Source organism: Rhinolophus hipposideros, assembly GCF_964194185.1.
Source record: "Rhinolophus hipposideros genome assembly, chromosome: 9".
NCBI classification, from domain to species: Eukaryota; Metazoa; Chordata; class Mammalia; order Chiroptera; family Rhinolophidae; genus Rhinolophus; species Rhinolophus hipposideros.
In genome coordinates, this window is record NC_138055.1 from 63,295,145 (window position 1) to 63,367,233 (window position 72,089).

General features: G+C 39.8%; 1 protein-coding gene across 1 annotated transcript; it reads left to right on the forward strand.

Annotated features, from left to right (window-relative positions):
* Positions 1-4,320: 4,320 nt before the first annotated feature.
* On the forward strand, positions 4,321-57,261 carry IRAK3 (interleukin 1 receptor associated kinase 3). The gene is made up of 12 exons (XM_081060199.1): positions 4,321-4,553; positions 17,270-17,452; positions 22,083-22,147; positions 22,794-22,848; positions 23,905-24,056; positions 28,198-28,262; positions 33,013-33,127; positions 34,047-34,165; positions 47,829-48,027; positions 48,294-48,356; positions 48,439-48,603; positions 50,560-57,261. Exons 1-12 carry the CDS (start codon positions 4,409-4,411, stop codon positions 51,082-51,084), a joined length of 1,851 nt encoding a protein of 616 aa, XP_080916325.1. The 5' UTR covers positions 4,321-4,408; the 3' UTR covers positions 51,085-57,261.
* The last annotated feature ends 14,828 nt before the right edge of the window (positions 57,262-72,089 follow it).

A 72,089-nucleotide genomic window follows, 5' to 3' on the forward strand; every position in this document is an offset into this window, starting at 1 on the left:
GACTTTAGCCAAGTGGGAAGAGCATACCAAGCAAGGGAATAGCAAATGCAAAGGCTCCAATGTGGGACTCTCCTGGTGTGTTCAAGGACCTGCAAGGAGACAGTGTGGCTAATGCAGAATGAACAAGGAAACGATATTACAGGGTAACAGAGCAGAGGGACAGTGGGAGCGGACCGGGGAGAGAGAATTCAGACAGTATAAAGAGTTTGACTTTTACTCTGACTTTTGAACAGAGAGACAAAATCAGATTTGATTTCAAAGATCAATCTGGATGCAGTTTTGAGGAAAGCCTATAGGAAGCAATAGTGAAAGCTTTTAGTTAGGGGACAACTATAGTACTTCAGACAAGATATGGTGATGACTCAAACCTAGGGTGGCAGTGGAGATTGAGAAAAGTGTGAAATTCTAGATACAGTCTGAACAGAGTCAACAGGATTTGCTGGTGGATTGAATGTGGGCTGTGGACAAACAGAGGAGTCAAAGATGACTCTATAGTTTTTGGTTCGAGTAACTGGAAGGATTGAGTAACCTAGACAAGGAAAATGTAAGAGTAGGTTTGGGAGGCATGATCAAGAGTTCGATTTTGAACATGAGTCTGGAGTGTGTGTGAGAGAGAGAGGTCTGGGTTAAACATACAAGGTTGGACAATTATGTTCATGAACTCATCCTAGAAAAAGTGCTGCATACCTCATTGCTGAATATCACTATGGTCACCTTCGAAGTACTCCCCTTGGTAAGCTATGCACCGATGCCAGTGCCTAGTCCACCCTTCAAAGCAATTTTGGGACTCTTTTTCTGGAATGGCCATCAGAGCTGTCATCATATTACCCTTGATGTTCTGAATGTCATCAAAATGTCTTCCTTTCAATATTTCCTTTATCTTCAGGTAAAGAAAGAAGTCACTGGGGGCCAGATCAGGTGAGTAGGGAGGGTGTTCCAATACAGTTATTTGTTTACTGGCTAAAAAACTCCCTCACAGACAGTGCTGTGTGAGCTGGTGCATTGTCGTGATGCAAGAGCCATGAATTGTTGGCGACAAGTTCAGGTCATCTAACCATTACACGCAGCCTTTTCAGCACTTCCAAATAGTGACTTGGTTAACTGTTTGTCCAATTGGCACGAATTCATGATGAGTAATCCCTCTGATATCAAAAAAGGTTAGCAACAGCGTTGCAACAAGTTTGCGAACTTGTCACATCTCGTATATGGCAATCCTAAGTAGATAAGTGGTTTTAAAGGCTCAGCACTGGTCCAGATTACCAAGGGAGTGGGTACAGACAGAGAGAAGAATCATGGACTGAGCCCTGGGGCACTCCAACCTTAAGAGTTAAGGGAGAAGAGGAGAGACAACAAAGAAAGCTGAAGAGTGCCTAGTGAAGTAAGTGAAAATGTAAGGGATTATAGAAGACAAATGGAGAAAGTGTCCAAGAAGGAGGTAGTGATCAACTTGTCAAAAACTATTGACAGGTCAAATAAAATGAGGATATTACATTTAGCAATGATAGGAACACAGGTGACTGAAGACAGCAATTTCAGTGGAGTCAGGTAGGAGGGGTGGTTCTAACTAGAGTGGGTTTAAGAGGAGAAAAATTGGAGACTGTAAGAATATTCAACACTTTACTACAAAAGGGAGCTAAGAAATTGGGTGATTGATAGAAGGGGGAAGTGGTATCAAAGAAGTTATTTTTTTGTTTTAAAGTGAGAAGAAATAACATCACATTTGTATGGTTATCGAATTGATCAGTAAAGAGTGAGAAATTGATGATAGGGCCGAGAGCAAGGAGAATAGCTGCCCTTGATGTCTTTGAGTAGGGGACAGAAAATAGGATCCAGTGCACAAGTGAAGGGATTAGGTTTAGATTGGAGCCTAGATAATACAGCTATGGAATAGCAGGCAGAGTGTTACGTTGGTACAGATGCTGGTAGGTAGGTAGGTCAACATGGTAGTGACAGTCTGTGGAAGTTTTCTCCTGAAGCATCAGTATTCTCAATAAACATTCTAATGGTCATCAGCAGAGCATGAAGATTGGGGAGAAGAGGATGGGAATTGAGGAGAAAAGAGAAGGCATAAAACAGTCGTCAAGGAGACCAAAAGAGTAAATGGACTAAAAGCACGTAGTGTAACTGCCTGGCAGCACAAAGGACCCACTTGAGAGTCATGGCTTTGATTTTAAATTGAGTCAAATTAACAAGATTTGGGTTTTTTCACTCTAGCTACACTGAAGTGTATGGGTGCAGAGTCCCAAATTGGAAATTTGGATTTAATCAGGATGGTAGATTTGCCAAAGCAGTTCAACAAAGTGAGAGATGAGCAGGAGAATGAGCAGATACAAGGGAGGGATTATAATAGTCTGGACTTTATAGATAAGGAGACAAGTGAGGACATCAAGGGGTGGGACCAGACATGCGGTGGCAAGATTTTGGATTTGGTATCTTGGAGAGGCGGGGCGATTGTTGAGGTCAGAGTACTAGATGGAATGCACTGCAAATACAGGAGGTGTGGTCAGAGAGTGGATTCATAACATAAAACAGAAATTATGGATGAGGTGCAGTTATTGATAATGGCAAGTTCTAGGGGATGATCATGGGCATGAGTGATTGAAACAGGGTGGAGGATAAGATCATTGGAGAACAGGCGTTAAGGTACTGAGAGGCCAGGGAATTGCAAAGATCATCTATTCTACGTATATTGTTAATCACCAAGAATTAAGACAGGATTAGTATTGAAAAGAATTATAGTGAGGAGCTACATAATCTAAAATTGAGGAGAAGGAACTGAGGTGGGGGGGAGCAGAGAATGACAGCAACAGCAAAGTGTAGTGAGTGATACAGGGTGATGATATAGAATTCAAAACTCAGAGGCAGTTTTAGGGAATAGGGAGAGAGCATGGTCTGACACTACCTACCAACACTGAAAATACAAAAGATTTCACATAATCTATATAGAGTTCATATAATCTGGCTTTCACATAAAATTCTGGCTTCTTTGTAAATCAGAAAAATCTGGCCTTGCTCACTGCTTCACTCACCCATAATGATTTCCTGGCTCCTATATCTGACCTTGGTTCCTCTGTTCTAGCAATTCAAAAGCTACCTGTTACTTAATCGTATCTTGCCTCCATTTCTCACTTTATTCAGGGAATCCCTTTGAGAGGAATAGGGCTTCTTAAGCGTGTACAGATTGACAATAAAATCTTAGCCATTTGAACAAAGAGATATAGAAACTCTTGCCCAAACGGTATTGCCTTTACCAATTTTCAAATATATGTTGTGGAATACTTTAGCTAAGAACAACTTCGAAATTCTGGTAGAGCACTAAATGATAGCATACCCTCACGGTTGATCTCTAGGGGGCACCATTCCCAAAGACTACAAATTTGAAAAGTTTCAAATAGGTGTTGATATTTTTCAGTGGGTAGTCACTGTCCACCCTTCCAGGCTTTAAGGTTGGGATTTTTCTCACCACTTTTAAAGCATCTCCTCTTTTCTATCAGAACACCTGTTTCATGCCTGAGGGAGGGATATTACAGCATAAACGGTAGAAGATTTCAAAACAATGGTCAGTTTTACCTAACCTCCATGTTGAAAGCAAAATGAAGAAGGAAAATGTGGTCTAACAATGTTTCATCAGTAAATCCCAGAGAGAAGAGAACACAGTAAAACCAAATAGCAGTATGTAGAATGGGCAGCAGCTTCGTGAAGAAAATGACCACAATTTTATTTTGCCTTGTTCTCTCATGCTCATCTTTTCCAATAGTCACTTCATATATGCACATGTATCTGTTTAAATCCAGTAGAAGTTGGAAGGAAATTATGCCAAAACGTTTAGTGTGGTTGTTGGTTGTCTTTGGCTGAGTGGGGGCTATGAGTGATTATTTTCTTCTTAATTTTTCTGTTTTTTTCCCCCCAAGCATTCCTTAATGTATTGGGTTTCTGACCAAAATAAAACGAAACAAACTTTTTAAAGAAGTAATGGCAGCTCTCACGTCCTTCCACTCCAAGAGACAGGCATGCCAGGGCAGGCAGGCAGAGGGGGTGGCAGACTCTCCATTGGTTCTGCATTCTGGTCTTTCTCCAGCTCTCACTCTTTGCTTCGTGTCTTCAGTCACGTCCCAATCCCAGAGGAATGAAAGGATTGCCCCCAATTTAAAGCCAACGTGAAGGAACCAGCAGAGGCAGGGAGACCCCAAGGCCAGGCTGGGCGTCCCCGTGGACTTGTCTGGGGAGTGGTGCTGTGCGTCATGTGGGGCCCGCCCCTTCCAGGGCCTCGGCTCGGCGTGTTCTGCCGTCTTGGCCCCGGTCGTGGAAGCAGGATTTCCGCGGTTGTGTAACGGCACCTCGCGGGCGTGCAGAGACCTGGGCTCCGCATCCCGCCTCCGCCGGGCCCCTGGTCTCCGGCACCCGAGCCATGGCCTGGGCGGCGGCGGGGAACTGCGGGGCGAGCGGCGCGCTCTCGGTGCACACGCTCCTGTTCGATCTGCCGCCCGCACTGCTGGGCCAGGTCTGCGCGGTCCTGGACAGCTGCGACGGCGCGCTGGGCTGGCGCGGCCTGGGTGAGTGCGGCCCACGACGGCGGGCGCGGCCCGGCGCGGGGTGGGGGGCCTCCGCGCGCACGCTCCGTCCGACCTGCAGCCGGCGCGGCCCCGCAGCTCGGCGCGGTCCCGGACAGCGGGGAGCGCGCGCCCCAGCCGCGCGCCCCCCGGGGGATTCCCACGGGCTAACTGCCCTTTCCTCGTTTGGGGAAGGACACAAAGCTCTCAGAGAGCCTCCCAGGAGCCCTCCCTTCTCTTTCAAAGACACTTCGGTTATCGCTGGAAGATAAAGTGAGAGGATGCTTGGGCAAAAGTTACCCTACGTAGTAAAACCATCTAATGTTTATCAATTATTTCTTCCCTGGTTCTTCTATCAATTATGCCTTCCCTGGTTCAGAGTATTTAAAATCCGAAAGGCGATGTGATGTCTTGTCATTGCTAAATTACCCTAGAAGATATTTTTCATATTATAACATTTTTATAACTTTAATATTTATCCTTTGGTGTTTTCAGTGCACTCCCAAGTGCCCACCTTAACTAAATTGGGGGTGAAATGCTAAAGTAAAATACTATTTGTAATTAACGTGGCTCCCAGTTTTCTTCATTAAGTGTATCATAGTCATCCAATTTGATGGAATGAAGATTTATGCTAGAGAGTGGCTTTTTGTTTCAACCCAAAGTTGGCATCAGAATTCCATTTTATGCAGTCATTGGAAGGTTGCGCAACTGCCGGTTGGAAGTGTTGAGTGTGATCACCAGAAATGATTCAGACAGAAATCTTTGTTTTGTTAAGTACAGGCGTTTTTGGTTAGATTTGATACTCCATGATGCCACGTTTAATTTTAGTTGAAAATAAACACAATTATGTCACAACAGCTTAGCCTTAATTCTCTGAAATAGCTATTTATCTTACCAAGAATAGCAGAAGACCTATGAGGAAAGTTTTGTTTGTTGTTGTTAAATATGGTCACACTTTCTGGAATGTGGCATTCGGCTTCTAGTTATATAAAAATTGTTTATATAAGCCCTATAATTTTAAAATTATGACCCTTAAGTAAAACCCTCAGAAAAGGATACTTGAGTCTTTGATTTCTGGAAAACATAGAGATTTCCAGGATGCATTTGAGGGATAAGATCCCTCCCACACCTGATCTTTTTGAAATGGATGATGACATTGGCAGTTTTCACACCCATTGGTGTTTCTCCATTTGTGAGAGAAAATGTTTTTAGCTTAGTCTATTGGGTAACAAATGGGGCCGGGGAGGTATCATAAATGAGTGAAGCAGGTTGGTGGACACTTTGAAAATGGGAGAAAATATGTCTCATCTAAAAGGGACAGTTACGTAGTACTCAGTTCCGGGTCAGAGTTGCTTTTCTGGATGTTTAGCCCAGTGTTCCTGAATCTCTTCTCCCCTCTCCTCTACTCTCCCCTCATGTCCCCTCCCCTCCCATCTCCTCCCCTGCTCTCTCTCTCTCCCCATTGCAATCTAGATATTCATACTTTACGTGGGTTGTTACATATAACCCTTCCAATTACCCTATGAGACAGGTGCTATTATCACCAATGTTTTAACAGGTGAGGAAACTGTGATGCAGATTAGTTAAGTAATTTGCCCAAATTGGCACAGCTAGAGCCAGAACTTGAGCCATGGCAGTCTGGTTCTAGGGCCTGTGCCCTTACCTACAGCCACTCTATACGTCCCACTTCCCAACCATGATTTCCTCAGAGTTACAAGTACTGCTGTGCTTTCTCTGCTACATCTTACAGCCTCCCTAAGGTACAGCCGTTTCTGCCATGACAACAATTCAGTGAACCATTTAAAACATGCAGCCCCATTTTCGTAGTTATGGAAACAATTGAAGGCCACCCAAAAGAGAACAAGCAAAGGCTGTTTATTCAAAGCGAGGAAGTCAGCCACCATTACTTGCATTTGACAAAGACACAAAGGCAGGCAGAAGAGTAGAAAAGCTTTACAGTGGAAAAAAGAGGCGGCTTCAGGTATGTCCTGATTGTAGGCTATTGGCATGAGAAAACTGTAAAAGGGCTAACTAAAAGTGGGGGATTCTATGTGATTGTTCAGGGGTGCATATTTGGCTTTCTCCAGTTGGCCCTAAATTGGAAGCAGGGGCAAAAATTAGGGAAGCCGTCAGTTATTAATCAAATTCAGACCGTTTGGGGCCGATTGTTACAGGGGTTATTATTTAAATTTCTGTACTAGTTGTTACAGATATGAATTTGACTTTCTGGACTAGTTACTATAGATAGTAGATTGGCTCCCTGGACTAGTTGCTACAGATAGTAATTTGACTTCCCAGACCGGTTCTGGTAGATGGTAGGTTGGCTTCCTGGGCTGGCTGATGCACGTTGTGGACCAGAGTTCCATTTTTCCATATAATCTGGCCATTGTTCATTTGCATATTTACCTTCTCATAGGGGAAGAATGTAAAATGTCTCCTTCTTGATTCTCCAGCTATAGTTCATTGTGCAGTTGTGCCTACTGACTGCTTGGGCCATATAGCTCTGAAAGGAGACCTGGAACACCCCAGCTGCTTCCTGAATTGTTGGCTCAGCAAGAAGGGAAGGTTAGCTCAGTTCAGGGTAGTTGAGGGCAACGGCCTGTGTAAAATATGCTGAGTTTCTCTGTTGGCATCATGAAAGGAGAAAGAAGGGAAGCGGTACCGAGAGAAAGACTTGACCTCAGAAAGAGGAGAGAGGGTGTGAGAGCACCGAAATCAAGGAGATAGTCCCTTTGATGCTCAAACAGCTGAGCCTGAAGATACGGAGGGTCCAAAATTCCATATCAAACACAACTGTAATAGTAATAGGGGAGAATCTCTCTAGCTGATCACGATCATGATTCTTGATGATGGTGAATACGGTATCAGACCGTATTTACAAAGGCAGCTTCAACAATGATAGATCATATGGCAGCCTATATGATATGATCAGTGTGTATACAATAAGGTAGAAGACTAGTTGTTCCCAAACTGGAATCACCTGTGCCCAGGCAAAGGCCCAGGCCCCACATCTGGAGCTGTTGATAGAGTAAATCTGCACAGAGGGGCCAACACCTTTCTGTTTTTTACCAAGCTCTACAGGTGAGTCTGATGTAGAGCCTGGTTTGAGGGCCATTGCTTAGTCCAATTCTTTTCTTTAATAGCATCTTACAGTAATAGTTATTTTACCAAGCTCTTTCACTACTCCACTAATTCTTTTTATTTTTAAACAAATTCTACATTAATCTTCAAATCATTTGAATCAATATTGTTATTAAAACCAGTTTAATTATAAGGTACTATGTTCTCCGTTTGATGTTGATCATTTTATGACTTTATAATGAAAGTTGAATCCTAAGTTGGAAAGTAGTATTTAAATTAAATTGTTTGGAGCAGTTCACACTGTAAGCTCTCAACATTTATGCTACACTGAGAAGGAAACTCTTTTGACAGATACTATGTAATGGGTTGTATTCAATTTTCTTCCCCTCAAGAAAGAGAAGAAAGTTATAGAAATTATTAATCACTTTAATACAAATTAAATGTAAAATACCATTAAATGTATATTTGACTACTCAATAAAGATTTAAAATAGTAATAGTAGTAATAATGATAATAATAATAATAATAATGGCTGTCATCTACTGAGTGCTTCCTATTTGTCATACACTCTGTGCTAAGCACTTTACATGGATTTTCTCATTTATTTATCCCCAAAATTCTATGATGTCAGTACTCTTACAAATTCCATCTTCTAGACAGTGAAACTGACTCTCAGAGAATTTAAATAACTTACCTCAAAGTAACTTACCTCAGTATATCGCAGATTAGGATTCTAACCAGATGGTCAGACTCCAGAGCCTATGTGTTTTTTTTTTTTTAAATGTTTACACTTTATTATTTAGAACAATTTTAAATTTACAGAAGTTTTAGAAGATAGTACAAAGAGTTCTTCTGTGCTCTGTAACTTTCCCATATACTCCGCACTCATTTTCCCGTTATTGACATCTTACATTTGTATGGTACATTTGGTACAATACTGACACATTTTTATTAAATAAATTCCATTTTTTGAGATTTCCTTCATGTTTACCTAATGTCGCTTATCTCTTCCAGGATCCATCCAAGATACCACATTACATTCAGTCATCATGTATCCTTCAGCTCTTCTTGCCTGTGATAGCTTCTCAGACTTTTCTAATTTGTGGTGACTTTGACCGTTTTGAGGAGTACTGGTCAGTGCTGGTTTACTAGTTTGTAGAATGTCCCTTGACTGAAATTTTTCTGATATTTTTCTCATGATTAGACTGAGGTTATGGATTTTAGGGAAGGTAGACTACAGAGATAAAGTGCTATTTTCATTACATCACATCAGGTGTACATGCTATCACTGTTGACTTACCTCTGTCAATGTTAATCATAGCTGAGGTAGTGTCTGTCAGGTTTCTACACTTTAAATTACTCTTTCCCTCCCCTCTTTCCATATTATCTGCACTCTCTGGAAGGAAGTTTCTATGTGCAGCCCACACGTAAGGAATAGAGAGTTATGCTTCCCCTCCCTGAGTGCAGTAGAGCTTATGTTCTTTTGACCACCATGTTATTTCTCCCATCTTACAATGTTCTGTTTGGATCTCACTTCTACATTAAGTTACTGCCCATTTTTCTGTTCCCCTTTACCGTAAAATTCCTCAAAAGGGCTATTTATATTCCATTTCCTCCATTTCCTCCATTCTCCCTTGAACCTACTCCAATGAGGCTTTCACCCCCCACTGCTCTACTGAAATTCCTCTCGGCCAAGGTCACTGTGGCTAAATCCAATGGTCAGTTCTCATTCTCCATCATATTTGATGCAGTTGACCACTCCTTCCTTCTTGAAGCACTTTCCTGACTTCTAGAACATTACACTCTCTTCATGTTCTTCTCTTCTTGCAATTTCCTCTTCACCTCTCTGATCTCTTCGAGTGCCTCTAGGATTACCCCATGAACCTCTTTTCTTCTGTTTATCTACTATGCCCACTGTCTTGTTAATTCCATCTATGTGTTAATAACTCCAAAATTTCTAGCCTCGGTCTCTCTCTTGCACTAGCCATCTACTTGCCTATTTGACAGACAACGCCAACTTAATATGCTCCCCTCCCCAAAAGTTTTCCCCCATCCCAGTTGGTGGCAGTCTCATCCTTCATTTGTTCAGGCCAAAAACATTCGCTTTCTGTGACTTCTTGCTTTCACAAACCGCATCCTGTCTCTCAGTAAATGCTGTTGACTCTGCCTTCAGGATCTATCTAACCACAACCACCACTGCCACCACAGCCACCCTGGTACAAACCACCATCAGATCCCACCTGGATAATTTTAGCAGTCTCCCGTCTGGGCTCCCTGCTACTGCCCTTGCTCTTTTCCAGTCTCTTTTCAACACGGCAGTCCATGAGTAAAGTATGCATGGAAAGTATATTGTAGCATTACCCTATTCAGAACCTTTCAGTAGCTTCCTATCTCACAGTAAATGCCAAAGCCGTACATCGCTTTTCTCACTTCCTTCTTGTTTGCTTGACTTTAGCCAGCTACATTGGTCTCCTTGGACATGCAAGGAAGTTTTTTCTTGCAGGTAATCTTGAGGCTTACTTCCTCACTTCCTTCATGCCTTTTATTAACTGTTACCTACCCTGACCACTCCTTTAAAATCAACACCACTACGCTACCTTATGCCCCTTTCCTGCTTTATTTTTCTCCATGTCACTTAACATTCCCCACACATTTTATCTATCTTTGTTTATTTGTTTGTTGTCCATCTGGATATAAGCTTCATGAGGGCAGGGAATTTTTGTTTGCCTTGTTTTCTGCTTGTTCTTCTAGCATCTAAAATTATACGCGGCTCAAAAAAAAAATTATACGCGGCTCAAAGTAAGTATTGAGTAATTGATTGAGTGAATTAATGAATGAACAGATGTCTGTGAAACATCCAAAACCCTCTTGGTCAGAATTCTAGGCAAATCATTGTACAAGATACAACGTCATGTTCCCTGCTTGTAAGCCCTTTCCAATTTAATGTAGGCAACAGATCTATACAGATGCTATAAAAAAATTCACAAGGGAAGGTAGCGTGCGAGAATAGTACTGATCATTACCATGGTATGGAATTACACAGCTTTTGAGTTCCAGACTGAAACATTGGTGTTGAGGGTGAACTGTTCTTAAATTCTTTGTTAGAGTTAGTTAGGTCCTTACCTGGGTCTGGGACTGAGAGAGCAGGACAGATGGGGGGATACCTGAAAAATCACTCACACCCCTTCCTGCTTATGGAATATGAGTCCTACAGAGGTATAGGGTGACAAGTACACATAAGCCTAAGTACAGATAAGCATTATTTCTTGGAAAATTTCTTAGTGGATGTTGATGCTATAGTCTGGCAAAAGGAACTAACTTTCACTTTTGAAATTTGTTTTACTTTTTTGGGAATTTAAAATATCTTCAATATTGAATGCTCTTTTTTTCAAAAATGCCTAATTTCTTGGCATTTGTAAGAAGGAAGAGAGGCATATTTTCTTGTCCCCATTATGTTATCTCAAAACAAACTTTGTGAGACTGAAGTTTTCATTTCCTAGGGGTTTTAGCATGTGGTTAAATGCAAATAAAAAGATTCCAAATAGGGGTGTCTTGCGTTATTCTAAAAAACCCCTTCAGACACATATTTGCATATGGAGCGTGATTTCTGCAGCTGAATTCCCCAGCGGTTTACATTACCTAGAGTCCTGCCTCTCAAAACAGAGCCTCTGAGCACCTTTGAGCATTGAAAGATTACTAAGCAATCCGTATCGTCAGATAAACAAATCTATGAACTTCTCAGGTTGACTTTTTGGCTTACATTTTGCCAAGATGCCTTTCAAGCAAAAGATTTGCCTTCCATAATGTAGTATTAAACAATGCTTTGTTACAGCGTATTTTTCTTAATTTATCTTTCCATGTAGAATACTCTTAACTTTAACAACACACTCAGTCATTGAGAAGCTTACTCTTTCTTTGCTTAGTTCTGTGAATAAACAAAGTTCTGTGTTCTGGAAGGGAAAAAATTAGGAAGGCTAAGATAAAACTATGATTATTGGGGAATTGAGATCAAGGATGTGCCTCCTTTTGCATCAAATTGAAGCTATTATTTTATAGAATTTGATCTAAATCAATTACACATTTATGGATGCTAACAATACTCTTTAGTGGTGTTTCTATTCAGAATGCATTGTCACTGGAGAAAAACTATTCAGGTTGTGCTGTGAATCACCAGTTAGAGAAAGAGAAAACACATTTCATTTCTAGTCTTGCGAGCGATGGGGCTTGCAGTATCCATTTTAACTGAACCCAATCAGTTTCACACCGTGAACTATTACTATTAGAAAAGTGCCTTTGCCTGACGTAGCTTTCCTTAGAGCTAGTGCAGACTCAGAACCCTTTGCCCTGGTCAGCGTTAGGGAAGTAAAAACCCCAGCTCTTTTGACAACTGTTTATTCACCCTCCAGCTAAATCTCAGAAATGTGCTCAAGGGAGAGCACCGTACATTAGCAATTTCTCAGCCACAGAGAGCACAGAACCATGGCTTGTTGCACTTTTAAAAGGGAAATTCAGAAATTAAAAAAAAAGCAAAACAAACACGGGGAATCAAATTATGTGGGAAATGGACATCCCTTAGGGGTTGAAAAGTTAACTCCAAATTTCCTTAGTACTTATGAACCATTCCCTTCCTACTGTGAGAATTGTGAGCTATAAAATGTTTATACCTTTTTATGTGCAAATATCGAGACTCCTGCTACTATTGCCAGATGGATCTTCCAAAAAGTAAAACTTCCATTTTTATATCACCTTCTCAGAAATCTTCGATTGGCCCAACTACTTGCACAAGAAAATTTCACTTCTTGTGCTAACAACAAACACTCAGGGCCCCTCTCTGCCATTGAGCAAATAAGTAATGTGCTAAGTGCATTCCTACAAAGGCAACTTGGAGACTTCCTGGAGCTGTTCACCTTTTCTTCAACATGAACTCTCTGCTCTAAGCATGCTGGTCTCCTCTGCCCTCTCCTGTCCTTTTCTCCATTTCTGGAACATTTCCCCGTTTGATAGGCTCCTCCCTCTTCCTCAGCCTATTTAAACCTGCCCCAGATCACCCCTGTTGCAAAGCCTGCTGATGTCCCATCACCTTGATGCTCCTTCTCTGGCTGTGGTAGCTCATAAGGACATCATGTTTCTTCATCCCTGTTAAATTATGTGCATGTCTTATCCTAAAGGTTCAAAGAGTAGAGGGAATGGTTTTATCTTGAAAGAGGGAGGAAAGGAAGGAAGGAAGGAAGGAAGGAAGGAAGGAAGGAAGGAAGGAAAAGAAAGAAAAGAAAAGAAAAGAAAGAGAGAGAGAGAGAGAGAGAGAGAGAGAGAGAGAAGAAAGAAAGGGAAGAAAAGAAAATCCTGTTGTGTTACATAAATATTAATTATTCATTTATATGGTACTTTATGCTTAGTACTCTATAAATATTAGCTAATTAATGTATTAATAGAAAAAGTAGAAACCTAAACTTTCCCTTTACTGAAATTTGCTATTTAGCATTGCCTCACTGGAATATTGATTTTGAGACTAAGAAGTATTTTAAAGACTGGAGGGGTTTTAAAGTCAGTGCTCATATAATCAGCAGGTCAGGGAAGGGCAACCAAATTTACTACATGTTTTGGGAGGCTTTACTTCAAAAGACATTTACTAATGAGAAGTTTGAGATTGCTCAGTGAGGCAGTGTCTGGCCTGGACTTGTACCATAGGTCAATGGCAGAGCCGCCACCAGCCCAACATGTCTTGACTGGCAACTTTTTTCCTTAGAATACAGTAGACTCCACGAGGCTCAGAGTTCATCCTTTTGTCTTGTTTTCAAACTGAAATTCCTTAAGAATTGGCCTCTCTTTAAAAATAATAGTTTTAAACTTGCCTCAGGCTCCAGAAACCACTCCTCTAGGAAGCCTTCCACGATACCCCATCTTCAGTTTGGGACCCCTTTTCATGCTCCACTCACACTGGATGTCTGCAATTACTATACTGCTGCCTCACAGTATATACTCAACAAATGTTTGAACTACACTGATTTGCAGTATTTCCTCTAAGAACTTCTGGAAATAGTTAATGTTTATGAAAAATGTGCCTCACCTAAACAGGCAGATTATATCATCAAAAAAGAAATACATTAGAGTTACCTGTCTTATAGATGTTTTTGCTCTGAAGGTCCCCCCCCCTTTTTTTAGTGATAAGTTATCTAAAACATATGAGTATATATATATATATACGTGTATGTACCACATCTTCTTTATCTAATCATCTATCGAAGGACATTTCGGTTGTTTGCATGTCTTGACCAATGTGAATCGTGCTGCAATGAACATAGGGGTACATACATCTTTACGAATAAATGTTATCAAATTTTGGGGTTAGATACTCAGAAGAGGGATTGCTGGGTCATATGGTAACTCTATTTTAATTTTTTTGAGGAACCTCCATACTGTTTTTCATAGTGACTGTACCAATTTAAATTCCCACCAGCAGGGTATGAGGGTTCCTTTTTCATATGTTGGCATTTGGATACTCTTTGTCTCTTCATGAGACATCATATCCTCAAAGAGATGAAGAATGAATATACTCTTGCCAGAGCTTAAAACATGAAGGACAAAGACATTTCAACTTAATGATGTCAGACCTTTTATTGTAGCCGTTTTTTCCCTTACGGCTTAAGGAAGCATACTTTCAAATTGAATGCCTCAACTTTATTATCCCTTGTTTGTTATGGACTGAGAAAAGCTGCCACTCCCCTTCACTCTCTTCTGGCATAAGATGTGACTGAAATAACAGAAAATTCAAGATAAAACCGTGTGTAGTAGTCAGGATAGAGTAAGTAATAAACACCACCAAAATCTCAGTGGTTAACATAACAGAGGTTTATTTCTTGCTCATGGTAAAATCACTGAGAGTCCAGGACAGCTGACCTCCATGTGGTGTCCCAGCATTTCAGGCTGCCTTGCTCTTAAGGCACCCCCATATCAACATGTGCTTCTGCCATTGCTGTGTCAGGGATGGGAGCCTGGTGAACTGGACTATGGCTCTTCACTGTTTCTGGCGGGAAGAAACACATAAGTATAACTAACCTTAAAGGGCAGGAAAACCTAATCCTCTCTGACGGGTAGAGGCCTGCAAATATTGATGGGTGCTAGTACTGTCTACCAAGTCAAGCTTGGGCTCACAGAAAGAGGGGCAGTAACGGTCTCATATTGTGATCTCTGCCAACTTGAAGCATTTACTTATCTCAGCAGGAATATAAAGTGGAAGGAAACTGAATAGTCCAGGAAACCTTTGCAGGACAGAAAATGTAGGGGATGGGGTGCCATATAAAGCAGAAGATGTTTGCCTTTCTGATGTCTTGTTTCAATTGCACGAAAACTGGATAGCAGTTCGTAAGAATGAAAATAAATAAAAAAATAAAGACTTTGGTATCTGCAACAGACTGAACAGGAGATAGTTCCCTACGGTTTATTGCTCTTTTCAGATCTGAGCACCTGTTCGTCTTTTAAAAAAACATCAGCTTTTGGATAATGTCATTGGTGGATAGGTGAGTCTTTTAGTGAGGTTACCATGGCTACTGCTGGAGGTTAGCTTCCAAATTTGTCTGTGGCAGAGGGAGAGGAGACTGATTTCCATACCTGACTATTGCTGATGTGTTGGGGGTCCCCACAACCACTCTCAGGTGACAGTGGGATTTTATACATAGACCTGAATCTGGCTTCCTACATTTTTTAGACTGGCGGGTAAAGGCATGAGAAAACACTGCCATCACCATCACTAGCTCCAAAGAATATTGCTAATTTTAGTGCATGGCTAATCTGGGGGTATTGGTCCAAGCACAAGAAAGCCACCCTTCTATCTGGCCTATGTTATCTTTCTCCCTCATTTGTCTTAAAATACACTTTAAAAGGCGGAAGATATGCAGAATGGCTGTATAATTTTTTATCTGAAGAATCATATTGACACAGGGCACCATAAAAACTCATCTAATTTCAGGACAGCCTTAAGACATTTATGTTTATACCATAAATAAGTCATAAACATTGTTATTGAACAATTAAAAGCCTAGTATTCCAGTAAAACACTTCCTCGATCCTATCCAGATATTAGCTTTTAAGCGATTAAAATTTTTTGCAGCAAGACAGCAAAGAACAAAATTTAAAACAGCATTCCATAAAACCTTCAACCAACGAACCTAAGTGTATTACAGATGAGTAACCACACTGAAGGGAGTGAGGAAAAACTCCCCGAAGCAACTCTGGAAAGCAGGCTTTTACCTGAACACTCCTAGGCTGAGGACGAAACGAATGGTACAAAAATGTTGTAATTTGGTTAGTTCGTGTGTTTCTCACAGGGGCATGGGTTTGCAATTTTGAAAGTACTTCCTGTACATGGTAGAATTGAACAAACATAAATATATTTCTTTAGACGAGAGCAAAATTTCTCCCTGTTCAAGAATGGAAATTATAAATGAAGAAAGATGAAAAAGTACCATACGGTGTTGACCTGGAATCAGAGATATCGGAATAAAATCATGGTTTTTTAATAGGCATACAGACAGAAATGTAGATATGTGGATTAGTGCACATACAATATTTCTAGCTATATCTGTCTGGAGGATTTAGAAGCAATGGAACCCTGGCAGAAATAAGCACATCTGGCACCTAGATCTTGCCTTCTAAACTCCATTATCCAAAAAAAGGAACAAAGTCTCCTTGGAAAAGTAATTAATTACAGGGCTGGGGCAGGGGAAATACAAAATGGGCTTACAGCATCTTGGAAGCCAGAAAATAAGGAAGTCTGCCCAGAATGATGGAGCTTGTCCAAAGAACACAGGAGCCAACCTAAGTGGACAAATCTGGAGCAATGTTAGCAACAAAATTAATAATAATAGCATTGGATTTTAGCTTATAGAATTAAATAAATATCTGCAAGTCCATACCAATATAAATACATAAATTAATTAAACAAATGGGGAAGAAGGGATAGCACTTTCATACAGAAGAATTACAGTTAGTGAACATAGTAGGAGAGAGGGAAAATAGAAAGCCACCATTGCACAAACTCCACAGTAATAATTATGATAAACAAAATTCATTGGTAGAGGCAAAGATTTGTGGGCAAAATCTGAAGAGAAGCAGAATATTGCCATAGTCTCAAAGTATCTCCCCCAACAGTTATTAATTATAAAGGAAAACATCATTTCATAGTGGAGGAAACTTGCAGACACCACCTTCGCCAAACGATCAAGAGTAATATCACCATGATAAGACACTTGCTATTGTCTTATATTACACACTGAGAAGGATACAATAGCATTTCACTGTCCTGAAAGGCAAGGAAAGACTGAGGAACATCAGATTGGAGGAGATTAAGAAATAACAACTAATTGCAATGCGGGAAACTGAATAGGTTGTTAGAAGAAACGACAGTGGAAAACTGGTGAAATTAAAATAAGGTCCGCAGTGTAGTCATCATTGGTTCTGATAATTGTATTGTGGCTATATAACATGTTAACATTAGGGGTAGTTGAGTGAGGAGTATATGTTAAAATTAATTCACAATAAAAAATTGTCAACAAAATGAAATAAAACACATAAGGTGCACCAAAACAAGTATTCCAATAAAATAAACTGTTCTTTGGTTCTTCCTCTTGCAATTTCCACAGCGGAGCGACTTGCAAGCAGCTGGCTGGACGTCCGTCACATTGAAAAATATGTAGACCAAGGTAAAAGCGGAACAAGAGAAATACTTTGGTCCTGGGCTCAGAAAAACAAGACCATCGGTGACCTTTTACAGATTCTCCAGGAGATGGGGCATCATCGAGTTATCCATTTAATTGCAAACCATGGTAAATACTGAATTTTACGATGGGGCTCTTGGTCTATTTTATAGGAAATTGTAATTTGTAAATATAAATATTGCATTTTATTCAAGATATTGACTGATCTTTCTATATGCCATTGATTTCTTACCTGTGGCTTTTATGAAGGGGTCCATATAGCTTCACATTTTTAATTAATTTATTATTTTTTTGGTGACTCTTTCCTTATTACCTAACTTATACAAGACATTCCTTTCTACCACATTATAGTTTAGGGTTTTAAAAACATTTTTTTCACCCACGAACTACAGTCTTTTAAATGTTACATTCTTAGCTAAGCGAATCAGCTCTGTTGATTCAAAACTCTAAAACTCTTTGACTTATAAACATAGTCAGAATTACAATATAAGTAAAATATAGATAATGCTATAATTTGTTTTATCGTATGATTAGAAATTTAAAATACGATTGGATTTCCCCCCTGTATTTTAATGCAAATGATACCTCCAGAATAACCCTGGGATTTCTCTTTCATTCACACTGCTCTTTTTATCCCATGGTCTCTAACTCTGCCCTATCTGCTTACCATCCACTCCATGGTGGCCTAATTCTTCCCTCTGTCTTGTTTGTTTCTCCTGTTACATCATGCCTTATATTTAGAGTAGCCTGAGAAGTAAAGCTCATGAAGTTTTCTCCATTCAATCTTGGTCAATAAAATAATCTCCGAATGTCACCTGTTCTGTTACTTCACTTTAGATTTATTCACTTCAACAAGAATGATCTTGAGTGATCTTGGGTCTTATGTTATAGACTCAGGGCTCTCAGGTTGGAAACTCTTTTGAATCAACATCCTTATTCTTAGCCTGTTTCACTCGGGCATAATTTTAGTTCTGTATATTTGCACACATGCTCATTGATAATATACTTAGTACACTTGAGCGTCAACCTTATTACCCAAAGAAGCTTTGCACAGACAGAGAAATCCTGAGGGATTTGTACCAGAAAACTGTAGCTTCAGATTGACTTATATTTTGTTGGTTTTCCATGTTAATGGAATGTTAGACAGTTTCCAGTAGGCTTCCACCATGATATTATCTGTATAACTTGACTAATCCCTTCTGTCTTTTGCACACTATTTCTTCACTTAGTTTCATATAGCACAATGCTTCACTATGAAGCTGACCGATCAAGTCAAATGCAATGAGTCCCTGGGAACTATAAATTCAATGCCTTTTCATTATCTGAGCCTTTTTCAGCCGCTGAAACCACCCTCATGACTTACTGTTTACAATATAAACTCACACCATTTTGATAGGACACATGGGTATGTTTTATACTTCAATGTTCTGGAATAGATTTCAGGGTATCTTTCACTCTATATGTTGGTTTATTTATGCAACAGAAAATGATCTGGACTGTGAGTAGACAAAAATTCCACATTCTTGGCTGATTCCTAGTCTGTTGCACATGCAAAATTGATTTCATTTTTTAAAATGGGAGATTAACTGAGTGCTGGAAAGATAATTATTTACTGCCTTAGTACCAGGAGATAGGTAGATCTGAGATGAAGAGGAAGATAGCGACTTGCTTGAGTCCTTTGCTGAGGAAAATAGCATTATTTAATTGCAATTTATTGAGTGGATGCTTTGGATTATCTTAAAAATGTTAATTGTATAGCCTGTTAAAAACAGCGGTGTGTTGATTTCTCGGAAACATTAAGTGTGACCTGCTGAACAGATAGATGTCTCCCATGATAACTGCTCAATGATTTAGGAGTTGGAGCTCCTAATTGAAAATGCATAAAAATAGTTAGTTTTTCTTTGTTGCTCCCATGGACAGAGTTATCAGTTATCCAAACAAATGTCCATTTTTGCCTACCTTTTCTTAAAATTGTTCAGTTTGGTGGGATTTTTTTCATTTTAGAGAAATTTTTTTTACCTTTCATTTGCCAACCTCCGGATACCACTTTGTAGACTTGGATTTTCTTACAAGCCCTACTGAGAAATGCCTTGTGTTTCCTTCTGGTCATTATTTCTGTAATTCAGGTGGCTGCCACTAGGTAGTTTCTTCACATCCTGGAAGCCTTCCCTCAGATACCAGTGCATAACCAAGTTGTTCAAGAAACCAGAATCTTTACTTTGTTCTCATTGTTTTTTTTTTATGAAAACCCAACACTTTATTGTGAGTCTTCAAAAGCATCCAAACTTGGGTGCTGTCATCCTATTTCTGGCTTGCATGTCCTTACCTACCACATTTTGCATTTATATTTCAGTGATCAGCAATTGCTTTTTAGTTTTGACATGAAATCCATAGCTTTCCGCTGGCTTCTTAGGAACGCCAGTTTGAATCTTCCATTTTATATGACAATGAAGTATTGTCTTCTCTTTTTATGGCAACAAAAGGATAATGAATTTTAGTGTCCTTTCAGCCCCCAAACTTAAGTTTTTTCTATACAACATTATCTTATTCAGGATGTTTCTTTCTTTTTCTTGCCTAATTTCTGGCTAGAATCTCTAGTTTAATGTTGACTAGAAGTGGCAAGACCAGGTATTTTTGTTTTTTTCTTATTCCTGATCTAATGGGGAAAACATTTAGTCTTTCACAGTTATGTATGATGTTATCTGTAGGCTTTTCGCAGATGCCCTTTATAGAATTAAGGAAATTCTCTTCTATTCCTATGGTTGTTACTGTGATAGGTTATAGGATTTTACAAGTTTTATTCTTCATTCTATTAATATGTTGTATTCCACTGATTGATTTTCAGATTATTAAGCCAATATTAGATTTCTGGGATGAATTCCACTTGATCATGTTATGTAATCCTTATATGTTTCTGGATTTGGTTTGCTGATATTTTGTTCAGGATTTTTGCATTTATACATAAGGGATATTGGTCTGTAGTTTTCTTGTGATGTTTTGTCTGGCATTGGTATTAGGAAAATATTGGCCTCTAGAATGATTTGGGAATTGTTACCTCCTCTTTTATTTTGGAAGAATTTGTGAAGAACTGGTGTTAAATCTTCTTTAATGGTAGAATTCACCTATGAAGCCATCCAGACCTGTACTTTTCTCTGTGGGAAGTCTTAAAATATTAATTTAATCTCTTTTCTTGTAATAGGTCCATTTAGATAGTTTATTTCTTCTTGAGTTAGTTTCAGTAATTTGTTTTTCCAGAAATCTGTTTATGCCATCTAAGTTATCTATTTTTTTTTTACATGTAGTTGTTCATAGTATTCCATTATAATTCTTTTTATTTCTGCAAGGTTGATAGTTATGTCTACACTTTTGTTTTTGGTTTTAGTAACTTGAGTCTTCCTGTTTTCTTAGTCAGTTTAACTTAAGGATTGTCAATTTTGTGATATTTTCAAAGAATTCACTTTGGTTTCATTGATTTTGTTTTTCTAGTCTTTGTTTCATTTATTTCCATGCTAACCTTAATTTGTTTCTCCCTTCTGCTTCCTTCAGTTTAGTTTCTTCTTCTTTTTCTAGTTCCTTCAGGTGTAAGTTTAGGTTATTGATTTGGCACATTTCTTCTGTTTTAAGGTAGGCATTTACAGCTATAAATTTCCTTTTAAGCAGTGCTTTTGCTGCATTCCATAAGTTTTGAAATGTTATGTTTTGATTTTCATTTGTCTCAAAGTATCCTCTAATTTCCCTTGTGATTTCTTATTTGATCCATTGGTTATTTATGAGTGTGTTGTCTAATTTCCATGTATTTGTGGATTTCCCAAATTTCCTCCTGTTACTGATTTCTACCTTAATTCTGGTGTGGTCAGAAAAAATGCTTTGAGGGATTTCAACCCTTCCAAATTTACTGAGGCTCATTTTATTACCTAACATATGGTCTATTTTGGAGCATGTTCAGTGTGCACTTGTGAACTATATTCTTCTGTTTTTGGATGGAATGTTCTATAGGTGTCTGTTAGGTCTAATTGATTTATAATGTTCAAGGAGATTTGTTATCAGTTGATTGTGTTTTGTTGCCAGTCTTCTAAGCAAAATAATTTAAGAAATACTAGAACATAATCTACGAAAAATTAGAGGATGAAATAAAAAAATTTTGAAGTCTGGATCAAAATGTCAGAAGTGACTGCAAAATATTTCAGGGTTTTAATCTTTTGTAGGAATCTTTTGTACATAGACTACCTCAGTTTAGACAGAACTATAACAGACAGAAGTTGTAGTCTACAATTTGGGAAGGGTGGTAGGTGTTTGTGGTGGATAACACACAGACACACACACACACACACACACACACACACACACGTATACTTCTAATACCTTATGGCACAAGATGGAACAAAAATAAACTAACCCAGGGAGATATAATCCCATAATTGTAAAAAGTTTTAAAATATGTGTGCAAAAAATAACAATGTTACTTTTTCCTTTCAATTTTCTACTTCATACTTTAATATTTTTAATAATGTGTAATAATAATTTAAGATTTAGTGAACCCAAGTATGCTTGTATAATATTTGATCGTTAGAAAGCTATAGACACGTATAAATTTGTAACTATTCAATGGGAATGAAAGTGAGCTTTAGAAATGAACACTACTGTCAAGGCATTTATTTTCACAGTCTAAGAAAGAAAAAAAAAGTTTGTTAGGAACAGCAAATAGTTTTGTATCTAGCTCCCCTGATTTCTCTTTCAGGAGCAATCTTGAATCCTTCAGAGCAAAGTCATCAGGGAGATGGATTTCCAAACATATTCTCCAAGGTAGAGTATATGTGCATAGATAATCATCTTAGAACTCTGTTGCATATACAATTGAGCATAAGGAATGAAATTATGAGACAGAAAAATGCTGGACTTGCAGGTACATTTTTTTTAAAAGTAGAAAAGCCTTAACTCTCATTATTCTTTGGTTAGTGGGAGATGCAGAAAATTAGAGATATGTAAATGTTTGGAGTTAAGAGCTTTTTCCTTTTAGTGATCTGTCTCACTCATCTCAGAGATGAGACTTAGAATTATTAAGAGTGCTGTGAGTTATGCATTTGACTTAACTCAGCTTTTAATTTTCCTGTTTTAGTTGGTGTTTTGCATGTTGCTGTTAGTTTTGATTAAAACAAATTAGCAGTGATCATTTTTATAGCAATAGAAGTCACTTAAAATTGACTGTAACTGACTATGACATTGATACTTGAGTTTTTACAGTTGATCTGGAAGCCTTAAATATATATGGCAATGAATACTGTTGAATACAATAAAATAAAACAACTTTGCTTTCTACTAGCTTTTCTCCAAATTAGATTTCACTCCATTGAACTGTATAGTCCCAGGGGGAGCTTTGGATTTCTGTTGAGGTTATGTTCTTTCTAGACTTATGAAGTGCAATCACTGTAATGTGTATTTCTTCTCTTAGGAAACAGCCAAAGTCACAGTGGATAATGTTCTTATTCCTGAACATAATAAAAAAGGTAAAAAAAAACCTTAACACCCTAACTTCTTTTTAAATCATGCTTTCCTTTAAGTGAATTCAGAGGGAGAGATATCCAATAACTGTTCATTAATATGCAGATTCAGAATAAAATTTTCATAGATATTGAAATATTTCCGATTTTGACTGACACAGTTCTGATGGATGATATATTATTGTTATATTCACAATCCGTTGGCCAATGAAGAACTTAATTGTGTTCTCTTCACTTAGGGGTATTTCTTATTTTCTGTTAGTGAAATTTGATATTTTTATGTGCCATAGGAAAACATTTAAAAAATTATGTTGGGTTTTATATTTTAGAAATTTGCGTATCACTTGGCAGAGATCTTTAGAGATGTTTGTAGAGCAGTTCTGAAAGCCACTATGAAAATCTATTTGTTTTCCATATCCACTTTCCTACTTTATAAGTAGGGAAAATAATTTAGTTCTACCTGGGAATCACTCAGATAAACTTTAATGGCCATTAAGGCTGCCTTGCCTAATCTCTGTCACTCTATGGTTCAGAAGAGAATAGCAAAGTTTTGGTTATTTAAGGTTTAACAATAAAGTCTCAATTAAACATTGAATGTGGAAAAATAGACAAAGTTAGGCTCTGATAAGAGAATTTGGCTCATGCAACATGTTTCCATCAGTCATGCTTAGAGAAAGTTTTTCAGTCATATCAAGATTTTCACTGATATAGTTTTTTATTTTTAACTGGTTTTAGATTCATAGTTCTAATGACTAACAAATAGAATCTTGGAAGTTTCCCAAACTAAGCTCTTTGGCCGATCTCTTTGGAAAGGCGATAGAATCATAGTGCTTTGTTCATATAACTAAAAAGCCGTTTGCTTTGTGGGATGGTGGGAGCCACACCTGAGTAGATGTGCACAGAGCACATGATGGGCTTCAGTTTGGTGCCTGGGCCTTACCTGACTGACTTTCCACTGGGCTCTGATGTGCTTCTAAAATGAAAATCCTATCTTTATAATGGTGGCATTGATTCTTAAAAAGAGAAAAGGTAACTTATCTTCGCCCTACTTTCCTTCCTAAGGAATATTGCTTAAATCCTCTATCAGCTTTCAAAATGTCATAGAAGGAACCAAACACTTCCACAAAGACTTCCTAATTGGAGAAGGGGAGATTTTTGAAGTATACAGAGCGGAGATCCAAAATGGAACATATGCCATTAAAGTATTGAAACAGGTATGGAAAGAATTACTACCACAGGATATCAATTCCATTTATTTGCTCATATTTCATATTACAATGTGTCATTTTTCATCACCATTTAAAAGAGGTATATTTGAAAATAAAATTTCATAAATGGAAATAAGATATATGACCTCAGGTGAGTAGAGAAATGAATGCCTGTCTTGCAGGAATGTGGAAGTTTAATTCTTCCCATCCCCAGATGTATTGCATGAGGAAGACTTTTCTGAAAAGCCTTGCTTAAGATGGCCAGAGTGCGCTGGACTGCACCAGTTTTCATGGATTGTTTTAGGATGGACAGTGCCCTCTCTAGGAGACTTCACAGACTAAGCCACAGATTGGCATTTTGTGCAACTTTATAAATTGTCTTCTATCATAGTTCAGGAGGGTGAAAAAGAGGAGGCTTTAAATAGGAACATCAAGGTAATGATCAGAGTAGGAGATTAGGAGACAGCCGAGAGACTGCAGCCAGTGAAGCAGAAAGGGTGTCGAGGGATCTAACTCAGGAGACAGGAAGAGACAGGTACACACCACACACCCCAAAAAAGCTGCTCAAGTTCTTCACGGTCAATCAACAGTCAGTAAACATTTTCTGAACTCCTTCTATGTACTGGGTACTGAGCTTCCAAAGAGGAATAAGGCATAGTTCCATCAATAAGGAGTTCATCCTCTTACAGGGGGAAACAGCCAACTAAGGAAAAGATTAAACGGCAGTGTGAGAAGTCCTTTAGCGAGATTTGTCCAAAACGTCACGGGAGCACATAAAATATCGCCAGAGGAGGGGTGCGTCCAGCACCCAGAAGAGTTCCTGGCACAGAAGAACCACTCAATAAACATTTCTGCAATAAACAAATGGAAAAGTAGATGAAAGGAAATTACCTTTCAGCTGGATTTTGAAGGATGAGTGGAACTTTGGCAGGCAGCGAGGGAGGGGAAGTATCTTTGGGGGTGGAATAAATAGTGGGTGCAAAGGCCTAGAGGCCCGAGGCCTGAAAGCCTACATCTTACTTGTGAGTAACACATCACTCAGTGGAGTAGAGTTTACTGTGAGGGTCAGAAGGCCATGCCTGATGATGATACTGGAAAGACAGGTTAAGTCCGTGGATGATCTTTAAGAGGGCGAATGAAAAGACTAGATTTGTGTTTTTGAAAAATAACTTGGATTACAGGTTAGATGATGGACTGGAACTTAGCAGGGGCATTGGAGGAAAGATGGCGAGAATTTAGACTGGAGGTGAAAAGACCTGGCAGGAAGATGTTTCAGATGTGTACACTAAAAAAATGGAGAGGGCTTAACCCAATGTTCTCAACCCTAATATTAGAATCACCTAGGGAACTTGTAAAAAATGAGCCTTTTAGCCTCTGGTTAGGTCAGATAGTGGTGGTGGTGGCAGGCATCAGTATTTTAAAAGGCTTTCCCGGTGGCTCATAGGTACAGCCAGTGTTGAGAACCACTGTTGTAAGGTGGGGCAGAGGCAAAGGGGACAACAAGGAGAAGGCATGTCTAAGAGATGAGATGAAATGGACCAAATATAGGGATATGTTGGGTAGGCCTGGGGAAATAGGGGAGAAGGAGGGATCTAAGGTGAATCCTGCTTTGCAGCTTAGATTACAGGGACTTTTTTAAAAAAAAATTACCTGATTTCTCCATTTCCTCCAGTTGTGTTCTGCCCACTAGTTCTGATTCCAGAATCTCAAGGTTCCTGATAAGTTGAATGGTCTAATAAAAAACATGAAGCTAAGTACTGGTAAAAGCCATCCAACAAAGAGAATGCGGGTGTCCTAGAGGTGGCTTAAACGAAGCCTGTTTCTCAGGGCCAGTGTGTCCCTGACACCATTTGTACTTTCTCTTTTGGTTGAGCCCCAGGGCCACATCTCGAAAGGCTCCATCCATCTACCTCCTCTTCTCTCTGCAGCTACCACCCACTCATACTCCCTTTTGGGAGGTTTCTTCCCAGGAGTCTGGCTTCAGCGTGAGGTGTCATTGCCTCTAGATCTGCTTCCCTTTCTGTCCCAGAGACAAGGATCATTTCCTTGATTGCCTCTGACTCCTCCACATGGTTTTGGTGACCCTTCTATGTGTAACCACGGCATCATAGCATTATCTCATGGTATTGATTTCTTCGTCTGCCTCTCCCAACACACTACGTGGTTTTCTTTAAAGAGTTCTTATTTACCCTGTTTCCCCCAAAATAAGACCTAGCCAAACCATCAGCTCTAAGGCATCTTTTGGAGCAAAAGTTCATATAAGACCCAGTATTATATATTGTATTGTATTGTATTGTATTGTATTGTATTGTATTGTATTGTATTATATTAAAGATCCGGTCTTATATTATAGTAAAATAAGACTGGGTCTGATATTAATTTTTGCTCCAAAAGAGAAAGTAGAGCTGATTATCTGGCTAGGTCTTATTTTCGGGAAACACAGTATCTTTGTATCCCAGTGCCTTATTACAGGGCCTGGTCCATAGTAGTTGCTCAATAAATGTTTGTTGGATGAACTGAATGAAGCACATATGCCCTTTTCATGAATTTAGTTGCTAATCTCTAGGTGTAAAATGACAAGAGATAACAAATTTACCAAAGTCCTAAAGATTGTACAGAGTCCTGCACACACTCACACCTACCCACGCAGTTATCAGGAAAGGTGAGATAATTTAATGAAGCTTTAGCCTCAGAGCATTTTTTTTAAAAGAAATGTGGTTTTGTAAAATTGGACATTAACTTCCATAACCTTTCTTAGAGAGACTGAGGTAAAGAAATGTACCAGATGGGTTAGATAGGTACCTCCAAATCACCTGGCCATCTTACTATGCAGATCCTGATTCAGCACATCTGGGCAGGGACCTGAGATTCAGCATGTGTCACCAGCTCTCCGTGACACTGATGCTCCTCGTGCACAGACAACACTTGAGCAGGAAGAGTGCTAGGTTAGCACGAACACAAAAACTCACCCCTTCATTTTTCAGATTAAGAAAACTATGTCCTCAGGGAGGTTACATGACAAAAAGTCACAAGATAGTGAGTGGGCGTGAGACCCAATCCACTTGGATCCCACAACAAAGGTTTTTTTTTTTTTTTTTAATATGAATTCTCATGAAGATGTCCTCAAACATGATATGTCAGCCTAGTTTATTGTTTCTGACTTCCTCGGTTAACTTGAGAAACAGCTTCCAGAATCCTTGCTGGATTTCTTTCCTTTTATTCCTTGAGGACGGAGAGCTCTAAACACTCTGCCCTGTCTAGGAATTTGCAAATGATAGAACAACGTACAGCTGATGGCACCCGGGAGCACACTTAATTTAACTCTTTCTTTCTAGAAGTTAGGAGCCTGAGATTCAGAGACATGCAATGCTGCAAGGTGTGTGAAGCCATTGAGAACAGTGCCAGCTATAGAGGAGGTGTTCAGTACAATATTATCGAATTCATTAATTTATTCAGTAAGTATTTATGTCAGGCACGGGGCTAGTTTCTGAAGCCTCTTTGAAGTAAGGAGGTATATTTTTCATTTGCTTAGTAAGCCCATCTTTACAAAATTAATACAAAGGTAAAAGTGAACCAATATATTCAAATGATCAAAGTCATAAATGCCAAATTAGTGAAATCACTTCTAACTAGAATATGGTTATCACAGACTGGATGTTTTTTATGAGACCAAGTGGGGAAATTTTGAACCATCATGGGATTGTCTTTGAATACATATAATATTTTTTAATTTATGTAAATTGTACAAAATATGGTGAGTTTGAATATACAATATGGCAACGTGGTACATTGTATGAAAAACTTAATTCAAGAGCAGTGGTTCTAAATCTGTTTTGGGGTTAATGGATTTTTGAAACTCTGATTGAATCTAAGGCTCCTCTCCCCAGAAAAATGTTCATTTGCATTTGTACCAAAAAGTTCATCTTTGGGGTGGCCAGTTAGCTCAGTTGGTTAGAGTGTGGTGCTGATAACACCAGGGTTGCTGGTCCGATCCCCGCATGGGCCACTGTGAGCTGCACCCTCCTTAAAAAAAAAAAAAAAAAAAAAAAAGTTCATCTTTTTGGGAGACTATAGACCCTGGGTTAAGAATGCTAGAAACAGAAATTCTTTCCTTAATTGTTTTCTTATTTTTCTGTATGATATTTAGGAGAAAAAAATGCAATGTACGAAACAGTGGAAGAGATTTTTATCTGAGCTTGAAGTCTTACTACTGTGAGTATATTTTGTCTGGAATTTCTCCCTTTGTGCCTGGTTTTCATCTTTGTTCATCTTTGATTCTGCAGCACAGAACTTGACATGGTTGGCATTTAATAAATGTGAGTTGGATATTAGAACATAGGGTATATTTTTGACATCTGCTTTCGTATATATTTTAGAATACATTTTAAAATAGGCATTTGCATAATTCACTTCAACATATTTTAACAAGAAACTGTCACAGGGGAGTGAGCTAAATCATGTGAGACTAACACTGCTGAGTGTAAAATAGTTCTTAGAAGATTAGACTTGTATACATTTTACCATTTCTCCCTTCCTTAGAGACATTCAGTCAAGAAACTATTTTATCAGTATAACCCTGTTTAGGAAGAGAGTTTTAGACAAAAGAATCAAGTACTTTTGATGTGCCTGTTATTTTCTGGAAATTCATTCATGAGCCTGAGAGTCAGTCCTTGGAGACGAACTAAAATGACTTCATTTTCATATATATTCATATCTGCAGCTGTGCAGCCTGCCTCATCGAAGGCCCCTAACCCTATAGAGTTCACCCATCACCCTTTACAAATAGAAAATGTTCTTTTCAGATGTTTTCTAAACCAATATGTGACTGGGGGGAGGCATATAAATCCTTCTTTTATACCCAGGACCAGAAATCAAAATGTTAGACACTACTCATAAAAACTTAACATATATCATTTAGTCAATAAAAAACTAAAAGTGCAATAAGGTTTTTATATTTAAGCTTTATTTATTTGCTTATGAATACTGTAAGTACTAAATTCAAACATTTCAAAATTGCAAAAGTGCAAAGGGTAAACCAAGAAAATACTTTCTTCCACTATTATTATCCAACCACCCAGCTGATTTTCCCAAAGGCAACCAAGTTACTGGTTTCTTGTGTATCTCTCCAGAGATATTTTATATGTAAGCATATATGTATTTTGTTTTCTTATTTTCTCCTTCGTGTACAAGAGGTAGCATAAATACTCTGTTCACTTTGCTTATTTTAGTATCCCATTGTCTGCTTTACTGTAATTTAATTGAACATTCTCTTATTGATGGCTTTTAGGTTATTTTCTAATCTTTTATTTTTTTTAAATAATGCTCCAAGAAAACCTTGTACATACGTTATTTCATACCTGTTTGTGTATAAGATAATTTTACGTAAATAAAATTATAGGGTCAAATGGTAGTGTATTACATATTACCAAAGTGTCCTCCAATAGAAGTTACACCAATTTCCACTTACATCACTCATATGTAAGAGTGCCTGGTTCCTCGCATTCTTGCCAATACAGTGTTTATTCTTAACTTTTAATTTCCACCAATCTGTTAGGTGGAAATGGTTTCTCAGTATAGTTAAATTTCTTTTTCTATTATGAATGAATCTTTTCACACTTTAAGAGATATATTTCCTTTTCTATGAAATAGCTGATAATATCCTTTGTCCATTTTTTTATTAGGCTGTTGAGTAATTTTCTTAATGGTTTGTAAGAGCATTTTATATATTAGAAAAAATTAGCCCTATTTTTATGTTGTGAGATACAAATAATTTTTACCAGATTGTCATTTGTCTTTGCTTATTCTAGTTTTGCCATGTGGAAATGCTTTTTGTGCAGTTGAATTTAATCTATATTTTCTTTCACGGATTCTGGGTTTTATATCATAGTTTAAAAGGCCTTCCCACTGAGAGGTTATAAAATAATATTGCCATTTTTCCCCAAGTACTTTTATGATTTCATTTATGATTTAATATTTATATATCTGATTCAATTGGATTTATTCTGGTGAGCTATTTATATATCAAGTTAGAGAGAATTCACAACTCTGTGATGTTGAATATTCCAGGTATGCCATCATTATCATTTATATTGCTAATATTTATTTAGTTCTAGTCCCTATACCAAGAACTTTACATGTATTAACTTTTTAACCCTATGAGGTAACCATAGGATTACCTATGTGGTAATCTACAATCTTATGAGGCAAGTACTGCTATTGTCCCTGTTTTACAGATGCGGAAACTGAGGTAGATTCTACCTTTTTGTACAAGATGCAACTCATTTCCTAAATCATCTTCAGTTGTCCTCTCCTCAGACATTTAATAATGAATACATCAGATGCAGCCTTCTCCTTTTAGAATATAGTGTCTGAGATGTTTGGAGTAGGATTAAGAGAGGAGTACATGAGTAAATAGGTAATTTCAGTTAATTAAATGATAAGATGAGGATATACAGAGCACCGAAGAAGAGGAAATGGTAACTTGGGGGCGGTAGCAGATAGGCTTCTTGGAAAAAGTAACAGCTAAACTGAGACCTGAGGATGAGTTTTCTTAATTTAATATTAAGGGAAATACTTAATCCTCGTGCTTTAAATAGAATTGTAAACTCCTTAGAATGTGGCTTCTGATTCCTTTTTTCCTCTTTCCTCAAGAGAAGGGAAAAGAGCTAATAATTTCTGGGAATCTGAAACTTGGCTAAATGTTTAATCTTTAATTTTCATAAGAATCTCGGGAAGTAGGTACTATATTTTACCTACTTCCATAGATTGGCTAGCTGAAACAACAGAAATGTATTTGCTCATAGTTCTGGAGAGTGGGAAGTCCAAAATCAAGGCAGAGTTGATTCCTGATGAGGGGTGTCTTCCTGGCTTGCAGATGACCGCATTCTTGTTGTGTCGTCACATGGTTGAGAGCGAGGGAGCAAACTCTCTGGTGTTTCTTCTTATAAGGACACTAATTCCATCATGAGGGCCCCACCCTCGTGACCCCACCTAACCCTCATTATCTCCCAAAGACCTCATCTTCAAACATCATCACACTGGGGGTTAGGGCTTCAACATAAGGATTTGGGAAGGACACAATTCGGATCATAGAGATGAAATAATTTACCCAATTTTACACAGTTGATAAAAAGAAAGCCAGAGATTCAAATCTAGGTTTGTCTGTCATTCAAGTCTGTCTGCTGTACCACATTGTGGTACCTTGCGTGTTTTATCTGCAGTAGGCACTGAGAAATGCTTGTTGAATTGATTTGAAAAGGTATCAGATCTGCTGATCTTCAGATCCAGATAATCTAAAATCCCACTGACTTAAAAATTTTTAATGAATTGGTGGGTGAGATGGGTCAATAGAATTAAAACCAGCAATCATTCCATGTGGCACCTCCGTGTTCCATACCTCGACAACTTCTAAAGTGTCCATTGTTCTGCTTGATCAGTAATATTTAAAAATAAGCAAATGGTCATTTCTGTTCTGTGAGCGAGACAGGAAAGCCATGGCTGTGTCTATACGAGGTCTTATATCTACTGCTTTTCAAAAAGTTTCTGTTTCAGTAAATTATTTTAAATTGCAGGAGAATCAACCAGCTAGTGGCATAGGTCAGCTGTTTAAGCAGCCAAATACACTAGCTCAGTTCCTTTTCAGTCCATTGCTTTTCATTTTATAGATGTGATCTGGATTATAATAGGTGCAGGGATCTTGTGTCACAGAAGTTTTTGACATATTTAAAAATAAAAGTCTTTCTGTGACACACACACACACACCCACACACAACACACACACACACCCCTTCTTGAGGAAGGAAGAATAGACGGACTCAAAAGGGAGATATGTACATGTTTTATAGCAACATTTTGCTCCTGAAGAAGCGAATAATAACCCTGTATAAATAGAAGCATTTTTAAAAAAAATAGTTTTGTTTATTTTAATACCGCCAAGCATACCTGTGGCATAGTAGATGTTCAATAAATAACTGAAGAATTGAACCAGGTTCACAGAATGTGTGAATCTCACATGATTTATATTTCATAGTTGTTACCTGGGTTTCACCGGTTTTCAAAGTGAGGACACATGCACTCAAGACAGAGTTTCTAAGGAGAGGTGCCTGAAAATGTGTAAAATATATAGTACACTGACATAGAATTCTATGATTTAAAAATCAGTAATATATTTTTCATCATCAAACTTTCCTAGGCACATGGATTTTAGGTAGCAATACAAACTTTGTGAAGACACTGGATAACCCTTTTAGCTGGTTCACTGATACCTAGTACAGGACCTGACATAGTAACGCTCAATAAATGGATGAATGAAAACAAGTTTCTGTACTCCTCCATTTGGATGACTTCACTTGCACGTATCGACCTAAAGCAGTGGAATGGATAATTTCAGTTGCATTATCTTTATTTATTTAATAAATAAGTCATGTTGGTTTTCATGTTGATAGAAATAATATACAATACTGTTGTCTGTTTTAAAGTTCCCAACACCCCACATCTTAAGAACTCTTCACTTTATGGGGGGAGGGTGAAGAGGGTAAGGGGGATCAAATATATGGTGATGGAAGGAGAACTGACTCTGGGTGGTGAACACACAATGGGATTTATAGATGATGTAATACAGAATTGTACACCTGAAATCTATGTAAATTTATTAACAATTGTCACCCCAATAAGTTTAATAATAATAAAAAAAAGAACTCTTCACTTTCTTAAATTTTATGTCATACGTTTGGATATTTTACTTATATTTGCATGGTCACAGTCAATCAGAGAGTGGCTAATATTTGTTAGAATGCTTTAGACCAATTGGGAGAGTGAATCTGTGTCGTGTGTCCAAGGAAACTACTTCTCCCTTGGCCAAATTTATATTGTTTCAGACCTATTCCCCATCCCCAAACCAGAGTGTTGTCCATTTCTTATTCGAATAAACAATTTGATGAATTTAAAAATCTTTTGTTTCAAGATTTCATCATCCAAATATACTGGAGTTGGCTGCATATTTTACAGAGAGTGAGAAGTTCTGCCTGGTTTATCCACATATGAGAAATGGATCACTTTTGGACAGATTACAGTGCGTAGTAAGTCATACCCATTACTCTGCTTGCTACTCTGACCCTCTGAAACCCTCTGAAACTGGGCAGCTGCTGAAATCTTTGGTGAGAACTGGGAGGCCAGTGTGTGCTCACGTGGGACAGCCAACAATGTGTTTCCCAAGGAAGTTGAGGACTTGTCCATGAATTAGTTTCTTACTCTTAGAAGGCTGCATAAATACCTGAGCCATTGTGTGTTGTGCAACATGACAACCAAAAGATTTGCTGGGTCCTTACTCCTTATTGGTTCTGTATCTCAAATGAATTTACATCAACTACCCTTATCTCCCAGATATTTTTTATTTGTATAACTTTACACAAGGTACCATTCAAATAGATATAAAAGCGATTCAAGGGGTGGCTGGTTAGCTCAGTTGGTTAGAGCCTGGTGTTAATAACACCAAGGTTGCTGGTTCCATCCCCTCTTGGGCCACTGTGAGCTGCACCCTCCTTAAAGAAAAAAAAAAAAAAAGTGATGCAGACTCCTTAAAGAGAAGGAGGTTGAATAAATGCCATGGTTTTGAAAGATAAGTTTAAAAATAGAATCAAATAGGTAAGTTATGTTTCAATTAAGATGAAAATAAAACCAGATTATTCCCAATTATCCACACTATTATGCCACAAATAATTAAAAATCTTATTTAGTGTACTTTTAAACATAAATACCTTATGAGCCATATTTTGATTAAGCTAATACTAAATTATTGGGTATTTTCATTGGCTACAGAGGTCTGGAACCATCATTGAGAGTAGAGAGAAATCTATCTTGAATTAAAAATAGGTTATGGTAAACCTACCACACGCCCCCTCCCCATCAGCTTCTATTCTGGCATACATCTATGTGATGAATACATACATGGTTTTTACTCAGAAAGCGCAACTAAACCAATGACTGTTGTCTTTTTAGGGGAACACAGACCCACTCTCTTGGCACATTCGAATCAATGTATTAATAGGAACAGCCAGAGCCGTTCAGTACTTGCACAATATGGATCCGTGCTCAGTCATCTGTGGCAGTATATCAAGGTAAATTATCCCAGAGCTTTAGGTTACACCTGAAAGCCCCTTTCATCATTACAGGTGAGTCAGACTTCACACTATTTTCAGTCTATATCGTGTTGCCCCGAAAATAAGACCACGTCTTACATTAATTTTTGCTCCAAAAGACATATTAGGGCTTATGTTCAGGGGATGTCACCCTGAAAAATCATGCTAAGGCTTATTTTCCAGTTAGGTCTTATTTTCGGGGAAACACAGTAGTTTCCCTGGCCTGTGTGTGTGTGTGTGTGTGTGTGTGTGTGTTAAAAATGCTCATCTAAGTATTTTATTTTATTTTATTTTATTTTTTTTCATCTAAGTATTTTAAATCTTACCTTTTTATTAATGAAAAAATTGCCAATTTTAAAAAGCTACATTTATGTTGTTAAAGGGAGAGTTTATATTCTCTTTGGGAATTATTAATGAATAATGTAGGCTAGATGGTTTTGTGTGCTTTATTAATTATACCTGATAGCAAACTGTGAACTGAACCTGTATTAATCTCACCTTTTTTTTTTAATTGAGGTTACAGGAACGGTTAAGTGAATTACTTATATGAGAATTCCGAGCAAGATAACAGTAGTAAATGGCAATTAAAATTCTTTGTCCTTGAGTCTCCAAAGTCTTGCTCATTCCACTGAGCCTGCTGCCTCATACCTGTATATGTTCACCTGTGATGAGGCGAGCAGCAACGCCTGTGTTTATTTTTGAGATATGAGAAAATTAGATAGAAACATCTCCATCTTTCGTCTTCTTCAGTAGATGTAAGAATCATTCATAGAGTAGGTAGCCTGTAGCAGCCCCTTCTGCCCCCGATGAATTTTTCCTATGTGCCCATCATCTTCAGCCTGTCTAAAAATAGGTAAATATGCCTTTGCTGAATAGCAGGGAAGATTCAATTTAAAAGGCTGCTCCCTCTTCTGAACCATCTCCTAGTATCTTGAAAAAAGCTTTTAGTGTGCTTTTGAGTTGACAGAGAAGGACTGATTGCTTACTTCTTTGTTCTTCTGGTGAAATGAACTCCATATGGAAAACATAGATTTTCATTTATTCTGAGAGGAATGGGGGGAACCACCCATAGATGTCTGTCCCTGTTGCAGTATGGTAGTTCCTCAATCGCTAGTGACCCCATACATCAGCATGAAATTGATGCATTCTCACAGCATGGGGGACATAGATGGAAAGTAGAGGTGTTGGAGGTTGGTAGAGTCAACCATTGAGGTCTGTTCCAAAGGGCTGAGGTGGCCACCCCAACGTAAAACAGTCCCTGTTCCATCTAACACACAACCAGCTCAGCACAGGAGGTGTTCAAATATGTTTTCACTAAGTAAACAAACCAATAACTATCTGGGATTTTGCTGTACATGTTCTTCCTTTGGTTTAAACATAAAGTGAGCATGAGCTTATTTTCAATCCCATACAGTACTACATTATTCATTTTCCTTTTGTGTGACTAAGTTCATCAAATCCTCTCCTGAAAGCAGAGTTTCAGGAAAGGGGTGAGACGGGAGAGGGTGTCCAGGTCCTGGTACTTGATGGGACGAGGACAGGGAAGGCCATCATCTATAGGAAAGGGGTCATCCGGGCGGAGCGCTATACTTCCAGGTTCTGCCTGGGTCACGGGTTTTTCCACAGCTAACAGCAGGTGAGGAGATTTGGATGTGCCCTTTTGGCATCTCTCTCCTGGGTTTAGGTTAGAACACAGGCCCTGGATCCTGATTTCTGCTTTCCCACTACTGTCTTCGGGAAGGTTCCCAGGAAATAGGCTTGGAGATTTGCCTGCAGGAAGCTTTTTAAGGGCCTGCTCTCAGGAACAACAAATGTCAGGGAGGCAGGAGGTAGGGAGAATTTGGCCGTTGGAGAAGCTGAGCTGGAATATTGTCATAGCGGCCTTGGCCGATGCCATGGGGACCTCTGATATTGGGGTAGCCCTTCAAAAATAACCCAAAGTGAGGCAAAGTGCTCAGGGTTTTGTATCCCTCTGTCCGACCAGCCCTCAGTGGGGCTGCACCTGGGCTGAGGCCACTCCCTTCTTCCAAGGACAGATCCCATGTTGGGGCTTAGCTGTGAATCATCAGCAGCCACCCCTCCCTGGCTGGGGAAGGAGTGCCTCCCTGGGTCCTGAAGGAGGGATCTGGGCCACACCACTGCACCACCACCATTATGAAAGAAGATTTGACTGGACGGCACTCTGCAAAATGTGACCAAATGCTTCTTTTTCCTGTACTTTCCTTTCCATCCTTTCCTCTTAGTTCAGTAGAAGCTGACGTTCCACTTAATATGTGATTCAGAGAAAATTGCTTAACTTATCAAAGCCTCAGTCTTCCCCTCTGCAAAATGCTAACAAAAGAATAATAGCTTCTATCTCTCAGGGTTAAATGACATAAAGTACGTATGATGCTTGGCAAAGAGTACGCACTCATCAAATGATGCCTCCTGTTATAATTGGTCAAGAAGTGGCAGGAATCGCAGTGGCGGAGGCTAAGAGATACTGATGGCCATTCAGTCTCTTTACTTCTCACTCTTTTACTTACTGTCTTAATTCATTCAGGATGCTATAACCAAAATACTACAAAGTGGGTGGCCAATCAACAACACACATTTATTTCTCACAGTTGTGCAGGCTGGGATGTCCAAGGTCATGGTGCTGGCCTCTTTGTCTGTGAGGGTTCACTTTCTGGTTCATAGATGCCATCTTTTTTCTCTGTGTTCTCACATGGCCAAAGGGACGAGGGATCTCTCTAGGACCTCTGTATAGGGCTCTAATCCCATTCATGCAGACTCCACCCTCATGGGCTAATCACCTCCCAAACGCCGCACCTCCCGATACCATCACCTTGGGGTTTGGGATTTCAACATATGAATTTTGGGGAGACATGAACCTTCAGTCCATAGCATCTTACCTTCATCATCAATTTATTGTGTTTGAAAAGTAAGCTCTATTTTAAGAAAAATCACTTCTGTGTTAACATACGTTTATTGAATAAATTTAAAAATCACATTCCTTTTAGTTCACAAATATTTATGGAACGTCTGTGGTGTGCAGACCATTGTATCAGGACCACAGTGTGGGCATACAGTGATCAAGCTTGTCCTTGAGGCTTCAACCTGGTGTTCAGAGAAATAACACCAACACAGAAAATACATCGTACAACACTAACTCTGCCCAATCAATGCACCATTGGTCTGAGGAGACTTTTTCTAATTAGATAGTTCCAAGCCAAGTCTTTGAGGAGATGGGTCATGGTAGTGGATTGGTTGAAAGAACGGAAGAAAATATGCCTGGTGGAGGCAATAATTTGTTCAAGGGAACAGAGTGAAGAATTGCCAAGGGTATAATGAGAGCAAGACAGATTGATTGCTGGGAGAGGAAAGGACGAGGTTGGAAGACAGGACTGGAGAGGAGTGAGGAATGTGGTGGGTAGGGGTTTGGATGGAGCCTTAAATGCTAAGTAGGCTGAGGACCCAGATCTGATAAGCAAAGCTCTCTTGAGAGACTCTGAGGCTTCTCTGGGGTGTAAGTGGGAACAGAAAGGTTCTGTAGTCTCGTAGGTGGTCTCACAACTTAAAACTGGGCCATTTCTTCCAGGCCAGTATCCCAGGTGCTTGTCTCGATGTGCCAAACTCTAAAATCATCTAAATAACACTTCTAGATGAGTGTCTGGCGGGTAATGTAAATACAGAATACCAAAGAGGTCTGATCAGAGGTGGGGAGAATTCCATGGAAGAGGCAGGGTTTAAACTGGGAATGCAGCTAGCAACATATTATTTTAGTTGGTGAAGGGGTTGCATTTCTGGGTTTTCCAGAGGGTTTAAGGACTCAGCATAACCATGCATAGACTGCGCCCACACAGGCATGTGTCAGGGTGAGGAGTTCCGGGGCTGCGGGCATTTATTTGAGAATTGTGGTTTCACAAATGCTCATTTGTGTTCCTCAATTGTGTTCCTCTCTGTTCGAGAGCAAATCAGCCTCTTCCACAAGCCACTGAATTCGTGGCCTTTCTTCTGAGTCTGCCAGCAAAGATGCTAATTACTGCCAGTAATATCAGTGGATTTTTTCCCCCCTTTCCTTTGGTGATGTGCACACCTGTTCTCTAGAACTGGAATGAGACCAATTCATTTCATTCAAGGCACTGAGCATCTGCCAGCTGGTAATGACATTCAGTCCCCAGGAGTCTAGGCCAAACATGAGTTGGCTGACTTACATTACCCTCCTGGATCTCTTTTAAAGGAATCCTTTGCTTTGCTCTAAACTTGGGCCTTTCTGATTCTTGTTCCCTCCACGTATAGCCTCATGCTTTTAGGAAGGTCTGAAATCCCAACTCTTCTGCCTTTGGCATATTAATTTTCTAACTCTTTGTAATTCTAGGAGATATGTCATTTTGTTGCACAGCCCTGATAATTGGCTCAAAAAAGGACTTTTCAAAATGTGTTAAACACTGACTTTTTCATGAGTAAGTCAGGGCTCTATTTTTGTTGGTTTGAGAAATGGAGATATTAATACCTCTCTTTTCTTTTCTGCATCTGGGCCTCAGACTGATGAATCTCAGAAGAGTTTATCGTATATCCATTTGACATTATTAAATAATGTTTTTAATAATATGAAATCACATGGACTAATGTGCATAAAGTGAGATTAAGTAAAAAGAGTCAAATTGAAGTAGTATAGAGTATACAATTATAAATTTGTAGTACTACAAACTTATGAATTAAAAAAATAGATTAAAAGTAAGATATACCAAAATATAAATAAGGCTTTATTTCAACATAGAGACGTAGCTTTTTATTTAATGACTTAGTTTATACTTCTACGTTGTTTTTAATTTTTAATTTAAGGATTATATTCTATGCTTATAATTAAAAAAAATTTTATTAGAAAAAAATAACTTGGTATCAGACCTGTCTATCACAAAGCAATTCAAAGACATTCCAAGGGGGAATCCCTAATTACTAAATGATATCCAAAAGTTTATTTCATTCATTCTCGAAATAATTTCATCTACAAATAAGCTGGACAATCTTATACCTTTGTGGCTTTTAACATAGTTTAAGAAATGAAGATTGCAAGGTCATTATTCAGCAGCCTGCAGCCCAAAGTGTGAGCCACACCTTTTTCTAAGCAAAATGAGGTGGTGTCCGCACTGTCACTGGAGACGACACAGAAAGAGCACAGGAAGTCTGCGTTCAAGACCGGCTCCTTCCTCACACTCACAAGACACAGTTTTCTCACTTGTACCTTCAGAGCCAAGTGGATGACCTCAAGTTGGACCGCTTCTTGCTTTCCAATTCTGTGACATTGTACCTGCCTGTTTTTGTCCTGTTAAGGTCTAGAATCGACCACCCCTCAATTGGACAGAGGACACACGCGATAATGCAAGTCACACAGCGAGGTTTATTTCCAGCAAGCTGGGGTCCGAGTATCTGCCCAACGCAGCGGGTTTCAACAAGGACCCTGAGCACTCAAAGCCAAGGGTTTATATAGCATCTTTAAAGCATCCAGTAATTTTCCGTAGCTTCAAAGAGTATACATATCATGGGCTTGTTCCACATTCTGGGGATTTGACAAGATAAGCTGGCTTGTACCTCACCCAGTCGGCAGTTAACAAGATAAGCTCTTTTCAAACAGAACATCTGATCCACACCCTGTTAAGGTCATCCAGAAAATGGCTTCCTTTCTTATGCTAACCTACTCTTACAGTCCTGTGTTCTCTCCCCACACATCAAGGGATTGTGACAGGAGAAATATGTGACCCTACATTTTTAAAAATCCTGGCCAAGCTTTACCCAATCACCTTCGGAGTGATGATGAGCTCAGATATGTTTAGCAAGGTTCCTCCAGAGACCTGCTCACCCTAGCACTGGTTAGGCAAAGTCCTGAATTGCCTGTTTCCCAGAAACACCTCTCCCCAGTCTTTTCTGGGTCCTTCCCCTTGTTCCACAACCACCGCAGTGATGTCGTGGCTGTCCCTGCATCTTGTCACTGGTTAAGTGTATGGCCTTTGGGGTCAGAAGATCTCATTCAAATCCCTGCTCTACCTTTGGTAAGTTACTTAAATTCCCTCAGGCCCAGTCTCCTTATCTGGAACAGAGCAGGCTGCTACTCACCTCCTCCTGGGGTTGAGGGGATGAAGTGAGATCAATTATATAAAGCACCTCCCGGGCTTGGCAATAAACTGTAATTCCTCCCACCTACTGGAGACTACCTCTTCTACCTCCTAAGTGTCTCATCCGACCTGTCCTGGATCCGTGCACAGCACGTTGTTACTTGGGTGCAGCTCTACTGATTAGAACTTCCTTTACATTGAGCTAAAATCTGTGTTCGGATGACTCGCTCAGCCACTATTTTGCCACTGGAATTATCTATATACACCTAAAGAAAAGAGGAAATAGAAGTTCATTTCATTTTTGCTTTGTAATCAGCAGTTACTTAATCTTTTATGAATAGCTGAATAAAAAGATATTTCTTTCAGTTAATTGTAATAAATCGAAAGAGCACTGAACACAGACAAAGGAGGGCTAAGCTTCAGTCCTGGCTGTACCATTAAAAAGCTATTTTGCAGAGAACAATCATTTCAACCATGTGGGCTTCATTTACCTCATCAGAAAAAGGAGTGATTACACTATAGCAACGATGACAGATCAGTTTCATCTCACATTCCATCTCTGATTGATTGGCAGTGACTTCCCACGGGCAGTGTTGAAAGGGAACCTGGGGTGTTTGCTTTCTGAATGCAATTAGCGATGTCTGCCAAGAATGTGGGAGGATGTTTGGGCAACATTTGGATCACATATTTACCATATGCAGAGTGGTCTCAGGCTCTTAATTAACTGATTATATCAACGAATGTTTGCTTACTATATTCTACAGACTCAACATGGTGCTTATGTTAAATAACATAAGCTGGTCTCTGAGTAAGAGTCAAGTAGTATAGTGCAGGCTGTACAGAAGGAACTTGGAGAAAGGAGGACCAAGGGAATTCAGAGTAGTTGAGTGAAAACTTCATGGAGGAAGTGAATCTTAGGCTGCATAGAGAATTTGGATACAAATAAGGGAGGGGGCAGTACTTTGCAGGTGAGGGGAACAGTAGAAAGAAAGCCCCCATGGAAGAGGAGTGGGGCAAGGGCAAAGTGGCTGGGTGGGGGTCAAATGTATGGTAACGTATGGAAACTAGATTTTGGTCAATTAAAAATTTACCTCAATTAAAAAATTTAAAAACAGAAAGAAAGCCCCTCTACCCCCAAACATCAATAAGTGCAGTCTATCCTGACTACATCGTTAAGTGATAATACTACATCAGAGTAGTTGATAGGTTGCAGACAGATTAGGGAGGTCGGTGAAAGGGAGAGGATTTTAGACCTGACCTAAAAGCCCACTGAATAACTGATGAGTCCTTCCATCAACCCTGAATCTTGGTATCATTGGTCTTATCTCAGTTTGACTGAGGAGAAAGCTGACTTCTGAAGGTTAGTAACCTGTCTCTGTCACATATCTGTAGATGGGGAAGGGAGGTAAGGTTCCCAACCTTACCTCCCTTCCCCAAGTTTGTGTGGGTCCAACAATCATGCTTTTGTAGGTAATTAAGGGTTCCTATCTGGGATTCCTGAGAGCATGTTGGCTTCATTGGGCAGAGACAAGAAAATTGGGCAGGAGAGGAGAACAAAATTAGTACCATGTTTCCCCGAAAATAAGACCCAGCCAGACCATCAGCTCTAATGCGTCTTTGGGAGCAAAAATTAATATAAGACCCGGTATCATATTATATTATATTATATTATATTATATTATATTATATTATATTATATTATATTATATTAATTATATTATATTATATTAATTATATTATATAAGACCTGGTCTTACATTATATTAAAATAAGTCCGGGTCTTATCTTAATTTTTACTCCAAAAGACACTTTGGAGCTGATGGTCCGGCTAGGTCTTATTTTCAGGGAAACATGATATGTGCCAATTTGAAAGTGTTGACATTGTGAAAATGGCAGTAAGCAGTGGACTTGGAGGTGGAAATTTGGCCTGGAGCAATGCATTCAGAGTCTTCACCCTGTTCAAGCAGTGAGAATAAATAGCCTTCTAAGGAGACACACTTACTGTCAAGGACTCCACTGCAGGACACCTAAGGAGGAAGGTTAGCCCATATTTCAATGGTATTTTTAAGAAGGCTGGTGGTTTAGTTAGCCCAAAAATGTCTTAGTAATTTGAACTCTTCAAAGAGAATGCTATAAAAACAAAAATTTATTTCCAGATGGTGGAATTTGAGGAAAAGGATTTAAATAAAGAAAAGAATCTTGAAGAGTTGCCGTCTCTGTTCTTGACAAAGAACCCTCACATTTTTATTTGGGAAATGAATATGTTTTTGAATTACGGGATCACATAAAAGCATCTGAAAGCAGTAAACGTCCTTGCTATTTCCATCTTATCCCTTAGCAAGCTTAATTATTTTCATATTTAAGAACGATCTTAAACTCAGAGGCATTTTATCCTTGGCATTTTTCATCCCGGACATTCTTTCCTGTTAGTGTCCAAAGCGAGGAGATAATCTTGGTGAACACTTCTAATGTTTCCTATAAGATTATGTTCTCTCATCCGTGTTGCCATTTGTCTCCTGCCAAGTGAAACAGTCTATCGTACAAGGGAGGTGGTCTAGGAAAGAAAGGAAGAAGCCATTTGCTTAAAAATTATTTTTTAAGAATATGGACTTTGGTCGTAGTTAAGTGCATTGGGAATTTCCTTTGTGAGGGACCAGAAAGACCGAGTAGTTGAGAAGGAGGGCAGGAAGCCACAGATTGGCCCTTCCTACAACCAGGCCGCCCTTGCCTGAGGCCCCAGACTTGTCCCATCTTCCCTCACTCCCAGACCTGATGTGTGCGGTAAGGTGGGACTGGAGCTCAGTTTAGGAAGGACGGCAAAGCCTGAAGGGATTTAATTAACCAGTCTCCTCCCTCCCCTCCAAAAAACCTACTTTTGTTTTTCAGAAACATTTTAGATGTAAACTCAGACTTCCCCATTTTCCCCTAGTGCCTCTTTGATTCAAAAATATCCTAAAATGTTCATTTTTTCCCCTAAGGGATGTCAAAACAATGGAATATTACATAAATTAAAATTTCCCCTATTGTATTTCCCATCACTGTCTCTAAACCCCAACTTTCATTTATTTACATACATGGATACATACATGTATGTACACATGCACACATATGTGCAAACTATATATAGTTTGTTTCTCCATGGTCTTAAAATACCTAGAAATGTTAATTTAGTCAGGTTCTTCCAAAACTTCTCTGGAACTATTTTGAAACTCAGCCAATGCCTTGAGACTAATTAGTAACCCAAGAGCCCTCAGATCTCCAGGATCATTCTGCAACCCCCCTGTACTTTTGTTACTTCAAATTGGTGTCCTTGAATTTCTAGAGATACTCAACCGAGTTCCCTGGGATAAGGTGGTGGATGTAGGACAGACAATGGCCAACCTACCTCCTTTAAAGCGTATTTCGAGTCCCTCTCTATGTATCAAGCACTCTGCTTACATTTCTCAATTAATCCTTGTAACAACCCTGTGAGGTAAGCATTATCCGACCTTTTTACCTACAAGGAAACTGAGGCTTCGGGAAGTTGTGCTACCATGCTTCCCTGAAAATAAGGCCTATCTGGACAATCAGCTCTAATGCGTCTTTTGGAGCAAAAATTAATATAAGACCTGGTCTCATATCGTATCATCTCATATCATCTCATATCATATCATATCATATCATATTATACGCGGTCTTATAGTAAAATAAGACCGGATCTTATATTAATTTTTGCTCCAAAAACCGCATTAGAGCTGATTGTTCAGCTAGGTCTTATTTTCGGGAGAAAATAAGAGATGAAATTAGAGATGAAATTTCACAATTACAGGAAGAATACTCCTTACACACTGAGCCTTTCCAGAGAGCCTAGGACTCATAAAGCTTTAGTAAAGCAAAAACAAACTTTAATACTGTCTCTGAGTCCTGCCTGGGTTCAGTGAAAAAGAAAGATAAAGGCATAATCCAAGGGGGAAATAAAGGTTTTCAGCTTTGTTTCATTTCAGCTCAGTCACTGCATGCTGCAGTGGAGGAGGGTGTGTGCATGCCCTTTCCTAGTAACCTGCAGTTACTAGGAACAAACTGGGTCTTGCCTCATTTGGTGAAAGGTATCTTGGTGTTGCAACTGCAGTAACAGACAGCAAGATATCCTGTTGACTCAGGATGTCATAGAGGCCAGTGGATCCTCTTTATCTCTAGGGCCAACTGAGTAGAGTCTGGATTTTTCCTGAGAGTTGTCAGGTTCTCAGCTACTGGTCACCAATAACTCACCCTACAATCCTTTAAAATATGTATATCTTTAAAAATCAATTGTGCATTTACATATCAAACATTGGTATAGCCATTTAAATTCAAATCCTGCATTATAATCTGGGTGTATCATCTTGCTTTGTATTTATGGCCCACAGGCTTCAACTAAATAGACAAACTGGTGAGCAAAGAAAGCAATTTTTGTAGCCTTTGAGGGGTTCAGGTCCCCAAAAAGAATTGTCTTAGAGACCCCTAGCAATAAGGAGACTAAGTAATGTCCCCAGAGTCAGGATATAAATTCACTCCTTTGTATAGGCTCGTCCCCTATCTCCTCAATGTACTACCACTGATCCTTCGGCTGAAAGAATTATTTAGAGAAGTGATGTCTCTGAGTTACAGTAAATAGCCTTGTGGGAAAGAATAGAAGAAATAGGTTGTAGAAACACTAAAGTAAGGGTTTGGGCCAGTGGATGTTTCTCATTTGTGTCTTCGATAGCCGCAATAGCTAGCAAGCTGCCCTTTTATTACATTATATTGTTACATGATTGTAGTTATTTTCTGTTGTCTTTATTTTGTTAGTCTGTTTTTACCCCTATAGGATAAACATATTCGGTTGACCTGCATGGTAGCTGAAGGCACTTTATGTTTGAACATTCTATTTAAGTTTGAAGCAGGAGAAAGAATTAGGGCAGAATTGACTGTTGAAGGGCCTTTTGCTATTCCCACTCTCCTAAAACAGAACATCCTTCTTCCTCAGTTACCATTAACCTTTATTTAGAACAGAGTAAATCACTGGACTCAAAATTTATGTTATACACTAAAATCTCCTGGTAAACAACTTGTCTTTTCAGCAAATATCATTATTCAAAGTATAAATGCAGTGCCCTAGAACAGTTTCATGTTCTTATTGATGGTCTCTCACTGACCCAAAGTCCTCTGTGGGTTTTATTGTGTAACACATTGTGGTTACGCGGCTCAGTTCTGCCTAACTCTTACAGAAACATGATTCACCAGTTACTGAAAGCTTCCCAACAGTTTGGCTGGGTCAAATAAATAGGTTCGATTATGGGTTTTGTTGTTGCTGTTGCTTTTATTTTTTCTCTCTTGTACTTAGAAAAGACCTACCATCCTTCAGGGAGTCTTAAGTGTTCCATAGATTCAGCTTTTCGCCTTCTCATGGTTCTGGCATTTTAAGTTATGATTTTATACCCTCTTTAGAGCTGGCGTGAGGAAGAAGAAGGGTAGATGTTTGACATTGAAAATCTGGCATTCAGAGCTTTGTTATCGTCTTCCGAGTCTGAAATGCAACGGGGTGGGGTGCAGAAGAGAGAGCCAGACTTTCAGTGCAACAGAGGCTGGAAGGGCAGAAGGTTGGTCCTGGTAATGACAGCCAGTGACCCTCTCTGCCCGCTTCACCTCCTGGCACACCAGCTAACTCCTGCATTAAACACCCCAACACTTTGACATGATCAGGGCATCTCCAGAAGCCCCAGCCTTGATCTTAACAAGTCAAGTACATACCTATGGAAGAAACAATTTTGAACCAAATATCTGTTCTTGTCTAGACCTGGGGAGAAGGTCGGATCTGGCAGTAGTGTAGTCCTCATCTTCAGAGGTATGTCAGGATAGTTAATACCGTTTTCCACACAAGAAAACCAAAGAATGGGTGAGGAGTGACAAACTAGATGCATGAGACCCAGGCTGGTCTTAGAAGCTGCCAGGTTTGAAATATCTGGAGAGAAATATCAGGGGAGAAAAATGAGCACCGTGCTTGTTGCTGCAAGTCTCCTCCCTGACTTCCTCCTCATAAATGCAAAGGTCACACAACATGTAAAGGCGCCAGGGCTGATGCCTAAGGGGGGCTCTTTGGATTTTTGCAATTCTCTTGTTATCCTTATAGGAGGGAGAGTGAAAGCAAGTTTAAAGAGTGTTTGTCTCGCTCCTTAAAGGTCCCCGGGGAGTCCCGTCATTTTGTCTGCTTTCAACTCAGTGCTAGACAAAGTCTGGACTAGAATTCTTGAGGCCTTAGCTTCAAATCCTGTAAATAGAATGAGGACTCCAAATACCCCAATTTATGATAATGCCTGCATTTCACACCTGTGGAACTAGGGTCTGCCTGTCTGCCTACTTGTACAGGGATAGCAAGGACTGATGGAATTTCCATATATAAGATCCAATATTTGTTCAAGATTAAGAATTTCTTATTCTTCTCCTGTAGGTATGCTATTATCCCTTTTAATGTCAGTGTGTAGTACTCCAAATACACCACGTGGCCTTTTGGATGGGCAGGCCTACTATTAGACACTTTGTTTTCTGGACCAAAAACAAGCTCCAAATAAGCCCTAAGCAAAGTTGAAAAGTAGATAACTTTCTCTTGGCCCGCCCACCTCTTTTTATCAATTTCCATCTGCTCTCTTATGAGGAATTACTAATCTTCCTCTTAGCGACCATTTATTGAACATTACAGTATGCCAAGCAGTGAGCTATTTATATGCCCCATATGAGTTCTGTGACTTCTATTGTTTTCCTCTTTTCACTTGTGATGAAAGACAACATTGAGGCTTAGCGGGGTGTAGGCACAGAGCCAGGGAAAGGCAGACTTGGGACTCACCCCAGGTGTGGGCCATGTGGAATGCCTCTCCCTTTGGCTTACCTTTTCCCATCCCTGCTGTGACAGCCCTCCAAAGGTAAAATCAGCTAATGCGTACTCTCAGCCTAGATGTTGAGTAATTATGAAGGTTTTTACGTGAGAAACAGCTAAAACTGACTCCAAGCACTTTGCCTCTGCAGATGTTTTTATATTTTAAATAAGACTCAAAGACGAAGAAGCCGTAGAGATGGGACCATGGAGTAGGGTTATCCTTAAGGCAGAGGCTTAAGGATTCCTCAGATCATCTCAGGGTAGTGGCTGTAAGCAGAGCATTCCACAGCACAGCTCTAGACACAAAACAGACAATAATTAGCTGATTAAAACCCGGTTAATGTTCTCATCACATGTAAGACGAACACATGTGAGAGCACAAAGAAAGCTGCTTTGGGTCAGTTTAGTTTCTCCCACTGACTATACACCAACTCCATATCTATACCTGCACATTCGAAATGCCCACGGTTCCCAGATCAGGATTTTGTTTTCAGTTTTATACAGCACTTGGATTTGTACTTGAAGCAAAACGAGAAAATGTCCTCTAGTTTATGGAAAATTATGTATGGCTTTGTCAGGGTTTGGAATGAACCGACAGCAAGGTTAACTTGTCACACTGTTGTTCACAGAAACGCCTTTATGATGTTCTTGTCTTGTTTGTCCTCCATCACAATTTTAGTGCAAACATACTCCTGGATGACCAGTTTCAACCCAAACTGACTGATTTTGCCGTGGCTCACTTCCGACCCCACCTAGAGCATCAGAGCTCCACCGTAAGCGTGACCAGCAGTAGCAGTAAACTTTTGTGGTACATGCCAGAAGAGTATATCAGACAAGGGAAACTTTCCACCAAAACGGATGTCTACAGCTTTGGAATAGTAAGTACCAACCACCAGCTCAACAAAGGATAAGAGTTTATCACCAAGAATGCTCGACATTCTATTTTATAAAGGCTTTAACTTTTAGATCTACTGAGTTTCTGTTACTCATTGTCTTATACGTTAGTTTTGTGTAATCCATCAGTAATAAAGTACAAAGTCATTAATTGGCATCAACTATATTCATTGTGACTGTTAATAATAGCAACTGATTATGTTGTATATACTTTAATGTATGGAGCTGACTTGCTATGTATTGTTTGTAGGTAATAATGGAAGTTCTGACCGGTTGTAAGGTGGTGTTAGATGAGCCAAAGCATATCCAGCTGGTAAGCATTGTGTTCTCTGCACCTATCTCTGCGTCCTTTTTCTGAGAGAGTTCTAAATGCAGTTGTCTTCTTCTCTTCCTAGAGGGATCTCCTTCTGGAATTGTTGGAAAAAAGAGGCCTTGATTCATGTTTCTCCTTTCTGGATAAGAATGTGCTTCCTTGTCCTCGGAATTTTTCTGCCAAGCTCTTCTCGTTGGCAGGCCAGTGTGCGGCAACACGGGCAAAATTAAGGCCATCGATGGATGAAGTGCGTATACACATGGTTTTATTAAAAATGGAACCCATAGAACCAGGGAAAATCTAAATTGGATACACTGTGTATCTAAGTGAATTCTTTATCAATGAGACAAATCCAGCCTCCCAAAGAGAATTCTAATCTAATAGATAACTTTTCCAGGTGAAAAAGTCGCATCATTTAGTACCCTGGTAGAGGTCATTATTGGGTCAAACCAGGGCACCACAAAAAAAGTAATGAAAAGACATGTGAGTAAGTTGGGGAGAATATTTTATTCAACCTTCATTAAGACATCTGGCCATTAAAAAATGCAGTATGTATTTCCCTTATTGGGTTTTTTCCTTATGGGATTTTATTTATGGGTCCATCAATTTAATCATCCATTCATTTGTTTATAATAAACAAATTTTTATGTAGAGCCTACTTTGCACATGCCAGACTTTGTGCTGGGTGCTGAGATACAACAGTAATCAATATACAGTTACTGCCCAGAAGCCCACAGTCCAAAGGGAGTGTCAGATCAGTAAACAGAATTTCTGTACGGAAAGATAAGCGTAACTGTAGAGGGGACCACAGAGTCAGGATACACTCTAGCCTGTGGAAGTGAGGAAGCTTCTTGGTGGAGGTGATGGCTGAGCTATGACCTGAAGAACAGGTTGGATTTAGGTAGCCTTAAGGATGGAAGATATTCCAGGCAGAGAGAATATACACACCTACCTGCAAAGGATCATAGGGGATGGATTTCAAGTCGATAGGACTACAGGTAGTTCTGTATCGTGGAAGTGGGATGATGGTGAGGAAAAGGGTGGGGTGGTTATAAGAGAAGGTTCCAGGTGAGACAGGGACATGAATTCTATTTTAGGAGTTTGGATTTTATCCTGAGTCTATTGTAGAGCAGTGGAAGGGTTTTAAACATGAGTTGATATAATCAGAATATAAAAAGCACTAGCCTGGTCATCAGGAGAGCTATGTTCTAGGCCACCAGTAAGAGCTGTGTGACCTGGAAGCTTGGTCCCAGAAAGGAGCTATGAGGCATACAGCGGAGGGGGCGTGGAACTGGGAGCCAGAGATCTGGGGTCAAGCACCGGTTTGCCCCTAACTGACTAGTGATATGGATTCCCTTTTCTGAGCCTCAGCTTTCTTATCCATAAAATGAGAAGAACAATGTCATTTGTGCAGATTAAAGGAGGTGATGTTTGTGAAAGCACTTTGTACATTGTAAAGCTCTCTGTATGCATGTGTTACAATTACGTGTGTATGAGAAGGTACTGTGTTTCCCTGAAAATAAGACCAGGTCTTATATTAATTTTTGCTCCAAAACACGCATTAGGGCTTATGTTCAGGGGATGTCATCCTGAAAAATTATGCTAGGGCTTATTTTCCGGTTAGGTCTTATTTTCTGGAAACACGGTATATGTTATTTCATATCAGTTCAGTGGTTCTCAATTTGGGCTGTGCACCCAAATAAACTGGGAAGCTTTTAAAATACAGATTCCTGGACTCCCACCTCCATAGTTTTTGACTGACAATGTTTAAGTGGTTAGGGCTAAGGGATCTGTTCTTTAAGAATGATCCCCTCCGTAAATCTGGCATTTGAGAACTGTGGATTGGGTCCGCTGTCCCTCAACCCCTTCTGGTCCTCTGCATATTAAGATTGAAGTAAAAAGTGATAAGAGATTCACCCAAGGTCATACGGTAGTCGGTGGCAAATCTAGGCCTAAAGTCAGATCTTTTGGTATTTAATTCAGTGCAGTTTCTTTTATACTTTGCTTCAGATGAATTAATTTACTCATTAAAATGAAGGGGCTTAGCTAATCTTGAATCCCTTCTCATTCAAAATTCTATAGTAGAACTTATTTCATGGACATAAGAGAATATGCCTTAAGAGGCAGACCAAAAAAAAAAAAAAAGGTAACAGGAAAGGTTATTCAAGCTTGACTCACTGTCCATTTGCTTCTTGGGAATTAGGTCCTAACGACTCTTGAGAGTACTCAAGCCAGCTTACATTTTGCTGAAGACCCTCCCACCTCACTCAAGTCCTTCAGGTGTCCTTCTCCTCTCTTCCTGGATAACGTACCAAGTATTCCAGTGGAAGATGATGAAAGGCAGAATCATCATTCACCGCCTCATGATAAACATTTGAGAAAAGACAAGCTAACTCAGAAAACTCCCTTTGAATGCAGCCAGTCTGAGGTTACATTTCTGGGCTTGGAGAACAAAACAGGAAGTAAGAGAAACGAGGATGCTTGCAGAATACCCGGTTCTTCTTGTGAAGAATGTCGGTCTCCAGAGCATGCAGCTCTATTCCAGGACTCGAGGGCCTGTGGCATGAATGTGGCCCCTTCTGCAGAAACGTCAGGCCATTCCTGCAGGAGCAGGCGAGCGGAGGCGAGCTGCTCTTCCAAATTTTTCAGGAATGAATGTGAACAGTACACAAGGGAAAAAAATGCACCAAAAGATAAAGAAGATGGCAGGTATTACCCAGGCACCTGAGTACAGGGGCCATCTTGGGAAGACTTTGTCTTCGTAAGTAATGCCAAGAGGACGGTCAGTGGTGAGTTCGGGTAATGCAGATCAACAATCTGGACAATCCTATTCTTTTTTTTTTTCCAACTCGCAAAACCGAGTGGCTTTAAAATTTCTTTTATTGGGTCATTGCCTCATGATCAAACGTAAGCTAAAGTGTAGCCATTCAAAATTACCTGAGATCATGGGCTCTGACCACAGACAAACAAAACCATCAACACCGACCAAGAAGAGCCTGGATTCTAACGGCTTCTTCATTAACGTTGATATGAGTCTTCAGAGTCTCTAGTCAGCTAAGTGCGTTCAGTTCAGTTGGATTCTGTTGTTTGGCTTAGGTTGCTTGAGAAGGTTGTAGGAAGTGTCTAATTTGTACATAGTAACAGATGCCCTTTTAAAAAGAATGTCCTTTTCATATATTTCATATATTTTGATTGACCTTTGGTATTTTTCTGTTCATCCCTGTGAAGCCTGCCTGGCTGAAAATGAGCCAGGTGTACCCCTGGCTATGCCTATTCTATGTAGAGAGGAGATTCTTGCCCAAGATCTGTATTCTGTATTTAAACTCTTAGGATACTTTATCACACATATATGGTTGTTGACTGTTATGCATTTTCTTTTTTTTTACAAACTTAGAGACCTATTATATCCTGACTAGAGTGTATAAAATTTTAATCAAGTAATTTTTGTTGTGAGAAAGTGGCTGGTCATAAGAGCCTAGGTCAGCTTTTTGTTTGATTCTCTACATTCCAGCTCTGTGCCTTGACTCCTGGATCTCCCCCCTTTTGAAATCTTGCCCAATCCTTCAAAGCCCAGAAGATCTGCCGTCCTCCTGGAAGCTTCTCTAATCTCTCCAGCCTGAAGTACTCACTTCATCAGTATTTCCATAGAATTATTTTTGTATTTTATACTAGTCACTTTCTGAATTATATCAAAGTCGCTCATGCTGTCTTCTCTTACTAGACTGTAAACTCCTGTATTAGTTTCCTACTGTCGCTGTAACACATTATCACACATTTAGGGTGTTAAAACAATATAAATTAATTAATTTACAGTTGTGGAAGTCAGAAGTCCTTGGCATTCCTCTGGAGGCTTTAAGGGAGACAATTCATTCCTTTACCTGGCCAAGCTGCTAAAGGCCACCTGCATTCGTTGCCTGATGGCCTCTTCCTTCACCCTCAAAGGCAGCAATGTAGCATCTTCGAGTCTAGACCTCTCTCTTTCTCTCTGACCTCTCTTCCATCACTTCTTTCTCATACTTTGGCCCTCTTGCCTCTTTCTCATAAGGATACTTTTAATTGCATTGGGCCTACAAGATAATCCAGGAAAATCTCTGCATCTCAAGAGCCTTCATTTGATCACAGTTGCAATGTCCTTTTTCTCCTGTAAAATGATATATTCACAGGTTTCTGGGATTGGGACATGGACATCTGGGGGACCATTACTCTGTCACATTCCCTGAGTGTGTGGGGGACATCTCTTCAGGGCCTAGCATGTTATCCTCTACAGGTCAGGTGTTTCCTTATAAATTACGTTGAATTAAATTATCTCTATGAACACCCATAATCAAAAATTCAACTAGAGTAAACATTGTTGAGTAACTTAATGAAGTGGGGATGATGACTGTCTTTACGATGATGCATAGAGACACTCCAAAAAACCGTTTCCCGAGGATTTATAGGGTAGACCGCTAGCTTTCTGTGCATCAGAAGAATAGACACATGCCTTTTCTTTTTTGGTGAGTCAGTATGGTTGGGTTAATCATAGTTGCATTAGAGTTCAGATTTAAGAACCACTAATCAAAGAAGGAAGTCATCAGGAATCAGGGTCAGGTTAGCAGACCAAGGTTAGAAACATGGAGCTACAATTCTGGGAAAAAGGATCTCATGGCAGGAAGTGAGGTGCAAAACACAATAAGCCTTAGTCTGGTTGACAGGCCCAGAAAAGGCCCCAGCTGAGCAGTAGGAAGGGGCTGCCCTCACAGGCTGATCTGCAGGGGGCTTGGCTGTCCTGTGCTATCTACCAGATCTGATCATGATATGTGTGTTCGCAATGCTCCCAACCTGTCCTTGTGCTAAGACAGGTTGGGGGAAAGGTTTGGACTTGACCTCATATCATTTTAATTCTTCTGACCTGTCCTAGTTGGCAACTGTTATTATACATGTTAATGAAAACAAGCAGCAAAAATATTTGGCACGTGGCTTTTTATATAACAAACCATTCCGAGGCTGATTTAGCTTATTTAAGAGATGTAGTCTGAATGTGTTTGGCCTGAATTGGGCAAATTAGCCTGGAATCGGGTGAAGCTGCCACTAATAATTCAAATGAAGTAATCAAGATAATCAAGAGTTGACTCTATGTTAAACTGCTTTTCACTTTGAATCTGGACCCCCAGTACCTTCAATGCAAGGTCCTTAAGGAATCTCTGATTAGTCCCAGGCCTGCTCCATTACTGAGCACATGTGTAATCCGTTGGTTTGATGTTGATTTGAACTTGCTTCTTGGACTTAAAGCAGTGTTTCTCAAAGTTTAATGTGCACCAGAATGATGTGGAAGGCTTGTTAAAAACACACACTGCTGGGCCCACCCACTTTCTGATGCAGTAGGTGGGAGTAGGAGTCTGGCTTTTAGCAAGTTCCCAGGTGGTGCTGATGCGGATTATGTGCAGGCCCCTCAGAGCCTTAAGTGTTCTCAGATTGTTCTAGATTAGTGGGTTCTATCTTTCCATCTAGGTTGTATGGTTTTTGAAAGAAGTATCATTTTTTTTAATTCTTTTATTATATATTTACCACGTTACCTGGCGTTTTGCTTAGCATAGAGTAGGACTCTAGAAATCTTGTTACTGAGTGATCGCTTTGATTCAATCACCTTGCTAGGGGGTGATGATTTTGGACACCCAAAAGGCCAAGTCAGATTAGCTGACAATTAACTGACTAATGATAGGGTGAGCAGATGTCACTGTGGCTGGAAATGACCAGTTTTCTACTGAGTGACCCAGTCCTCCTGACTAGATGTGCCTTCTAGTGGGCGTGCTAATAAATGTTAATTTATAGGAATTAAATCTTCCATTCCACTATGGGCAATAAGGGATAGATACCGCGTGGCTTCATGATGTGGAGACTAAGATACGTGAAGAAGTCAATAATGAACTCCAAGTGTTCCCTCTGATCCGCAAACATGAATTAGTAAAGAATTTCACTCATCTTCATCCTTGTAAGGCACCGTGGGCCATTCTCCAGGCAGATCCTATTTACTTGTTAGGGTGTTTGTCCCATTTTATAATGCCCCAAAATGTGGAGAAAATACTTTGTTGTTTTTGAAAGTGGTGTGAGATTTCTGACATAATCAATTTTAATTAACTTCTTGAGAATTTTTATAATGACCCGTGACTTAACGGCGTAATAGTGTGGTTTTCATGCAGAGGTATGTCAGCCTGTGTAAAACAACTTTTATGGCCTGAGGTACAGTGAGCATAGGAAGTGAGGGTTATTCTGAGTAGCATTTGTTAAGCTTCTTTCAGAAGCAAAGCACTGTATCGGGTACGAGGATACCAAGTAAGGAAGAAAAGGCATCTACCCCATTTAAGAGTTTGGTGATATCTGGTATTTGAACCTCAAACTGATGGAACTGAACATAAGGGCTGAAAGGGTGAGGAGGAGGCAGAAATTACTGTGTACTTTCAAGAAGGTAAGAGAAGCTTGCTGGAAAGAGACAAGGGAGCAAGAGAAATAGAAAAGTGTACCTAAGAAGCACTCCAGGATGGCTATCCAGGGAATTGGGGGCCCACAGCTCTACCAGAGCTCTGTACAACCCCATCTTTGTTAGAAGATGGGGGTGAAGGCGAAGGAAACTGGGTCCAGAGCTTTGCATGCTCTTACCCCCCCCCTCCCCGTTTAAGCCTCACAGCCACTCTGAAGGTATGAATCCCATTTTATACAATAGGAAACTGACTCAGGGAGGTTAAGGAGATCTGAGGTCTTCCCAGATCTGGAAGGCCAGGATTTTAATCCAATTCTGTCTGACTTCAAAGCCCCTCTTTCTTATACTCAATATGGCACAAAGAAGCCACTGTAGATTCCAGCTCCTATGAAAATGAATGGATGTGAAGTCGTTTATTGATTCCAGGTATTTTCAGTAGGCACACAAGTCATGTTTTTTGCCTTTTTCATTATCCTGCTCCTCTGTTGCAGTTATCCACCTCTGCTGTCATTTGATGTGAGTTCAGTGAATTCATCCATCCATCCATCCATCCATCCATCCATCCATCCATCCATCCATTCATTGAATAAATATTTATCAGTAGCCTCCTTTGGTGTCAGGCACTGTTCTAGGAGCTGGGAATATGGTAAAGATCAAACCTCATAAAAACCTGTGCCATCATGGAGCTTGCTTTTGAGTGCATAAATGAATGAGCTTCTAAGAAATCTGAAGCCTCTACACATGCCTCACCTCACTATTACTGCATACTGGAATTGCCTGTTGACTTCTCTCTTCTATTCCACAAAATTGAAACTTACCTGGTGCCCATTTTTGTGTTCCTAATAGCTAGCACACTACCTAGCACATAATATGGCCCAATAAATATTTGTAAAATGAATAAATCAGTCCTTTAAAATATCAAAATCATTGATATCTAGTGTATCAAGACCATTATCTGATTGCACCCAAAGTTGGTCTTTTTGATGTCCATACTATCATCAGTCCATTGCTTAAATGATTCCATCTCACCATTCTTGGGTAAAAGTTATTAATTTCTAATATCAACATCTGAGATATCTTTGAAAAGAGGAATTAGACATTGTGTACATTGCTTATAAATTTGCTTCATAGTAGAAAATATGCCCAAACCATGTCTAAGCAATAATCAACCAACATTTAGACAGGGAATAAACTGGTGTTTGTTGTATTTTGTTTTCATCTTTCTGTCTCAAATCATTTATAGATAGTTGATGGCCCATTGGACTTGACATGCACATGTTTTCTCAGGAGCCATTTTTATTCCCAATATCTACATTGCCTACCAAACAATCACATAAGAGCCTTCTAATTGATGTCATCTGCCTCACAGCAAACTTTGTGGTCATCTCTAGAAACAGCACTATTTCTATAAATATTTCCAAAGTTGTTTATTTGCTCCTTAATTTTAAAGTTTTCTTATGGACCAACAGTGATTAGAACAGAGATTAAGGAGGTAGAAAGAGCTTCCTTGCAGGAGATTCAGACTCAGTTAACATTGATGTGTCTCGTAGTGAGCTAGGTGCATTCACACATTTGAGCTTTAAACACCTATTGAGCCGGGTTCGATTACTATAAGGTCAAGGGAAGTGACCTTAAAGAAGTTGACTCTTATCCTGAATCACACTGATGTTGGAATGGCGATTCGAACTGAAAACTCTGTTCAAATCCAGGCAATATCTGCTCTGAAAAGGGACAACTTAAAAATTAAAAGTATCTTCTATTTGAAAATGAAAGCAGCTAAATAAATATGTGTTTATTATTTTATTAGTACCAATTTTTATTCTCTCAGATTGGCAGATATTGAAGCGACTGACAAGAATATGGGCAAATGGGCGTTCTTGTCCACTGTTGGCAGGAGTGAAAATTGGCACAACCTTTCTGAGGTGATATGTATCAAATTTGGCATTATGTATCAAAAATTTAAATGATGCACTTCTACCCAGCAATTTGTTTAGGAATTTATCCTAGTGAATAAAAATTACACAAGAGTAAACAAGAAGGCCAAGATGTATTTTATGATGTTATGATATTAAAACATTGGAAACAGCCTAAATGTCCTTCAAGATGGGTTGAATAAATTAAGCTCATATATACAATTGAGTTGTATGCAAATGTCATGAAAGATTAGTTAGATCTATGTTTACTATTATGGAAATTTGTCCCTGAAATATTACTGAATGAAAAGTCAGACTCCAGAATAGCATGTTTCATATGGGCCCATGCATAACACTGGATATTTTTAAATAATATATATTTCATAGAGAGGTCTTTGCCAAAAGGTTAATGATGGTTTTTTCCTGGGCTGTGGTATTTGGGTGATCTTTACTTTCTTTAGACTTTTATGTATTTGAAATTCTTATAATGAGCATGTATCATTTTTCTTATCTGAAAATAATAAAACTATTTTTATTTTGGAAAAAAACATATCCTCTATATTTCTATATTTGCCTGGCTCTTTGCTTAGTTGTGCCTTTGGTTTCCACTGGCATCTAGTAATAATGTTTCTATTCCATTGCCCTCTGTTGTTTCAGCCTTCCAAGCTGAGTCACTGAAGATCCCACATAGATTGTCTGGTATCCCCTGAGTAACAAGTTTTGAGAGGGCTTATCATGAAGCAATCCAAGAGACAAAACCAGACAAACTGAAATATAAGAATAGAGAATAGACTAGATTACAGTGACCAACTGAGAAGACTTTGTAATTAAATATTAGTCTTTTAAAATTACCCTTAATATCTATACTTGCAAAGCAGTGCTTCAAAGTGTAACCTGCGGTTAAATTTAAAAACCTTTGGGGAGATAACATTTACACCATGAAGTATTCATTCCCCAGACTTGTGCCCCATTCTCCCTGTTTAGCCTACATAAAATTTTTAACTTGCCGAATTTAGTAGACTTTGGGCTGTAGTTATCAGTTGAAAATTAAATTTGCAACAGTGCAGAGGAAGTGTGACTGGATACATTGCTTTTCTCTGGCAGATAGAGATGGAGCCTGTTTAACAATGCTAATGGGATCCACAATGATACATTAATTACAAAGGGAAATAGCAAAGTGTACTCCAGGGTGAGATACCAACTCCAATGAATTCTATCTGGAGGGACTGTTTTGTGGACATAACTAAGTCACACAGGATGTAAATACAATAAAAACACTTGCTAGGCCAATCTAGCTAAAAGATAAATTAGTGCTGCCTTCTTAAGAGCATGACAGCCACAGATGTTGTTCTTTTGATACCAAATGAATGTACTGGTGCTATTTTTGTGTTTTCTGGAAGGGAAATGCCAGGTAATACCAATGGTACCACTGCCAAGATTTCAGCAAAAGAAAAGTTAAGGAACCTAATACATAAATAGTGTAAAATGGAGTTATTCTGACTCCATTTTACATTGGAGTGAGGTATAAATAACTTCTGGTGGTCTTCTTAATCTTCTTAATCCCATTATTCACTACGGATAATCTCATGTCATTCTGAGAGTGTACAGGCTAATTGTAGAGCACTTGCTAAACCATTAAACATTGGGCTTTGTGATATTTCTTTTTCTTTTATGTTTATAACAGGATTTTTTTTAAAAAAAGAGCTGCCATGACTTCAGTCAAGGGCAAATATTAACCTCTGACCTTTTTTTGTGTTTATCTTATATACCCCAGAGAAAAATGTAAGATTCCAGTATGCTTACAAAGCCAAATATGCATGTTTATGTCAGCTCACTGCCGCCAACTCTAAGGCTATTGCCTGAGACAGGAGCAGAGCGATCTCTAACATTTTCATTACGTGTTTGTCTAACAGTTCAAAGAAGGGGAAATGATTCATGTCATTACTAGTATCCTGTCTTGACCATTAAAATGTATTTCTCTACTAAAACATTATTACCATATTGTAGAATACATAGTCTGACACGTCCTCATCTTTCTCCTTATCTCACATCCTGGCATCATCTTTCCTTATTTCAACAGTCATTTGAGTGAACCTAGTAAGTAGCATCATTGCCTCCCGGTTAAAAGATCTCATCAATTACAGTGAAACTACACTTCCATTTCATTTCAGCCACTATTTCCACGGCCACACTCTGGACCCTGTCATCACCTGAAACTGCTAACATCAGAAATCATAGCATGTTGTCCCTGACTTTATAGAAACATTCTATTATCTGATCCCTCCGTTTTTTTCCTAGCCTATCAATGGCCATCTTCTTCCTCCCCCATCATCTTACTCTATGTTTTTCTTCGTGCAAGCGAGGCCATGGGTTCATCTGCATCAAGGACGATGAGTGATTTTCGTTATGGAGAAGTAGAACCCCTACTAGGTATTTCAAACAGATGAAATTTAATATTGGGAATGGGTTATCAAAAGGTTGGAGAGTCTAGAAGAACAAAAAAAAGGAACATGTGAAGTTATCCAGAGATTAAGAACTATAGGAAACCATTCTTATTTTTATGGATGAAGGAGTAAAAAGGGAAAAGTATAACTGAGAGTCCATGACCACTGCCCTACTGAGGCTGCTGAGAACTTGCTGTGGATCCTTCTGGAACGGTGCTGCCAAGCAGGAAAGGAGGAATGTGGACTGTACCACATGTGCAGCTGCTATGGTCACTGCTGGGGGCCCACTAAGTAGAGGAAAAAAAAGCTTCTCCCTTTCTCCCATAATGAGCATCAAGGCCATCTAGGAAATCCAGTTCTCTCTGAGCTACAGAGAAACGTACAGAAGGACAAGAATGGAGTTACAAGTCAACAGGCAAATCTTCAAGTCAATCTATTAGTGCTTTGTCTCCTTGTAGGCAAATTATATACAAAGCAGTATGATATGGCATAGGGGAATTAGTTGATCATGTGTATTTCTCAATAAAGGAAGCTTGAGATTGTCTCTTGCACTAGAGAAATGGTCTCTCCAAGAAAACTACGACATTTGAGGTGGCTTAGCCAAGACAGGCACTCTCTGGGCAGGGCCTGGGGAATCACCTTCAAGTGGACGGCTAACACTCCATTTCCTGGGCAGCTGTGGTCAACCAACATCTGATGCCCAAACAGGACTTAAAGAAATTTCACTAAATGTCTGGTGACTGAGTTATATTTGTAGTTGAGTTTCTATTCTTTCCATTTCTATATCCATGGGTCCCCTCCTGGCTTGTTCCTGTTTACATTTATTGTATGTGGATTCAACTAATTTAATTCAAAGGACAACTGTGTTTCTACCTCAATACCAACCCTGTTTAGTGACAACAAGATCTGAAAGGGCTGAATAGTTAACCAAGGTCTTATAACTTGTCAGTGGAAGAGGCAAAAGTTCAACCCTGGTCTTGCTGCCCTAATCTGGTTATACTTGTCTGTTACACTTTTTTACGTAGAAACACCTAATAATTATTCAAGCAGACTGGTTCTTAGCTTTTTCTACCTGGTTAAAAATATTTTTCCCCAAAAAAGTTGATAAACTTTGACACATTGTTGACACTTCTGTGAATCTATCCTATGGAAATAGTCATGGACTGCAAACAAATGTAGCTAGAAAGGTGTTCTTTGCTACATTATTTATAATAGTAAATAGCTGAAAAGAATCTAAATGTTCAACAACAGGAAATCTGTGAATTATAACTCAATGTAGTCATTAACACAATGTTATATAAGAATGTTCATCTACATTAGGTGGTAAAAGATTACTAAGTATTATGGAAAATGGGACTCTACTTTTTGCAAAAAGTATATGGATACATAATTGTAGAAAAAGGACTAGCTGAAAATAAACAAAAATATCAAAAAGAAACTGGGTGTTAGGATTACCATGACGTCTCCTTTCTTTTTTGCTTATATTTTATAACTTTTGTTCAATAAGCCTGTATTACTTTAATTTATAAATGATTGCCATCATTATTGCAAATTAATTTTTGTAATATTTGATGGGATTTCAACAGAAAATAAAAACTATATGTAACAACGTATCAGTATTTTCATTATGTGGCTCTGCATAAAAAAGCTGCCTTTATCGTTGTACTTCACGTGTTATTAATTTCTTATAGTGATATTCCACTCTAATAGCTCTTTAAACGTATTAATCACTTGTATTTCTTTCATATAAATACAGACAAGGCTTTTTGTTGTTCTCTGGGAGAAGCTATTATAAGACAGTGAGGATAATGGCTGCCACGCAAATAGTCAAGGGACTAAGCTTAATTTGTTAGAGTACTACAGTGATGTGGTAACATTTATGATTTTCTTATAGTGTGGGAGAGTAAGCTGTCTACCAAAGCTGCAGAATGTACCTCTTCATACTCCATCCTTTGCCAATGTGTTGATTGGAATGGAGACCACAAGAGAACCAGGGTAGATCAGCGTGAAATACCCTCCTACTGGTCAATCAGTAACACGATGTTCATATGTGTAGCGCAGCAGCAGTGGAATCAAGGAATGTTAATATTTAATTAGAATTCAATTAAACTTTAATTTGATTTCTAAATTCAAGGAATTTAAAGCCAGCAGAGTTAAAAGTAATGGGATGTAAAGCCCTCTGGTACGTGCGCGTAGTTTCTCTCTCATCCTCATCCTCACACACTTCTCTTCCCTCCAGGGGTGATTCGCTCACTGCTGACCTCCCTGCCAGACATTTCTTCCCTGTCCAATGAAATATTCATTTGCTTGCAAAGAAACGTCGCTTCATTCTTAACCTACTTAAAGATATTTTCACCCTTCCCATTGTCTTAACAATTCTATCCAGTAAAGGGTGCTTATTCTTCCACGAATCGGACACTTCTGGGTCTGGGAGGAGGAGGTCTGATATTTCCAGCTCCATCTACATTGCTGCTCCTACACCACTGATCTCCCAGGCCACCTAGGTCCCATCATTGCGCTCTGCCCCTGGTGGGAGCCTGGATGCAGGTGTAGGTAGGATTGAGGTTGGGTGAATATCACCTGTGACAGCTTCAACTAGGGCATGGCAGCACCATCTCGGCTCCAGGCTGGGAGGGCCACGGCATGTGATTGGTGGGCACTTGGCAGGTTTGGGGTGGTGGGCTTTGGGAAGGGAAGATTGATTTCTTTGTGTCCAGCAGGGGTGCAGCATATCAGGAGAGTTAGAAATCAGAAGCCAGTGAGCCATGCATAGACAGAGCCCGCACTGGGTGCCAACGAGGGTCTGCACTCCCTCTGCAAGTATGCCCATGTCAAAGGGGCCACAACATGAAATAGCAAATAAAAATACTACGACAGGTCAAGAGAGAGAGACTGCAGAAAAAAGAAGAGTCTTTTTTTATTGTATATATATTTTTCATTTTAGTACCTTTACCAGCATTATATTTGAACAAAGACACCTACATTTTCATTTTGCACTGGGCCCCACAAATTATTAACATATAGCCAGCCTCGTCCAGCCCTGTACAAAAATGTTACCACTTTTAGAGTTTATACAATCTGGCTATTTCACCCTCTCTCCCCAGTACCTTTGCATGCATACGATTGATCTCTTTACTAATACATTCACCCCCACTCCCAGCCCTCCTGGGGTGGTAATCCATCACTTCTGTGTCGGACCCATCTACATCTAGCTCTCTCTTTAACAGACTTTCAAATTCAGTCGAGGAGAACAACTCACCCTATGGCTCACCTTTCTTTGCATTAGCCAACTGCTCCACCTCTCAAACTCAACACCGTGGTTTACTGCACATGCTGTGGGGCAAATCAACCAGTTATGTGACACTGGCCACGTTAGCTGCTCTCTTGGAGCCACAGTTTCTTCACCTGTTGTAAGGTTTGGTAAAATGGCATATAGGACGTGCTTAGCATGACGTTTGGCACGTGGGCATTCCCACTGAATGTTGCCCCTTGGAACACAACTGCCTATCCTTCCAGTTCTCACCTTCTTACTCCCACCAAAAATGGCTCCCAACACCAGGATCTCTGGACTCTCGATTTCTCTCTTTTCTATCAGGACACTCCCCCACCCCACCACTACCACATCCCCAGGCTTCACTTCCCCCCTTTTAAAATCTTGGCAACATCCTCAGTTTCTTTTCTGCCATATCTGATCTGCAAAAAATTGTCTAGTTCTTCTCTAGTTCCCTGCCATCTGCGTGCTCTGTTCCTGTACCTGAGCTCTGTGAAGTCACTGCTGTGTTGACTTGTGTCTGCGCAGCTGTGGTCCCCACGTTGGCCATCCCCTCACTGCCACTTAGCAGTCTTTCTACCAGTTTCAGGTCACCTGTCACCTCCCTACCCAACAGCAGTTGTTAAAAGGTTTCTCTTCAAGCCTCCTTTCCTTTTCTATCCTTTAACTCTGAGCCCCTGCCCCTGTTTCTACTTCAGAGGGAAGAAGCTGGCACTAGGCTTGATTCTTCATTCCACCTTCTGCTTATGGACAGACCCACATGTCGTGTGTTTTCCCCTCCTTCCCTCACTCCCCCCATCTGTCTTCTTGGCTTTTACCTTGTATGCTCTGAATCCCTTTTCCTTGACTCAGTCATCCTTTCTCCTTTGCCTTTAACTACTCATTTTGCATGTCTGCTTCTCCTCAACATAGAAACCTGATTACATCTTTTTCAATATTTATGGAGGAGATCCCTTTAATCATATCCTTACTTCATTATTTTTTCTCAGCCTTGCTCTTTGCTAAAGGGTCACATTGGCTCACTCTCTTCTTTCACTTCCTGTTTGTCCCTCAGCTCCTTTAATTAAAGAATTTGCTCTCCATTCCACTAGAATTTCTTTCTCTGAGACCTTGAATGACCTCCTAACTGGAAAGGATCTCTCTCTCTCTTTCTCTTTTTGTCTCTCTCTCTCCCTCCCTCCCTCCCTCCGTCAGGAATGTGGCTCTCAAGTTGTATTTCTACCACTCTGACCCCTCCCTCTCTCTCCTTCTCTGCCTTCTGCACCTCCTCCTCTGCTATTCCTACACATGTTGCCGTTCTCTGGGCTTCCACCGCTGCCCCTCTTCTCTTTTTACTGTCACAGCCTCCCTTGATGAATTCATTTGCTCTCGTGGCTTTAACCACCCTCTCTTTTCTGATGACTGCTGCAATGCAGGGCTCAAGCCCACGGGACCAGGGGAGCATGGTGGATTGAGCTGAATGGACTTAGGTCACCTATGTACGTCTCAGTTTCCTCACTTGTACACTGAGACTAATACATATCATACGGGGCTTATTGTGAGGATTAAAATAAGGCAGAAAAGGCACAGTTCCTTGCACATATAAATGACTCAATAAATGATAGCGATCCTGTTGCTGCCAATGACGATGCTATTGACAGGTAGTTGCTGTGGAAGCTCTGCTGGGTATTTGAACAATCTCACCTACACATGTTCCATCCCATCAGCGGGTAGTATTAACTCTGGAAACTTTTTTTTTTCTTTTTTTTTCCCACCCACTGGCACGTCTTTCTTCCCATAATCATAATATTCTGAACTGTTGCGTGTTCTCTTCTTTGTCTCATGTCTAACCTACTTCCCAGGCAGTTCCATCTTTACCTCATGACTTGAATAAGCTTCTGTTCTCTCTGATCTGGTCTTCTGAGGTCTGCAAACTTAAAGAATCCTACTTTAAAGCTCTCTCCCACCCCTATGTAAATCTTCGTTAATATTCACTTTCTCAGTGTGTTTTTGTGCAGTATTTATTATAATTCTGCTACTATCCAAGGAAAACTGTCTGGGGGACACTACCCCATAGGACAAAGGCCTGGTCCTTGCCTACTCTTCTACTTTATCTACTCTCCTGTAAGCGCACATGCCTCACCAAATGAAGCCACTGACAGTTCCCAGCAGGTGACATGCTGCTCCAGCTTCTCCATCTGAATCATCTGTCTCCAATCTACCCTCCTCTGTGCAGACACCCCTCACCATTTCTCCCCTGGACCTTCCCTTCGCCAAATCAGCTACTTCTGTTCTGTTGATCAACCTTTTCTATAAATGTTTGCCTCTCAAATATATTGTATTTCACTTTTCAGTCATGTCTTTGTGCCCAGAGCCTAGCCCAATGCCTGGCACACAGCAGACATTTAGTGTCTACACAGTGATCGAACAGGTAAATGAAAAACAATGGAGGGGTCAAGTATATGGTGATGGGAAGATGTCGCGTCACGCGCAACATGGGCAGTGAGGGAGCGAGAAGGGCGACTTTGGGCTAAGTTTTTAAGAAAGAAACAAACAGAGACTTAGTGCAGTTTAAATCTCAGAAGGCCAGGGGGCCTCCAGTCTTGAAAGGCTGGAGCCCAGAATGAAGCCAACTGGTGGTTTTTATTGGTAAGTACACAAGGGAATGTTATTGTTTTTTAACATGGTCTGTGAGACTCGTTTATCACGTTATAGAAATAACCCAAACAAATTATGTTGATCTTCAAACAGCTGAAGCAGAAAGTCCTTGAGGAGAGGTATGTGACTCTCTTGAGGGACAAATATCACATGTTGAAATTGTTTTACAGAGCTGAGCAGAGAGAGCTTAATCTTATTGCTCTAAAGACTCTTCTCACAATTAAGTGAGAAGGGAAAGCCTCTCACTTAATTGAGTAGCAGCGGCTTTTCTCAAGCAGGGGGAAGGGGAGAAAAGGCCCCTTTCCCAAATCTTTCTAAGGCAGCTCATGGGGGTCTGCAAGGGGTTCCGCCTGGCTTGAGTTGCCCCCGTGTGGGGAATCTCACTCGTCATTGGCTGCAAACCCTCTTTTGGGGACCAGACAGAGAGAGACATGAGGTGAAAACACCGAGACAAGCAAAGTCCCAAAGAGGCACAGTCTTACAGAATTTTCTCTCCTCAAGGGAAGACACGGGAGGGGCTAGGGGTGGCAATTGGCTAGGCTGTTATGTGACAACAGGAAGAGAACTGACTCTGGGTGGTGAACACACACTGTGATATACAGATACTGTTATCATGGAAATATACACTTTAAACTTATATAATTTTACTAACCAATGTGACCCCAATAAATTTACTGAAAAAGGAAAAACTCTGGAAAATGCTTCATCAGAATTCCACTAGGTGTCACTTTCTCTACATTTCAGGAAGAAACAGTGCAGGCACTTAGTAAATCATTTCTTTATGAAAAATTCAGTTGTGTGTTTAATTTTTAAAGTTATTTGCTTTTTGTTTAATGGAAACTGAAAATTCTGCCATGCTGTACAAGCCTTGAAGCACTGTATGATTGCCAGTTCTTTCTGGTTTTCATAGATAATGTTAATATTCACATTCCTGTAAAAAAAACAAAATTGAACATGGCATTTAATTTTGCACATTAAGAATTCAGATAACTGAATTTATATGAAAGTTTCTGCCATAGTTTTAGGTTAATATCCTTAAATAAGGTTACTATTTAATTAGTTCATTTCAAATATGCTCATATATTATCCCAAAGACCTTTATTTCTTTACCACACTTTTTCTCATTTAACTTCAGTTGCAAAATTAATGGTGTATTCCTACTAATCATCTTAACCTGACTAATACCACAGAGATCTAAATAAAGGGAGCAAAAGGGGGAGATGTTGATTTTATTGGCAATTAATAGCCACTTAAATGCGGTACAAATACACTTATCATAGACATAGTGCTTTGATATTCCTGACGGGCCTCCAAAGCAGCCATAGTATCAAGATTCTGTTTTTAAGGAAAAACATTGTTCCTAGTAACACTGAAAACGTAATAGAACAGCTAATGATTAAATACTGAGGTTGTACTCGCTGTCAACCTAGGAAACATAGAGACATCAACCAACGATTAAATGTCATTGGGCAAGTGCATCAACAGAACACGCAGCAAACACTGTGGGAGCACAAGGGAGGGTTTAGTGATAGGACCAGTGCTTAATCGGATGGGCTGCAAGGAGTGTTTCCATCAGCTTTGGGAAAGTCCATAAGATGTCTCCATCCCCTAACAGAAAGTCCATAAAATGTCTCCATTCCCCCATAATGACTGCATGTGGATGTGGGGTATTCCTCCATAGTATGTCAGGGAAACTGTTTTTATATTCAGCAAACTTAGTGTGTGTGTGAGCAAAAAGCATAGGGTTTTTTGTGTTTTTTTTTCTCTCTTCGATAAACCACTTTAATGATGTGCACATCACCTACTTCAGGGCCTAAGAGAAATGTGAGGCTTGTTCTAGATCCACCTATTCTTGTCAGGCTCACCCCAAGACCCTCCTCTAGGCGGGAGGATCCATCATGCAGTGAAAGCAGGACCATCTTAGGCTGGTCCTAAGATGAAGGGTGAGCAAAGGTCTTGCAGTGATGCCCTTGAAACTCTTTTTGTCAGCTGTGCACAATTGCTCAGGGGTTTTGGTATTAGGGATGGTTACACCACTCTTGCAAAATCCTCAACAGCCATGGAACTGGAGGAAGGCCTTGCTTCTTCACCTTGGTTTTTGCCCATCCCTGAGCCAATTCTGGAAAGAAAATTTGGAGAAATCTGGCCTACATGAGAGCCTCTCACCAGCTATGCTCTGAACCCCTGAAGCCATGTATTTTCTCACACAAGGAGAAGCAATTTCTATGTCCTCTGCCTGGAACACTCTACCTGCCCGAAATGGAGTGACCTCCTCTTCTTCCTCTGGACATTCACAGAAGGTTGATTCCAAGTTTTGGTTCAATCCTTTTTCCTTGGAGAAAACCTTCTCTGACCTCTCAGATGAGGTCAAACCTCTGAAGTTCTGTTTCAGCTCTAAATACTCCTCTTTTGCCATGTTTGTCTCTGTTGCAAATTTGCATTGGTTTTCTGCTGTTAAGTATAAACCGAGGCATGTTTTAAAATGTAAGAGTTAATGGGAGCAAAAATTCATTGGAATCAGACAATGATAAAATGGGAGTGGTTAGGAGTGCTTCCCTTACAGGAGCTTAGGGAGACACTTTGATAGAGAAAAGGTAGAAGCAGAGTAAAGAAGTTATTGATTGGCTGTAACTTCAAGTCTAGTTGGCTGTTTGTGATTGGCTGTCCTTAGGTTTCAATTTTGTAACTTTGAGGCACTTACAGGTTTTAGATTTTTGTTTGTTTATGTAGGCTGCTACAGGATATTAGCATCACTTCAATCTAATGGCCTCCTTATTTAACTAATTTCACACTGGTAATTATTTAATTACTGGTTCCCAGAATCAGCTGAAGCCTCCAGGAGACCTCCAGGTATGTCTTTGCTCAGCATCACCTCGCAGAAAGTCTGGCACAAACTAAGCATTCAATAAAGGTTTGTTGAATAAATAAATGTATGTATGCATTTTCCGAAGAATGAATGAATGGTTTTTTAAAAAACTGCAACACTGATGGATTATTCTGGAAAAGGGGACAATAAATGTATGCTAGCCTTTTTCCTCAGAGAGACTTGTGGCGGGGGAGGTAAGCAGGAGTCCTCTGACTTTAAGCCTGGCTTAGAGAAAAACTCTATCTTCAAACTTTCTGGCAGTTCTTTCAAGGCAGAGCTCCTGACTCTAGAGTTGAAGGTTCTTTGTTTAGGACACATTTGGAAATGTAACTAGTTCCATGGACTAGTGGATGAGGGCCAGGTGTGATACACATGTCATGAAATCCCTCCATCATCCCGGCAGTGGACATGTCCACCCATTTCTCTGTGCTCGTTTAGTATGCATTTCTCTTTCTGTTGGAACACACGTTAGAACCGTAGACTGTTAGAGCTGCACATGATTGCCCCAAGTCACAATAACCTCATTTTATATGAACCTCAAGGTCCTCCAGCCTTCTGTGGTTCTCTACACAAGTAAAATAGCTGTGTAACTGCCGGAAATACAGTCACCACCAGTCACGTGTGGGTGTTCATACCGTAGGGGGGATGTTGGCATGGCTTATTGTCATCTATGACCACCAATGCTCCTGTCTTCTCTTTAATCCCCTTGGTCCATCACCTCTTTGTCTTCCCTTGATGCTCCAGCTCTCTCTTTGTCACTTCCCTCTCATTTGGCCACACAGACCCAGACTTTCATTTCTAAGACCCTATGAGCCCAGCACTGAGGTCTGTAACTTGCTTTATAAAAGGCTGGAAGGAAACAGAGTGGGATTACTAAGCAAAATAAACTTTAGATTCAGATATCAGACTTTTCCTTCCTCCCGCTTATGCTACTGGCCAGCTTCTTGGCCTGGCTGGCTGCCGAGTTGCTTAAAGTGCTCTCACTTGCAATAAATTTCTTCACCTTGCTCCCCAATTCTCAACTCTTTGAGACCCCAACCTTCTGTCTCCAGCCCCTTCCACAAATCAGTTGTCAATCCAAAGAAGTCCTCCAAGGACAATGTCATCTTTCCATTGTATCTGCAACAGTTTTACTTACTCTTGTTAACTTTTCTCACCCTTGTTAGACTCTGACTATTGGTTTTGCATAGCCCAGAGTTTCCCAAAAGTTGTTATCTCTCCAAGATGAACTCTGCCGCATTCTTCAAATAATTTTCCTCACTTGCTGTTTATATTCTATTTTCATGAGAAAACAAAAGTCTCAAAGACTAAGTAATGTCAAAGTTGCATAGCTTGTCAGTAATAGATTTTAGGTCAGAACATTTTTTTCCTGAGAATTCTGACTTCCAATCCAGTATACTTTCCGTACAAATCTCTCTCTTTTTCTAGTCTGGGAGCTCCTTGAAGGTATGGAACAGCTATCTAGCTCAAAACAGTGCCTGGTACTGTAAGATTATGCTACATGAATGTTTGCTGATGAATGGACATGCTTGGTTCACATTCCCATTACATTCTTTTAGATTCAAGCTCTCGGGATTTTCCCTCTGGCTCCAGTTGCCAACTGTGACCAGTAGAGGGCAGCAGAGGAGCAAAAGCTCTGGCCCTGGAGCAGATGGTTGAAGTGCCGCAACCAAGTCAAAGGCAGAAATATCAAAAACTGAAACATCATGTTATACAAAGAGCAGGGTTGTCTGATTTAGCTAGTAAAAATACAGGGCACTCTATTCATTGTTTATCTGAAATTCAAATTAACTAGGTGTCCTTTATTTTACCTGGCAACTCTAACAAATGCCATTCCACATGAAACTGATGTTCAAGAAGTGGCCTTGGTCTTTATCAGGAAACTCTTGGAAGGAATTAGACAGGGAAGGTACAGGGTGGGTAAATCAGATGGTAACAGTTGAAAGAGAATGGGTGACATCTCAAAATGTGGGTAGTTCCTATCCCCATCAACAGCCTTTGGCACAGTGGACAGGGAATGTCCCATGAAAAAGATGATATTTGAACAAAGACTCAAAGATGGTGAGGGAGTTAGCCACCAGGTCGTTGGGCAGAACTATTCCAGACAGAGAGAACAGGCAGTGCAAGGCCCTAAGGCAGAAGCATGTCTGACATGTTCAAGGAACAAAAAAGGGGTCAGTGTCGCTGAAGCAGAATGAGCAAAGGGGAAAGTAGGAGGTAAGAATATTAGTGAGAACGATGGGAGGACAGAGCATATAGGAACTTGTAGGCTTTTGCTTTCACCATGAGTGTGATGTGGAGCTGTTGCAGGGTTTTCAGCAAAGGAGCAACACACTGAGATCTGTTTTAGAAGGATCACTATGGCTGCTATGTTGAAAAAAGGCTATTGGTAGCAAAACTGGAAGCAGGAGACCAGTTAGAAGACTATTGCAATAAGATAGCACAGAGAGGAAAGCAGAGATGAGACTAGGGTGAGAGCAGTGGGAGTGGTGAGAAGTGATCAATTCTGGGTATACGTATTTTGAAGGTAGAGTCAATGGGACTTGCTGATGGTTTGGATATAGGATCTATGAGACAGAGAGGAGTCAGATATGAATCCAAAGAGTTTGGCAAGAGGGGAGAATTGCTGGAGTGATAGTCTTCAGTAGATGAGAGGGGATTGGAACTAGACCACATCTAAATGAGGACTACAGCTAAGTTCATATTTCATAAAATCAATAAGAAGGAACATAGTGCAAGTAAGGCACTAAAATATTAATAATATGAGGCCAGACAATTAAGTTCATGAACTCATTCTAGGAAAAGTGCTACATACCTCATTGCTGAATATCACTATGGTCACCTTCCAAGTACCCCCCTTGGGAAGCTATGCACCGACGCCAGTGCCTAGTCCATCCTTCAAAGCAATTTTGGAACTCTTTTTCTGGAATGGCCATCAGAGCTGTCGTCGTATTATCCGTGATGTCCTGAATGTCATCAAAATGTCTTCCTTTCAATATTTCCTTTATCTTTGGGTACAGAAAGAAGTCATTGGGGGCCAGATCAGGTGAGTAGGGAGGGTGTTCCAATACAGTTGTTTGTTTACTGGCTAAAAACTCCCTCACAGACAGTGCCGTGTGAGCTGGTGCACTGTCGTGATGCAAGAGCCATGAATTGTTGGCAAAAAGTTCAGGTCATCTAACTTTTGCATGCAGTCTTTTCAGCACTTCCAAATAGTAAACATGGTTAACTGTTTGTCCAGTTGGTACAAATTCATAATGAATAATCCCTCTGATATAAAAAAAGGTTAGCAATATCATTGCAACTAGTTCACAAACTTAATTGTCAGAACTCGTATGTTTGCACTATGAGAGCAATGGATATGAAAGTAGAGAAGGTGGAGGTTGAGAGGCCAGTCAGGAAGAAGTTGTAATAAGTTAGGGGAGAAGGGTATTGAATAAGGTGTTGGTATGACTCTTAGACTTGGACAATCAAGGCTCCTACCAAGGGCCCCAAGGGGTCTAACTCATTGATGTGATTTCCTCAAATCTTTTATGACCCTCTTTGGTACCTGGGACCAGCTGAGATTTTATTGGCATCCATCTGTATGGAGCACTCCAATCTCAGACTGGGGCCCCAAGTGGGCTCAGTTCCAATTTCTCTATCATGGGGTGCTTTACCACCTGCTGTCTAATGAGTGGAGTTGACCAGATGTCCCAAGCTGCTTCCTGATTCATGCTTATTCAGTCAGTCAGCCTGGGCTGTGGCTAGGTCCTGGTTTGGGGAGAGTGACCTAGCAAACCAATCATGTCCCTTGGGCAACATAGTATTATTATTTTTTTATTTAAAGAATTGTGTGAGATTGGGCTGCCAAATGGATACTGGCATGCTGATTTAGGGTGACTTAAATTGTTTATGTAAATAGGGACCCTGCAAAAAAATATTTGCTTGGGGCCAAAGGAGGGCCCTAAATGTGACATAGTAATGAAGGGGCAACCAAAAAGATATTTTAAAGAAAAGGGAAGAATAGACACAACTTTGGGATTAAGTAGATGTACTGATACCTGAGAGCCATCTTTTTAGGTGAATTCCCCCACTACAGAAATTCCTCAAACCCTGTGCTTACCCTGACCAGTTGGCAGTGATGTGATTTAGCAAACAGATAA

Coding starts and splice junctions, on each gene's coding strand:
- IRAK3 (XM_081060199.1), top strand. CDS start 4,409: ATGGCCTGGGCGGCGGCGGGGAACTGCGGGGCGAGCGGCGCGCTCTCG. Junction 17,453..22,082: donor CCATTTAATTGCAAACCATG/GTAAATACTGAA, acceptor TTTCTCTTTCAG/GAGCAATCTTGAATCCTTCA. Junction 22,849..23,904: donor TCCTGAACATAATAAAAAAG/GTAAAAAAAAAC, acceptor TTCCTTCCTAAG/GAATATTGCTTAAATCCTCT.